Below are 72,089 nucleotides of genomic sequence, written 5' to 3'. Positions count from 1 at the left end.
TCATTACATAGTAGGTGTATATATTTTTGGGGTACATGAGATATTTTGGTATAGGCATTCAAGGCATCATAATCACATTATGGAAAATTAGATACCATCCCCTCAAGCATTTATCCTTCGTGTTACAAACAATCCAATTATGTTCTTTTAGTTATTTTTAAATGCACAATTAAATTATTATTGACTATAGTCACTCTGTTGTGCTGTCAAATAGTAGGTCTTACTCACTTTTTCTAACGATTTTTTTGGTACCCATTAAACATCCCCGTCTTCCCCTACCCCCCAACTACCCTTCCCAGCCTCTGGTAACCCTCCTTCTACTCTCTGTCTCCATGAGTTCAATTGTTTTGATTTTCAGATACCACAAATAAGAACACGTGATGTTTGTCTTTCTGTGCCTGGCTTATTTCACTTACCATGATGACCTCCAGTTCCATTCATGTCGTTGCAAATGACAGAATCTGATTGTTTTTTATGGCCAAATAATACTTCATTGTGAATAAATCCCACATTTTCTTTATCTGTTCATTGGTTGGTGGACAATTAGTCTATGCATATTCAGTAGCTCTCTGTAAAGAAGCTTCTATGTATTTATGTACTGACTCTGCCTGCCTATTTGTACATAAAATGGTCTCATATGACAGTCTTGATTATATCCTTGACTTAGTCTTAGTTTGACAGTATAGAGAGTAATGAAGGTGGGAATGGAGTTATGGAGATTAGGATTAAAATTCTCACTCTGCCACTGCTTTGTGAAATTAAATGTGGAGTATTTTTTATACAGCCTGATAATCTTTCTTCTCAAGTATTTTCTGTGGAAAGTAGAGATGATCACATCTACCTCACAAGGATGATGAGAGGATTGTGACTGCAAGTACTTACCACCTCAAGAAATTTACACCAGTGTCAATGGCCATGTTTTGATTTTTATTATGGTCAGAAAATTGTTTTTCAATCCCTCCATATGCATTTTGTGTATTTATATGACTTTTAAAAAAATGTTTTGGAAGTACTTTTGGTGGATTAAAGGATTTAAAGGTTTTAAATAAATAACTTTCCCTAAAATATAATAGTGGATATGATAAACAATACTCAATATTCTAACATCTCTTTTGCATAGATGAAAAATTCTGTTGTTTTAATGTGAATTTATTGAACACTTTAGGGTTAAATATTTATTCTTCAATGATATGGAAGAAGAATATACCCATGAAAAGTGAATAAGTTCATGTAGCTCCTTTCAACACAGATTCCTTGAGAGACTTAATCCCTATAGCAATGACTTTTCTTCTGTGCATCTGCCACTACTAGTTCTAAAAAACAGATCATTAAAATCATTTTCATATTCTATGATTCAGATAAAGACCTTTCATTAAGAAAGCCCTAATGATAAAAATTAATTCAAAATCATTCACTATATTTACAGTGATTTTTCTTTAAACATATTTTTGGCACATTTGGCAAACTGGGCATATGCAAAAGCAGTAACTTGCCTTAGGAGAACTTGGCATTAGATGGACTAAATTGTGAAAAATCAGTTATTCAATAAGTAGAGTTTATGCCACATAGTACAATGTATAGTGATCTTTATGATTTTCTTACATTTTTCTTGTTTATTTTTTGCTTTCTTATGTCAGGAGCAGAGAAATAGGTTATATCTTCAGCTGTCACATTTATTTTAATTTGCCACCTATGGGTTTTTTTCAAAGATTCAGGTTTTCTCCTAACTCATTAATTCCCACTTTTATCTGTACTTAGTTCATTGTGCTTTTCACTTTTGTCCAGTTTTCTTTTCCTATTTGTAACCAAGTAAGTTGAAAGAATAGTGAATGTATTTTTGTTTCTTTGTTTAATGTGGAAAATTTTTATGGATATGAACTTGCCTCTGAGTACACATTAACCATATTCTATGCACTTCAATATTTAGTGATTACTGATCATCAGTGCCGCCAAGTGCCACTGTCTTGTTTGCCCATCACGCTCCAGTTTCAGCATGCTTCTAAATAAACATAGTTAATTTTCTTTTCCTCTTTAACCCTATTTATTTATTTAAAAATACTTGCTTGTTGATGTGCTGAACTAGATACCGTAGACAAGATTGCGGGAAATGGTCAAAATGTAAATAAATACATGCATAAGAAGATGCTTTACAATTAAAACAGTGTGATATTAGCAAAAGAACAGACAAATCAATGAAGGAAACAGTACAGAGAGCTCAGAAATTGACCCCCATAGATGTAGCCCAATGCTCTTTGACAAAGTAGCAAGGGCAATACAATAGAGAAAAGACAGTTTTTCAACAAATGGAGCTAGGACAAATAATTGCTCATCCACATGTGAAAAATAAATCTAGATACAGAGCTTATATCCTTCAAACCTTCAAAAAATCAACTCAAAACAGATCACAGATCTATGTGTAAATTGCAAAATTATCAAACTCCTAGATGATAACAGGAGAAAATCTGGATGACTTGAGTTTAACAATGATTTTTTAGACACAACACCAAAGGCATTACCCATGAAAGAAAAAATTGATGAGCTGGACTTCATTAAAATTTCTAAAAAAATCTGCTCTGCAAAAGACATTATGAATAGAAGGAGAAGATAAGCCACAGACTGGAAGAAAAGATTTGCAAAAGACATATTTCATAAACATCTGTTATCCACAATATAAAAAAAAAATTCTTAAAACCCAACAAGAAGAAAATAGACAACTTCATTAAAAAATGGAGAAAGACCTTAATAGATACCTAAACAAACAAGAGATACAGATGTCATGAAAGAAGCATATGAAAAGATGCTCAACATTGTATATCATTCAGGAATTACAAATTAAAACAAGACACCAGACACACCTAGAATGGTGAAAATGCAAAACACTGGCAACATCAAATGCCAACAAGGATGTGGAACAACAAAACTCTTATTTATTGATTGATGGTGGAAATGCAGAATAGTATGATTACTTTGGAATGAAGTTTGGCAGTTTCTTACAAAACTAAGCATACTCTTGCCATGAGATTCAGCAACCACACTCCTGGATATTTACTACACAAAATCCTGCACACAGATGTTTATAGTAGCTTTAGTCATTATTGTAAAACTTGGAAGCAACCAAGATGTCTTTCAGGAGGTGAATGAATAAATAAGCTGCAGTACATTCGGAAAGCATAATATTATTCAGTGCTTTAAACTAATGAGAAATCAAGTTATAAAAGTCATGTAGAAATCTTAAATGACTATTACTAGGTGAAAGAAGCCAATCTGAAGAAGCCAATACTTAAAAGACTACACACAATGTGATTCCAACTCTATGACATTCTGCACAGTGCAGAACCATGGAGACAGTGGTAAAAAAATCAATGCATGCCAAAGGTTAGTGAGGAGGAAGGGATAAATAAGCAGAGCACAGAGGATTTTTAGGGCAGTGAAATTCTTTGGTATGACTCTATAATGTTAGTGGATGCATGCCATTATGCATTCGTCAAGACTCATAGAAAGTACAACATGAAGAGTGAACCCTAATCTAAAGTGTAGGCTTTGGATGATAATAATGTGCCAATTTAGGGGTGGCTGTGCATGTTTCAGGGCAGCAGGTATAGGAAACTATTTTCTGTGCAACTTTCCTGTGAACCTAAAACTACTATAAAAAATTGTAAAAAGATACTTCACCTAAGTATTTTTGAAGGAAATGGTTTATGATAGGGAAGAAGGAAAGGGGGAAATTTCAATAGGCTCTGGGTTTCCTCTCTGAGTGTACTTAACATCCTCGTATTTGGGTAAGTGGGGCTATTTTTCCAGTTGTCAGAGTTTGCTGCTGCTCTTGTGGGGATGGTAATATCATTGCTACCATAATGTTATCAAATTGTGCCTGTGTGTCTATTTGCATGTGTTCAGGTGAAAGACTATTTTCAAAATTATTATTATTTTAAAGTTTAGTATAAATTATTTATTGCCTAATATGATCCTTTTGGTGAAGCAACATGTACATACTTGCTAAAACAGAAAGTGCACTTTAATTAATTTGCATCTATTAACCAACATTATTTGTCATATTGCTCAAATTCTCTACATTTTTATTTGTTTCTGCTAACTTGTTCTGTCAATTTCTGCTGACTTGTTCTGCCAAAGACAGGAAAAGTATGTCAAACAATTTAGTATCTTTGTACTTCAAAAAACATTTTGTGAGTGCATTTCTGATACATGTGGATGCTTTATCATTCACCTCATAAATATTCATGACGGGAATAGCTCCATTGACATTTTATCTTAATTGACGAGTGCTTTCAAATTTTGTCCTTGACATATTTTAGTATCAAATGTTTGAGCAAATCAAACTTTGTTCCATCTTAGAGGTTTTTGCTTGTTTTGTTTTATTTTTAACTTCCTTTAGTGATATGAATTAAGCAAAAACTTGAAACACTCATTCTTTATATGATTTCTATAAAGATGAAACTAAGTCAAATTACTTAAAATCAATTTCAGATTGTTAAAAAAAATAGAAAGACTTCTTAGTAACCTTTTTTAGGGTGAATAAAACAATTCAAATATCAACCAAAACACTAAATGCAGTTATTATTCAATGTATGTTAATTTTGACAGGAAGTTGATGGGATAATTCAGTCCAAATTTTATAAAGAAAGAAAACTGACAAAGAGAAAACAGACCGGCATGTGCATTCCTTGTTGAAATACTCATATTTACTTTATAGTTAAAGCGCTTTCAGTGTCTGATCAAATCATGGTTTCCATTTTACTATCCGATGCGCTTCAACCTTAGGGATCATTGTATCATGACATGTCTTGTTGGGTTGTTTCCATTTATGTATTTTCCTTGGCATATTGGTAAGTGTTAATATGCATATTCTTAGAATCCACACAACAACCTAGTAATGGGTGTGGTCAAGTAAAAAAAATAATTATTTCTTGGTGGAATCACCATTTGTACAATGCAGCTCTATTGGAACTTCTTAGACCCCACAGTGCAGAGCCGAGAGTCCAATTTTTAAAAAGAAACTTACTATATCAATTTTGTAAGCTCAAGATTTTAGAATAATTGGAAAAGCTTTGAGTTCTACTCATTGCTTATTGTCATTGCTGGCTTAAATTTATGCCCCATCTAGATAGAAATAAAAGGTAAAAAACTTAATTATTTTGCATCTTATTTCATTATTTTCTTTTTGTTATGGTAATGAAATGAAACACATGTCTGAAGTTCGCAGAAAGACTCCTTAGTATTGACTTTCTTTAGGCATCATTGAGTTTTCTCATTTCATCAATAATTTTATTATTTTATACAGTGCTTTGCAAAGCACTCCCTTCTGTGAGTTTACATATACATGGATACACAACCAGTGTTGTTGTTTTAAAACATTAGTTCCTGACAAAACTATTTATGTGATTTTTAAATATTATAAATCCCCATGTTTATTTCCTATTGGTATGCTGTCTTTATTATATTATGTATTATCATTACTTAGACCTGAAGATTTGACAAATGACACCAAATAAATCTATTGATTTATTCCATTACATTATAGGAAAAGTCCCTGTTGGTAGCAATGCTGCTGAGCTTCAAAACAGTGGCCTTGTCAAATAATACAAGCCATGGCATTTTCTCTGCCTCTTTTGACACATGGTATAGGATAGTATGCAAACTGCTACAATTCTACAGGACTGGAGGACAAAAGCAAAAATGAAGATTAAGCAGGGACGTTTCCCCCATGTGTATTGCTAATACCCACCTAAAGGTAATACAAGGCATTAATGGATTATGTCAAATCTCCACTTGCAAAATTAAAAACAAAAATTTAAGGAAAAATGTGCTTTTACTTTCTCTGACTTTTGTCAGAAACTTTTCACCTAGGTAAAGTTGACCTGCTCTTTTACTTCTTGAAATGTTTCTTGTATTTATGCTGAGTAAGTTTGACTAATTTGCCAGCGGCTCCATCTACCTCCTGAAGCAACACTGGAAGATATTTTGTGCTTTTATAAGAATATACACTTATACACAAAGGTATGATTTCTCTATGTGATAATCCCTCATCCCTCATACCACTTGTAAATGCATACATATATACATGTATTTTTTTCAAACAAACAAAAACTTTAGAGTTTTGCAAGTCACAGAAACCTCTGCTGTTATGAATCATCTTATAATTCGAAAGAATTTTAAAACTGCTTTTCAGTTCAGTTCTTTTCCTATGGTTCTTATGCAAAATGACTTCAAGAGTAATATCTACAGCTAATCAATTTCTGAAATAGAGATTGACTGGTGTTTTGGTCCTCACATGTCCACATGGCATTTTCCCTTGACAAATCTACAAAGACAGTGATAGGATTATGGTTTGTGGATAAAGGAAATCAGGTCTGTTGGGGTTGGTGTATCTGCCTGGGAGAAGAGCCTGAATCCATTATTTTTGTAGGAAAGGAAACAGACATTTTCTGTGCTGCCATCATTCCCTATATAGGCAATCCTCTTAGCAACTTCAAGTAAGTTTTGTATTGATTTGGCTGATAAATACATTTAAGTTCAGGAGATTAAGTGACTTGTAAGTGTCTGAGAGAGGATCAGTATCTGGTTTGTCTGGGCTCTTGTGACTGCTTCTCTCTTATTTTCTATGGGGAAATAAATATGATTAATTGGGTAACTCATATGACCGGTCTGTTTGTAGCAACTGGCAGACAAACCGTTGAAACACATCTCTTCATACAGGAAAACTAGAAAGGATGGAGTTAAAGAATAAAAATAGCGTAGTCATTTTAGAAATCTAGATGTAAAAGAGGAATAGACACACGAGGCGAGATGATGTTTGATTACGATACAGAACAGATTCCTAAAATGCTTAAATGTAATTAAAGATATAAAAAGGATAGAACAGAACATTAAAAAGTTATGAATATACAGCACTATAATTAGTTGCTTTTTTTGAGACACAGCACTAGTTTCAGACTTGTCCATTAAAAAGTAAAAAAGAGAGAAGGCTGCTTATGAAGACAAAGAGGATCTAAATGCAGAGCTTGGCAGGTGGTTGCCATTGAGGAAGGATAAACACAGTTAGCATAGCCTTCGAGAAGATTCTCCAAATGATAAAATATTGTCTAGAGTGCTAGGGAACTTTCACAATTTTATTGGCAATTTAATATAATTCAATCGCAGTCTACATCATCAAGACTTAGTATATTCAGTTCTATTTTGCAGAGAGTAATGAATCTGGAATTTATGTCTGGCAGTACACTCCAGAGAGCAACATTTCCCTTGATGCATCTGCTCTGATAATTTGCTCATTTGACTATACAAATGACACTGCAACTGACATGGAAAGCCAGTTATGTAAGATTCCAACACAGCAGAGACCCTGCAAGCTTCTAAGACCTTCTCCCACTTTCAAATGTCCTGATCTCGATCTCTTGACCTCGTGATCCACCCGCCTCAGCCTCCCAAAGTGCTGGGATTACAGGCATGAGCCACCGCGCCCGACCAAGACAGATTCTTAAGAGTGTTTCTGAAAAAATATCATCTTGGAATTGGTCCATCTTCAGTTAGATTCTGGTGGTGATCATCCCTATGAAGTTTTGAAAGTCACATCTCTTCTTCAAGAAGGCATCTTGTGAAAGGAAACCAGGATCAAATCTTAAAGGTAGACTCTTTTTCTTTTGAGAAAAAAAATGCAATTTTAAATCTTACAAACACTACTGATCTCAACTTCATGTTGAATGTATTAAATTACAAATTTTAAAATGTGGCTTTTTTAGCCCCTTTAAATTAAACTTATAAATATTGTTTTTATTTATAAATCTAGAAAATCACATCAAATAAGAACAATTCTTTTCAAGGGATCATTTGAACAATATTTGTTAAATTCAAATTGAATGGTGTAAATTACAAAGCAGTGATACTATCTATATTGTATGTGTGAAAGGGGCTTAATACCTAGGTGATGGGTTCATAGGTCCAGAAAACCATGATGGCACCTGATTACCTGTGTGACAAACCTGCACATCATGCATATGTACCGCAGAACTTAAAATTAAAATTGGAAAAGAGAGAGAGAGATCATTTATGTAAGTCAAGTGTGAAAGCAGAGTTTCTCCCCCTCAGCACTACTGGTATTTGTCTCTGGATAATTCTTTGTGGTGGGAGCTAACCCGTGCATTGGAGGATGCTGAGAAACATCTCTGGTCTCTACTACCCACTGGAAGCCAGTGGTAGTTCCACTCCAGACGTGACAACCAAAAATGACTCCAGACATTGTCAAATATCCCTCAGGGAGTGACATTGCCCCAGTTGAGAGCCATTATGTTAAAAAAAAATTTTGCAATTCTGCCTTTAAGATTTTTTTCACTTTTCACATATTTTTTATCCTCTGAAATCTTCCTACTCTCACCTCTCAGAAAACGTTAAGCTCCATGAGAACCTTGTTCATCTTGTTTAACACATGCAGACCCTAGCAACTTTAATAGTTCTTGAATAAGTGAATACAAATATAATCAAAATAAATCTGCTCATGCTGTATTTGACTGGATAAAGGATGTGATCAGGTTAATAATATATGTAAATCTTTGTGAGTTCTTCAGCTGTGTATTCAATGGAATTTTATGGACCTTGTATAAGTGAACTTTACAAATAATATCAATTGTTCAAACTTGCCTTATCTCCCCTCTGCTTATTGGGTTACAAATTCAACTAATAGCTGTTGTAGGCAAGGTTGTGGAGAATTAAGTAAGAAACTTATTAAATACTGTGACTGCTTTGTGGTTTATAAACTGGGAAAAACTACAGAATATCAAGATCCCTTGTCAATTGAAAAGGAAAAACACAATTCATATAGTTAAACTGGTTACTTGGTTTTGATTACATTTCAGTGAGATGTTCCAAGAATGGATATAATGTATTCATACTTGTGGGGAAAAATTAATGACAGACAAGCTCATAGACTTCAAAAGAATGCAAATTAATTAGGGCAGTTTCAGGACAGGCTATACAGGAAAACTAACTAAAGAATGAAGCAAAATGAAGTATCTGCTTTTGTTAACGAAGGTGATAGAGGGGGTGAGGATGTAAGTTCTAAGCTTGATCTGAAACTAGACATAGGCCAGACCCAGCACACAAGCAAAAATCTCAGCAACACCTGAAATCTAATGTATTATTCAAGAAAGTGTGGATCCAGGGACTGGCAGAGATAAAACACCAGGCAACTAGTGAAAAAGGTCAGAAAAAGTAGGAATCACTCAAGAACAGGTATAGAGAAACTCTATCACTGGAAAACAGACATGGTGGTAGCAGGAATTCAGCCTGCTTAGATGCTGGAGCTTAAACCAGCATCCAGATGTGGGAGCAGAGAGTCCAACAGACTTAGAGGACTAGAAGGGGCTGGTGATACTGTGTTCCTAGTCTCTTTGGTCTTCAGTTTGAGGGACTTACTTCCTCTGAAGAATCCCTCAACTGAGCTTCTAGTAGAGCCATCACATGAGAAATGTTTTGGGCTACAGTTCCTAGCAGGTGTGCTCCAGCACGTGAAGGCTGGACAATGCCCTGTCCATCTCATTGTGGGGTTAGAGGAGGCATATGCCATCTGCTGCTATGGGGTGACTAACAGGAAACTTGCTCCTGTTGTACAGAAAGTAAGGTAGGGAGAGAAGGAGGTAAGCAGAGAAGGAGAGAAGGAAGGAAGGTGGGTATAAGAATATGATGGGTACTTATATAAAGATATTACATCATTGGTGAATTTTATACAATATGCTTGAGTTAAAAGTATATTGTACAAAGTTGCAAATCCAGAGTGTGTGTAGAGTCTTTCCATGTAACTGTTCTGTGGATATCATCATGTTTTGAGATCTTCCCAGAATTTTTCAGACAGACTTCCCTAGAACAGAGCATGCCCCCTCTACCTGTTGCAATCAATACTCTAGTTCCTGGAACAGACAAAATGTGATAAGCTGTAGCTCTTACAGAATGTCATTTAATAAAAATCATTACCAGTCAAAATGTTTGAACTTTTGGGGAAGCTTTCTATGCATGTAAGCTATTGTCAGTCTTCTGTGATGACAAACTGATATGGTTTGCCTGTGTCCCCACCCAAAACTTATCTTGAATTGTAGCTCTCATGATCCCCACATGTCATGAGAGGGACCTGGTGGAAGGTAATTGAATCATAGGGGCAGGTCTTTCCCATCCTGTTCTCATGATAGTGAATAAGTTTCATGAGATCTGATGGTTTTATAAAAGGGAGTTCCCCTGCACATGCTTTCTTGCCTGCCGCCATGCAAGACATGCCTTTGCTCCTCTTTTGCCTTCCACCATGATTGTGAGGCCTCCAAGTCATGTGGAACTGACTGTTTAGTCATGGTAAACAGCCCAATTGAGAGTTCTGCCTTGCTGTATCTATTTAATAACTCTTACCATTTCATTTGTCCCCTTTAAAAGTCACTTTCTTCTCCCAGTGCTTTCCTGAAGCTGCTTTCTCTGAGCTGCTTATGTTACATCATTCTCACATGTTTGGCATCTCCAAGGAATTGGCCATTCTGTTGCTTCCCCTTTGGCATCAAATGAGCCCACTCGATTTTCCTGCTACTTCCCTTATTATGTGGCTGACACCATTGGTCTCTTTGCATCCCATGAACCCTGACTGTATTTCTGTAATTCCATTGCTGCAGACTCCTCCATATCGATCCCCTCATCTGGCAGTTGCTTGTCTCATTTCCTTCCCTGCTTGCCTCTTCATGATTTTGCCTGAGAAGTCTTCCTTGACACATCCCTTGCACTTGCATCCTTGAGCTAGGGTGAATTCTGCAAGAACCTGAGACAAACACCATGTCTCTTTAGATGCCATCATTCCACCCATTATCACATCCTTAGACTTCGTCTTTGCACTCACTATCACATCTTTAGGTCTGTTTATTTCCTCCTGGACCACTTTCCTCTTCTCCGACCACCATTAGAAATCTCTTCCACTCCCATAGCTCTATCACCTCCATGACAACACATACCAAATCGCCATCCTCAATGCTAACCTTTCTCCAAAGCTCCCAATTGGATTATTTTCAATGAAATGTCTGTAATTCCCACATTTAATACACACAAAAGAAAATCTGTCTTGTCTGGGCCACACTGTCTCAAGAACTTGTTAATCATTTTCTTCCTCTTCTTTTCTGCAAATAGGGTAAAAGCAGTACTCTCCACAGTAATGAGACTGGAGCTGAGGGTAGAATTGAGAGGCTTAATTCTGGCTTACATTCATGTGATGCCTATGCTTAAAGTTTCTAGTGTCTCCCATAAGACTGTGATATTGGGGAGCTCTTGCACCCAGACATCTGTCCCCTTCACATGTCAAGAGCTTCACCCAAAGCCAAACCCAATATCGTGTTAGGCAATCCTCTCTGAGCCAAAGCAGCTTGAAAGTCCCAATATTTACGTAATTCCTCTTGCCATAGGTTTTTCTAAAAAACTATTGGTCTGGCAATTCTTCAGTTTTTCCAAACTCTTGAATCATTTAAAGATACCTTTAAAATGATATTTTATTCAGATTTTTAGAAATTCCTTTCAGTCAGAAAGGGAATTGTTTTGAATGACCCAGATAGCATTCCTGGAAATTCCATGATTTCTCTTTTCTCCACCATTACTTCAATTCAGACCCTTCTAATGTCATCACAGAATGATAAAATCATCTCTAAATATGATTTCTTAAGTCATTTCTTGTTCCCACTCAGTGAATTTACATTCATCTTCCTGAAATACAGTTACGACACCTTCCTCCAATACAATTCTAACACTTTCCTCCTTCCTCACTCAGAAATGGTCAATGTTGTTCCACCGCCAAAGGAGTCGTTACAGATTCCTTAGGCACAAAAATTCAAGTTTGTTTCCAGGACATGCCCTCAGCTAATCTTCCACTTTCACCACTGTGTATTTAAAAGATGCTCCAAATAGATGAATTCCACATTAGCAAACCTTCTGTTTCTAAATATGCTTGTGTATACACCCCCTTTCTTCAGCACAGAGTGATCTTCTCAGCTTCTTTACATGGCATCCTACTGCACAAAGTGCTTTCCTGGCCTCCCACGCAGAGAAGCTCTCCTATTTCCTTGTCTCAAGCCTCTTTTGCCTTCCGTAACACTTGCATTGCTACTTTGTATTCCAAGACTGTGTTTAATATAGCTCATCATTTTGAGTACTGTTATATCACTATTAGGGTACCCTCATCTTACCCAGTTACACCTGGTGTAGTACATATTACGTGTTGAGTAATCCATCCTTAATGTGAAGATTTCCCTTTTTTAAATGTACACATGGCTTTTTAGCAATGAGGAAAATTTCAATATAGTTGGTGTTACTCTTACCAGAGTCAGCTGGAAAAAGAAGTAACCAAACCAGATGCTGAAGAATCATAAGAGGGGTGGGTAAACAGTAAAAGTTGAACAGAAGTGAACTTTTAGAATAAAACTTGGGACAGGTATCACATGATAAGGTAACGTAAATCTAGGTTTTAAAACTATTTTTCTATGCCTGGGAGGAGGGAAAGAGCTCAGACCCAAATAATAGAGACTGAGAGTGTATGTGTTCAGTGTAAAATTGGCAGTGCTAAGCCTAGAACACAGTTTAGGATTGCAGACTGAGTAGGTTAAATAAAGTTTCCACTTGTTCATCCATTGTATGCATCCACAGAACTTTTCTAGGACAATGGTAGGAATCAGCAGACCAAAATTAACAACTACAAGTCATAAACTCAGAAAGACAAAGAACATTTGGCTCAGGGGAAAACAGAAAAACAAAGAAACAAACAAAAACCTGTTCCACAGAAGAGCACCATTCTCCATTGATATAGTTAGACCATGTCCCCACCCAAGTCTCACCTTGAATTGTAGCTCCTATGATCCCCATGTGTTGTGGGAAGGACCTGGTGGGAGGTAAATGAATCATGGAGGTGGGTTTTTCCCATGCTCTTCTCATGATAGTGAATAAGTCTCATGAAATCTGATGGCTTTCTTAAAGGGTAGTTCCCCTGCACATACTTTCTTGCCTGCTGCCATGAAAGATGTGCCTTTGCTCCTCATTTGCCTTCCACCATGATTATGAAGCCTCCCTAGCTATGTGAAACTGTGAGGCTATTAAATCTCTTTTTCCTTATAAATTTCCCAGACTCAGGTATTTCTTCATAGTAGTATGAAAATGGACTAATACACCCATAAAGGACACTAACTTCTAACCATTGACTTAAAGCTATAGGGAAAGAAAATTTGTAAATAAATCTAGTGAGCAAGAGAACGCAATGATCACTGATTATAAAATTTTCTTTATAATTCAGTATCATTAACATGCTCGGAAGGAAGAAAGTTTATTTGTTGTATTTTAATGAAAAAGGTTTATAATTGTCTAAGATTTTCTAGATTTGTGTGTGGCCTTGATCACTCTGTTTTCCTCTGAAATTTTAAAAATTTGCACCCAAAAAGTCCTCTACTTGGTTATTTATTGCAATTGTAATGCATTCCTGTGTTGGCCTTTCATCCATGAATAACAAGTGAGTGAATGAATGAATGAGTAATTAGTGGAATATTATATGAATTTCTTGTTTGCCTTTCTGCCTCTTCAGATACTACCTGCACTTAGAATAATGTTTAAATTAGAAGTGAAACTGGGTTTATTATCTTCTCAGATATAGCATTGCTTTTCAATTTTATTCATATTTTCTCCATGAGTTGTTCATTTTAAAAGAACCATAAACAAATATCAAATTATTAGGCTGATTACTTATAATGTTGACTAATATTTAAATCCATATTGATAAAGTTTATTTGTGTGTGTACATCTGGCATACAGACTTTGCCTTCATTCTGAGTTGCATGTTTTAGTATTATGCAGAGAGTGTAGCAAATTTACTGTAAGATTAGCCCATTCTGTGAGAAACATCTGTCTACATGGAAGTCTAACATTCTTATCAAATGTTTATCTTCAGATTTTACAAAAGCCTAGCAAACTTTGACAACTTTTCTGTTTCTTGTCATATAAAATGTATTCCTTATCCTCTTCATCTTAGAAATACTGTTCAAATTGGAAATGATAATACAAATATCACATTGTGCTTATAATTTTAGATTATATACATGATCTGTGAAGCAATGCTGCATACTTCTCCCCCTCCCCCACCCAGTCTGATATCCTTTGGAGGAGTAAAGAAATTCCGTAAAGTAAAATTTTCCAAGTCAAATTGATTTTACACAAACATGCCAACTTTTTTTCTCAACACAAATAATTTGAAGATTTGGGGTGCTACTTCAGCATATTGATCTTCCTCTCTTAGTTACTTATGCTCAGATGTAAGAACTCATGTAAAGATCTGTGTCAACTCTACCTACAAACCATAGGATGTGTTATGTGTTTGAGAATAAATTGGGATTAAAAGGTCTTCTACCCTTGCAACCTCCCTTCTCCTCCATTTAGATTTTAGAGTCCATCTTGGGGAAAATGGTGCCAGCAAAGCAAGTTCCAACCCCAGTTGCCAAACTGGATGCATGGGAAACCACAGCTTTCCTTTCATCTTTCATGAAAAGAAAAGAAAACTGAAGGAGGTAAGCCTTCTGTGCATAAATTTTGAAGCCTCTGTTTGAATGCAAAATGAGATTCCAAGAGAAAGAAAGAACCAAATCCAGATCCAGGGCCATCTTGCTCAATGCCATCTACCTAAAGATCACCACTGAGAAAATGTCTGCCTTCTCTCTTGCATAGATGTGAATGAAGGAAGCAGAAAGATGAGGGAGTCTTTTCCCAGTGCTCCTACCTTCTTAACCATGGAGAAGAGTTTTTCTTCTCTTAACAGGAAATAAGAAGAGGAATAATAAGACATAATTCTGCCACCACTATCAAAGAAATATATAAATAAGGACTCCAACTAATAGATACAGCTTAAGACATGAGTTTCTGAATATGTATGAAATCAATCCTTAAAATGATAAAAGCCAACCCAACTCAAGGTTAATATGTTTTCTAAATTAATCATAGTATATTTCTGTTTGTGTATTTCTGCCAACAGAATAATCAAAATTTGAAAATATTGACACTATCTACAGTTAGTGAAGGTGTGGAGGAAAATATTCTCAAAAAAAATGCTGAGAGTATATCTTGGTACAGCCGCATTTGAAGGGCAATTGCCTAAAATGTCTCAGAATTTTAATTCTGTATGCCTTTGAGCCAGCAATGCTACCTGTAGAGGGATAGCCCATGGAAATATCTTTAGTGTGCAAAGACAGATGCACAAATATCAAAGAGAATCTAAGTGACCATATGTAAGAAATGATCATATGGGTTTTAGTGTACCCAGACATGGGCAACCTATTAAAAATAATGGTTCCTGTAGTATACTACCTAGTAGTAGGAAAAAAACACAAGAGAAAGTTGCAGATGAATACATACATTATAGAAAGTATGAACCAAATCTGTATTTGTACTAGAAAGAAAAAAGGTATACTTTTGTGTCTGTGTACCTATACACAAAGAAATGAATATACACCAAACAAGAACAGTTAATACTTCTAACATGTAACTATGGCGGACTGATTTGAAGGTGCTTTTTTTGTTTTTTAAGCACATAGACACTTTCTTTTTCAATATACATCACCATTTTGCATTAAGACATACACATAATTTTAAAAACAAAATGTGCTGCCAGATGTGAAGTTTCTAAAAACACTCAGAATCCACGTAACAGAAAATAGTTGGGCATTTGCCTGCCGCCCACTGAAAATACAAATCTCAATGGGTGCCTTGACAGCTATATTTAGCTATATATAGACTCCTGTCTTGCTTAGAGGAAGCAAACCCACCTAAAACCAATCTGCCCCATGTTGTAAGGCTCAAAAGCTTATTCATTCTAAAATAATCCTGAAACGAAAATACTTCAGCTCAAATCACAGTTTGGAAATGCTTGGCATGTAGAAAGCAATTGTAAAAATAAGTGACTTTTTCTCTATAAAATTTCAGGAATATAGTATCTGTATGAATGCTGCTGCAGATTATCTGGTGTCATAAATGGTGCAATAATAAGGCTGCCTATCCAACAAATCTGCCAAATGCAAACAGAGCTTTTAATAAGAGTATTAATCAAGAGTGGGGAGATACGTCCATTATAAAAATGTTGCCATAATAAAAAAAAATTGGCAAGTACAAAAACTAAGTATAATATAAAAATTTGATACATATGTAGAATAATTCAAGACTTTGCATTGACCCTGCTTTGTATCATTCTATATCCACTGATTTTCACTATTTTGATATCCACTATTTTGTTATACACCATAAATAAAAGTTTGTTTCTTTCACTTCTGCATGCCTGTTTTCCCATAAATTACCTTCTACTGATAGTCATAGATTATTCAGGAAGAACAAGATAATGGAATCTTGTTTTTGAATAGTTTTCTTTATTCTAAACATTCCATCTGTCTAACTATATTTATAGTATGTAAAACACCTGCTTTTATTTCCAAGGGACCAATCTAGTTCTAAAGTCACAGCTGGTGATAGTCTGAGAGGGTGTTCAGATACTATTTCTCAAGCAAGGCAGATGGCTATCAAAAGAAACTTTGTAATTTTATTTTTTATCACCATCGAGAAATTTGGACAAACTCACAGGACTAGTACTGGGAATACCTCAACATAAACAGTACAGGACTACACGTGAGGAATAGTCATAGGTGTGTGACAGTGGGAGACATCAAACACTGGGATTCCTAATCTCATAAGAATAATGGCAGTAGAGTCAATACTTAGGACTAAATGGTGTATGAGCAACAATTTCCAAGAGCCATACTGAACTAAACAGTTAGATGTAACTAGCTTTGGCCAAGTCTCCTTCAGAACAAGCAATGGCAGAGAACACTCCCCCCAGTCTGTAAAATGAAGGTAGAAGTGACACAGGTAAGTTTAAATTGATTTGTACTAAGATGAGATGTCCAGACCAATAGATATTTTGGGATCAAAGGTAGGGCTACCAAAAAAAACGATATTGACAAACTGCTGGAGACAGTGATATGGACAATTCCTTATGTAAAGGGCAAAATTAATTCTAAAAGTTCACCTGTTGTGTAACCAACTTGGGTAAAATCACCTTGGAAGGTGCAAAAAATTCTGATGACCCACAGCATAGATTTGTTGGTAAACCAGATCTTTCAACCATGGGAAATCTAAAATGCTTCTTCTTTGTCTCTAGGCTGTGTGAGTTTACTGAAACACTCCACACGTGTAAAACTAGTAAAACTGATAAAATGTACAAGAAAGACAGCTCTAAAAATGAATGAGAGAGAATACAAATATAGATAATGAAGAGAAATCATGAAATTACAGGTATTAGCACTTTTGACCTCATTAGCCTGAGTGAACCGATCTAATTATAACAATTGTAATATCACCCGTGCTTGTTTTGTCTGTTTTGTATATCGCTTTAAGCATTAAGAAAACCAAATCTGTCAGACTGTGATTTTAATGAAATGATTAGAATAATTTGATTACATGTATAATTAATGTTTAAATGTCTATGGGAATCTAATTTGTTAAATTGATTAGCTTTTGCTTTATTGGTTACATAAATAAACATGGATATTTAGGAGAATGCTATAGAAATAAAAATAAACTAGATCAAAAAGTAAAAATAGTGGTGATCTTAATGCACATAAACTTTTGAGATATTAAGTAATTTCTCAACACTAAAAAGGGCTCACATTGTTTATAGCTAGTACAAGTTAAACTCTGGAAATACTGGTAAAGGAGGGATAAAACTAAAGATGCAATGCTCTCTGGAATATGGTAAATACATTATATAAATCTGAAGGATATAATCACTAGTTGAAAATATTGTGGTTTCAAAGTATTTACATCTAGTGATAGGAAGCAAAGAAGATCACTCCATGGAAGAATTTATTGGCTATTAGTAGAATTCATTCTTAGGAGAGATATTGACACTGAAAGAAAAACTTGCAATATAATTCAGCAATTAAAGGAATAAGTTGAAAGAATTAAAAATCAAATGATAAAATGTAATATTGGCAAATATATTACATATATTTTATCATACATCTGGATGGGGTATGGGGTCAGTTGAAAACAAAAGAACATTTTGAGGGTTTAATAGATGGTGAAGATGAAATCAGTGTTTGGTTACAGATATGTCAAGTTTGAAGATGCTTCTGAAACAATCAACTTGAGGTATTTTGTAAGCAGTTGTATAAACTGGTCTGGGACCATATGGTGGTAAGTCTGGACCAGAGCTAGAAGTTGGGAGTCCTCGACTGATGGATTGCATTTGATGCCTGCATGACTCAGCTTAGAAGAGTGAGCAGAAATAGCAGAGGGTTCACAAGATCATCTGAAGAGCTCTGTCCTTAAGAGGTTGTGCAGAAGCAAAGAAGGTGACATTAGACACCTGAAAGAGCACCCAAAGACTTAGGAAAATGGTGGAAGGGTGCAGGTGTTCGGAGACAGCATACCAAATACTGCAAGGACATGAAGTAAGATCAAGAATGAAAAATGTCCCCTGCATTTGTCAACTCACACCTATTTGGTATCTCAGCAAGAACAATCCTGATGGCATGTTTGGGGGCATACACTACACCAGGATGGAAGAAGTGTTCCTAGGAAATGAGTAAACGGTGGTGGCAGTGGTACAACCCCCGAGAAGTTTGTCTTTGAAGGTGAGGAGAGAGATACAGTGGTGCCTTAAGAGGAAAGTGGAGCCCAGGGAGGCTTTTATTTTTCACATGGGTGATATTGAAGCCTGTTAGTGGTGGAGAGTATGAAGGAGAAAGGGAGAGGTTGATGATGCCAGAGAGGGTCTATAGATGGTGGAAAGAGCTCCCTGAAAAGCTAAGGGGTGATAGGCTACAAAGTCAACACACATTTCAGGCTTTGAGAGAGGGAGAGACATTCTCTCCATTTTTTAAAAGGGGAAAAAGGGAAGTTGGAGGCATTGATCATGAGAAGGTGATGGACTCCCCATTAGATGCATTTTATTTCCTCCATGGTGTGGAAGATGAAGTAATAGGCTGATTCTGAAAAGAATTGAGGTAGCATGATAGGTAAGTAGAAGAGAGAAGGAACAAAACTGTTATCCCAGTTTTGCAGAAAGTGAAAGGTGAATGTACTAGCAAGCCCTGGCTACTGGCTCTTTTTAAGAGTTAAAATTAATTTAATAGAATTTGAAAACTAAGGTTTTTGCAAAATATGGGTATAATAAACATATAACCTATAAACTATTTTATAAAGTCTTAACCTTTAGAGGTTAAGTGATTCTACCATATGAGGTAGAAAGACAAATATTATCATTACTAATCTTTTAAAAAGGTTACTACCAAATGCTCTATTAGTTATTAATAGTATTTTTCTGGGAATGGTAATGGAATTTGGATATTCATTTTCTATTAATGATAATGGTAAAGCAATGTTCTCTAATGACTTTAAAAACTTGCTCACCAACACTATCGTTCTATGTACAGAATGTTTCATAGAATTTCATATCAGAAATAAAACTTTTGATTAGGATATTTCCTGGTTTCTCTCCCAAACTCCCACCCCTCACTTCTTCCATTTTCATCAACCTACCTAACCACTATCTAACCCAGGCAGCCATGGCAACAGCAGGCATTGCTGCCATCCTAGGCTTCTTCACTCCATAACCTTCCAGCCTCCCACCTGTTCAGCTCCCACTACCGTTGTTCTTGTTCTCTGCTTGCAGTTGCAGGCTATTTAATTGTGGTAGGATGCCATAAAATCACAGTACTGTTTTCGCTAATTGTCAAAATACATAATCTCGGCTAGTTTGTTGCATTTTCTCTGGTAGACCCCCACTTTTTTACACCTGTTCCAAATTTAGATGATTTGTCTTTCATTCTGAAAGACAACAGACCTGCTCATGTTTCTCTCCTTTGTTCCCAAATCCCTTTGTCACAGCCAGCTTCTCTCTCTTCCTAAGATCGTGCTTCTCTTGAAGAGTTCTGTCTCATTCCTCCATCAATGCTTTTGATCTGCCCTATGCCAACTTTCACCAGAAACTCACTCAACAAATGGACTCCCTATGTGTTCACTTCCTGTTCTCCATTCTCTGGTCCTTCTTTATTTGCTGACAAATATGCCTCACTCTTTTATTCCCATCGTCCTACTGTCCCCAACCCAAACTAATTTCTATTCACACACCTAACTTTCTTTTCAATATCAAAGATCTTGAAAAAAGTTGGTCTATAAAATACAGCAATGTTGTCTATATAATCTGTCACTTATTACACACCTAGAAACAAATTTGTATTCCCTTCACCATAGAAATCACCATCTTAGCTTTGCTTCTCAAAACTTAATGTGCATACAAATCACATCGGATTGTAGTTAAAAGCCTGTTTTTTGTTTAGTAGCTGGGGGATGGAACCTGAGAGTCTTCATGTCTGATAAGATCCCAAAGGATGCCCCAGGCTTGGCCCATGGACCAAAATTTGAAATGCAAAGAGCCAGTGGATTATCACCCAAAGTCTTGTTAATTTTTTTTCCAGGCTGTCATTTGAAAATTAAACCTAAAATTGTGTCTACCTATTTTTATCTCTTTTTCCTCTTTAACTTATTGCTATTTGTCTTCCAACTGCGTCTCTCCACACGATCTGCTCTCTTCGGTCATCTCCACTGTGTCACAGCCAGTAGATTTTTCATCATCATCTCGCTGGTTGCCTCTGCTGAATTCAACACAGACTACTCATACAATGAAAGGGTACAACACTGGCTTCCATGGAGGAAGAGATTTTTCTTATAGCTTTACTGGGTAACATTTATGTTGTGCTTTCGAAAATGCCAAGTCATAAAAAGGTTTAAATGTTTACCTCTTTCCATGTTGTTTGAGCCTCAGGCCAACAAAGTGAACATATGACTTAAAACCGAAATGTCAGGATATCCAGCCCCTATGCCCACAGCAGGTAAGGGATGGTACATTACTTAATCGTGCCTAACTGACATTCTCTCTTAGACTTTCTTTTGGGCCTATTTTCAAAAACAAACAAAAGAAAACACATATTCTGCCGCTGTTAATATGATAGAATGTGAGTTTTGCTCTGAGAACAGCCATCTCACCCACCATCTATACATGATCTGTTGTGAAAACAGACATTTGAATGCCTTCATTTCAGCTGCTGTGCCCAGGTGGCCAGGACATAGCCCTAGATTGTACAGCTGTATGTACTTGTAATTCATTTTCCTTCCGTTGATCTCTCTGTTGCTTGTGGTAATTTGTGTTGGGCTTTCTTCATAAGCAACAAAAAGTTTTGGCAATAATCTCTCTTATAAATAATCTCTTATCTATAGATTCGTATAAGAAAAAATAGCTGAGAAAATGACACATCTACAATAGATAGAAAAATTTGGATACAAACAATCTTAGTAACTGTTTTTAAGTTTATAAATTACCAGTTTAACAATTGGGAAAATAATAAATTAGCTATGTTTCCATGGACTTTTTTCCTGTTTGGTTTTTTCTCTTTTCCTTTCTTTTTTTTTTTTTTTTGAGACAGGATCTCATTCTGTCATACAGGCTGGAGTGCAGGGGTGCAATCATAGCTCACTGCAGCCTGGAAGTCCTTGGCTCAAGCAGTCCACCCACATTAGACTCCTGAGTAGCTAGGACTACAGGTGCACATCACCACACTAAGCTAATTTTAAAAAACATATTTTTTTTGTAAAAATAGGATCTCCCTATGTTGCTCAGGCTGGTCTCAAACTCCTGGCCCCAAGCAATTTTCCTGCCTTGGCTGAGTCCCTAGGATTTTAAGCCTGAGTCACCATACCTGGTCAGCTATGTTTTCAATGTCTAAAATGTTGCTTAGTACCCTACATATATTTAAGAATTAACACATTGGAAACATTCAGCATTGTATTGCTCTTCCTGGAAAATTTTCAAAAGGTTAAAATAAATGAAAGTAAAAATGAAAATAAAAAGAAAAAGAAATTTCTCTTTACTCTGTTTTCCTAAAATAAAAAATCTCCAGCTAGGTGCAGTGGTTCATGCCTGTAATCCCAGCAATTTGGGAAGCTGAAGCAGGTAGATCACTTGAGTCCAGGAGTTCAAGAACAGTCTGAGAAACATGGCAAAGCCCCATCTCTACAAAAAAAAAAAAAAATTAGCAGGGTGTAGTGGCACATACCTTTGGTCCCAGCTACTTTTGAGGCTGAGATGGGAAGATCACTTGAGCCTGGGAAGTGGAGGCTGCAGTGAGCTGTAATCAAGCCACTCAACTCCAGCCTGGGTGACAGAGTGGAACCATGACTCAAAAGAAAAAATTTAAAAAACAAAAACTCTAATGCCACTTTAGAAAAATAGGCAAAAGACAGTGAGATAAAATTCACTGAAGATTTTAAAAAATTAAGAAATTATGTATACAGCATGGAATACTATGTAGCTATTAAAAAGAAGAAAATCACGTTCATTGCAGCAATATGGATACAGCTGGAGGCCATTATTCTAAGTGAATTAACACAGGAATAGAAGACCAAATATTGCATTTTCTCACTTATAAGTGGGAGCTAAATATTGGGTATTCATTGACATAAAGATGGCCACAGCAGACACTGGTGACCACTAGAAGTGGGAGGGAGGAGAGGGAAAAGGTTGAGAAACTGTTGGGTACTATGCTCATCACCTGGGTTCTGGGATCATTTGTGCTCCAAACCTCAGTAACACCCAATATACCCAGGTAAAAATCTGTACATTACCCCCAGAATCTAAAATAAAAGTTGAAAAAAATTTAAATAGATTTAAAAATTAATCTTTTTTGGCCATTACTGAGCATTTATTCTGCCAAATGAACTTTATTTTTTTTTGAGACAGGGTCTCACTCTGTTTCCCAGGCTAGAGTGCAGTGGCATGATCAGGGGTCACTGCAGCCTTTACCTCCCGAGCTCAGGTGATCCTCCCACCTCAGCCTCCCAGGTAGCTGAGGATACAGGCCCACACCACAACACCCACCTAATTTTTTGTATTTTTAGAAGAGCCGAGCTTTCACCATATTGCCCAGGCTGGTCTTGAACTCCTGGGCTTAGGCAATCCTCCTGTCTCAGCCTCCCAAAGTGCTGGGATTACAAGCATGAGCCTGCACGCCTGGTCTGCTAGATGAACTTTAACATCTGTTTGTCACATTTTGAAAACCAAGGTTTTGAGTGTGATTGACATTTGTAAAATTTGTGGTTTTACAAATTTTACAAATTTGTACACCACATATTCGACACCACATACAATGTAATTTTCCCATTTAGCAACGTGATATGTCTAGTATCACATAAGCAGATTAATGTGTAGAGTTTTTGCATGTATCTTGCACATTTTCTGTGTATTGGCGTTTTTTTTTTTTTGCTATTGTGATTGCATTTTTCTACTTTTTAAATTTCTGCTGATATGAGGTATTATTAATTTCAATATATTCTTATAGACATTTGAGTGAACTCTTTAACTTCTCATATTACTTTTTCAGTTGATTATATTGAAATATTCAGGCATTCAGTTATTTATTTATTCCTCAATTACTGAGGACCAGTGGTGTGTTAGGTAATGTGCATGGTGCTAGAAAGAATTTACAAATATAATTATTAGGTTTTGAAGGGAAGGCGAGGGTTAAAGAAAGACACACACACAGAAAGAGGGCAGCTCAACAGCAAATGCAGGCTTTACGTCCAGCATAAAACCTACAGAAGTGGGGGACCAGCTCAATGCCAGAGCCCACTGCTGCTTACAGGCTGGGGGGACTTACAGGTATGGGTGGGAGGGGTTTGGGCATTATGACTTGCTGCCCGGCAGGATATTGATAAGATGTTCCTATGATGAGGTGGTTCTGGTCCTTGTTCCCGTGGGATGTCTTCGTGGTGTTCCTTGGACCTTTGCCAAGCAAGATATGATAGGGATGTTTCTTTACTTGGGGCTTTGTCTGCTTTGTGGTCAGGTGGTTAGGCAGGATGTTTCTCATGGCCCGAGCCCCCACGAAATGTTTTACGTTGACCAAGATCTGCACAATAGCGGGGAGCTTACATGAAGGTGCAGTTTGTACTAAAATTCTTGCAAGGTTTGCAAAATAGCGGGGAGCTTACAAAATGGTGCAGATTCAACTAACAGTAACGATTCCAGTATTTTTTCCATTTTATTAGTTTTTTTTTCTTTGTTGCTACATTTTCTAAGTCTTGCAGAAAAGTGTGTGGAATAGCAGAGATTTCAGGCACATGAGCCTTACCCCTGATTTAATGGGAATGCTCCCATGCCTCATGACCCAGAATGAAGCTTGCCATTTCATTGTGAGTGAGCTTTTGAATGGTATTTTATTGAAACTTCTTTTTTATTCTTGAGTGTAGCTATTTTATTAATCTATCATGCACATTGAAAGAAGAGCATTTTCAAAAGGATGGTCTGCTTTGACTGAATAAAACCCAAAAAGGGTAGTGTTGTGTCTACAAAAGAACTGTATGGGGATGATGTCAATCTCTCCGATACAGCACCCGGAGCATTACAAACAGTCCCCACAACAACATCAAAAAGACTTTTCAAATTTATCATTATTTTTATTATTATCAATGTTTCTACATTATTTGTGTCAAAAACATATTAAACTAATCCAAAAGGAAAATCTTCTAAACATCAGTCCCAATAGCACCACTACCACCAGACAAAACAAAACTACTGTGAGCTAATGTCTCTAACAACATTTTCAAAACAGCAGCCGGGCCATCATGGCACAATCCTGTAATCCCAGCACTTTGGGAGGTCAAGGTGAGAGAATCCCTTGAATCTTTCCAGGAGTTCAAGACCAACCTGGGAAACATAGCAACACCCCATCTCTACAAAAAAAAAAAAAAAAATTAAATTAGCTGGGTGTAGTGGCATGTGCTTGTAATCCCAGCTACTCAGAAGGCTGAGGCAGGAGAATCACTTGAGCCCAGGAGTTCAAGGTTACAGTGAGCGATGCATTCACTGCATAATGCCACTGCACTCCAGTCTCAGTGACAGAGCAAGACTCTGTTTCTAAAAGTTAAAAAAAATAATAATAAGAAAAAAGGCAGCTGATTATGATTGAGCAGGCGTCATTCATATCAAAGTCATTGAAGATGTGCATTACAATAGCAAAAATGCAATAACTTCCCAAAAAATGGCAATAAACCTCTTGAGGAAATGGAGTCATTTTTTTGAATTAATGCAAGGATATCATTGGGAGTGAGGATGGCACTGATCGTGGTACACTTTTTGTGAGGTCATCTTCCCTATGAGTCTATAGAACAATAGACTATTCTATTTATTTTTGTAATTTAATAAAATCCCCATTTTTAACCTTGGTTATTGACTCATTTACTTGTTACTGCTTTCTTATCCAGTATAACAAATATTCCATTAAGTCAGGAACCTGCTTTATTTTTTCACATCTACATATCAAGTATCTAGCACAAATTCTGACTCATAGTAAATTCTCAATAAATATTTATGGAATAGACCAGAAAGCAATGATTAAATACTTTCTTTCTGATCCTTCTAATCCATAGGAATATTTCGCAAGTCACTGATATTTTTAAATGTACATTAAAACTACATTGGTACCCTCTCAATCTTCCCAGTTATAGTCAATAATTTAATGACGTCAGTTAAGATGATATGGAGGCTAACCAGTGAATTGTAGCCACTAAGCAAATGTGATAGATCAATACAGAACATGAATTGTAGAAAGATCTTTAAGCAAAGTATTTTACAATGTTGATTGCATATTCTAACTCCATATGCATTCTTTTTTAACAGTTAGTTAATTATATTTCACTAACAGAAATAGTGAAGGCATTGTAAAACACAATTAAAAATACAATGTATTGTATAGTTGTTATATAAAATAATAACAACAAATGTAAATGAAATCAATTGCACTTTTTCATGCTAGTAGCCTGGCATACTAAATCGTTCAAGGACAAATCTAGCCAACTGATTTTATGTTTATTGTTGCAAGGTGACAATGACCTGTGTTAGATATAAAGTATTTGCATACTTACATGTATATTTACTTCATCTGAACGTCCACAATATGGCTAAAAAATAAGAATACTTTTTGGTTTATATAACTAATTGATTAAAGAATTTCATCATGGAATTACTATCACCATTGTGGTAGCTTTAAATAGATGAAATACATAAACTAAGGAATTTTTATCTGTAGCACTCTTATGCCAGGTAGTCAAACACAGTGTAAATAGAAAACAACCATGCTTTTGAGTAGAAATTATTTCTGTGAGACATTCTGTAGCCATAAAGTTAAATAAGATGTATGTAAGACTTAATGTTAAGAGAAGAAAGAAAAAGAAATTATTTCAAATACAGTACTAATTATTTTTGTATGCCATTTTTTTTAAAGTCTTTTAAACACAAATTGAGAATTTCAGTGTCTGTGTTGTTCTAAGTTTGCATTAGAATGCTTTCAAACTGCAGATTGTGATCCATTAGTGATTGTGAAATTATTTAAGTGTACCATGACAATTTTTACAAATAAAAATGGAACAAAAACCTCAAAAAACATACACATAATAAAAGTGTTTCATAAACATTATTTTTATTTCTATAAGTACATATTTACATATTTATATTTGCATATGTATACCTATATGCATATGGAAATATATGTGTAAAATATATGTACATATGTATTGGATTACCTTATAAAACAGATTATATTGAAGAAAGATTGGAATTCATTGGAGAAAATGTTGTACCAAACATTAGAATACATAGGTGGCCATAACATGCAACCAAAAACATAGTATAAAACCAAAACCAATTCAAATCCATTCATGTATTCAGTTCTTAGTGTGTGAGGAGGATTTTACAAAGACTCTCAGCCAGAAATAACTTTGTGGTGAAATGTAGGGAATGATAATATGATATCAATTTTCACATGTGGAATGATCAAATGTGCCATTTGATCTTCAGCTCCTTTTCTCAGTTTCTAAGTATGAAGGATGTTGTATTTGAAAGCGGACACTCCTACTCTTTTACCGCACACATAAGTTCTAGTTAAGCACCAGGTTCCTAGTTGGGAGACAAATGACAACCTCTCCTGTTTTATAGATAACATGTCAAAGCTGCATATCTGTAAATGCCAACCTAATCAAGGCCCCTTTATGTTTCCTATCTTTTTAATGCTTACTTTAGGAGGAAAGACTTTGGTACACTAAAACAAGCACAACTGTACTGCCCTACACAGTGATTTTTTTACATAAGAAATTAATAATTGTTAAGTACTCATCTGCTTTTTCACCAGCTGTTGGACAGATATTTATATACAGTTCATCTTTGTACAATAGAAGGGTTAGGGGTGTTGACTTCCCAATCCACTACTCCTGTGGTCAAAAATTCACATATAACTTTTGACTCTCCCAAAACGTAACTACTGAGAGCCTACTATTGACTAGAAGCCTTACCAATAACATAAACAGTCAATTAAGACATATTTTGTATGTTATATGAATTATACACCGTATTCTCACAATCAAGTAAACTAGAGAAAAGAAAATATTATTTAAAAAAATCATAAGAAAGACAAAATATATTCACTGTTTGCTTAGTAAAAGTGGATCATCATAAAGGTTTTTGTCCTTGTCTTCACATTGACTGGGCTGAGGAGGTGGAGGGAGAGGAGGGGTTGGTCTTGCTGTCTCAGGGGTGGCAGAGGCAGAAGAGGTAGAGGAAGTGGAAGGGGAGGCAGGAGAGGCAGGCACACTTGGTCTAATTTTTACTGAAAAAATCCACACGGACCCTCATAGTTCCAACCCGTTTTGTTCAAGGGTCAAGTGTACATTGACTCTATCTAAGTGGGGTACTTCAGCAGCAGATAATAGACTCTGGCTATCCTAAGTCATACAGAGAAGGTACTGGAAGGATACAATATGAATGGTCCCCACTATTGGCAGCTGGTAGGGGACCATGCTTCTGAAACTCAGCTATTTCGCATCAGGTTGGCCATCCTAGGTCACTGTGGCTGCTACTGTTTCTGAGGTGACATTGACTTTCCTCAATTATTCTCTGTTCCATGGTGGCTTCCCTTTCAGGCACAGGTCAGGTGATCAGAGTCCATTTTCCAGTGGCATGACCCAAACCTTAGGTCCTCAGGGATGTGTGCCCTTTCTTCCGTCATATAAGGTTGCAGTGGTTTCCCACTAACTATTCCACTAGTGCTGGTCATAGACTGGATAACCAGAGGGTTTACCTGAATTTTATGCACCTTCCTATTCTCATTATATGGCAGCAAATCCATCTCCCTTTGACAAGTACAATAAGGTCATCCATTACCATGATTCTGTTCAGCCAGTAGAAGAAGCAAATGGAAATGGCAAAGTAGACCATATCTTTTCCCTCAATGGGAGTGATAGACACTAGTAACCCCTTTGGATTTGAAATTGTCAAGAGATAATTCTGACTGAGGTTGATCAGTAGAGCTAAGTTGCCTAGTTCCATGACCTTGCCAGGAACCAAGTTTTGGGGACACTGTGAAGTATCCCCAGTGTTGATGTGTCTGCAGTGTCAGTAAGTCTAGTGATCACTCCTTGGACCATTTTACCTTCTTCCTGGAGTAACTTCAGGATTTGGACATGTGTTATCCTGAGCCTCTCCTCCAGGGGGTCCTCTTGTGAGTGCTGGGTGTCCAGGTGAGTGGTGGGTAACGGGGTAATAGTGAAGTTCCTGTCTTGCCTAGCAACAGACACCAGCACATCTTACTTTCAGACAAAAGGAGAAGCAGCCACCATGCACCTTCCTCAAGCTTCCTGGCCCTTTCACATTGCTTGTGTGGCCTAAATTATCTCACGTTTGTTTTCTTGGTTGCTCAGGTGAGCTCTGTGAAGGCAGGGATCCACAAAAGTGCCCAGTAGACTCTACATGGCCCAAGTCCAAGCTTGCAAGGGAGAGTTTATGAATCAGAGATCCACCTGCAGCGTGGGTCCTTCTGAAAAAAAATTAAAAGCATGAGCTTGGCCATAGCTAGAAGGTCATGTTGCAAAGCCATTGAGCCCATCAAGGGAGGGCTGATATTTTTGGATTGGCTGGAGCTGTGGGGCTTTCCAAAAGAGTACTCATATGCACTGTACTAGGTCTGCCCACAAAAGTGATCTGACTGTATAAAGGTTAAAGAGCATTTGTAAACTCAGTGAAATCAGGCATTGCATAAATGCTGCTTCATCTTGGCATAGTTAAAATGCAGCTGCTGTGACATGTTTTAGGCATGTGCATATGTACATACATATTTATATGCAAGTATGTTCATATTCATGTTTTTTACAAATTACCTTAATTCAAGATTAAGTTGGATGTGATATTATTATGATTTGCCCATGACTGTGCACTCAGAAATGCTTTGTAAAGCATGAAAAAAATTAAATCACATTTTTCCCCTCTGAGTCAGTCAAATGGGGAAATTATACTGAGTTAGGGGACATGTGTGAGGAAAAATAAACACACGTGTAGGCATTAAGTAAGCAGAGCTTTGAGAGAAAAAAGGAAGTGCAGAGCTGAGCAAATACATAGTGAATTCTACCCAAGGAAACTGTTAATTTGCAAATCAGAATCATGATAACTGTTTAAAAATCTGTCCACTTTTCATGAACTACAACAATTGTCTTCCTTCTTACTCTGAGTTATTTAGATAATTACTTCAACTTTTGATTTTATTTTGCTATCATGTAGACAAAATTTAGGCAAGAAAAATCCTGAAACACTGATCTTCCATAGTTATTGGCTCCCTAATTGTAAAAGTAATAGACTGGATCCAAAAACTTTTTACGACAAATATTTATAAATATAAACATGTTTTTATGTAATTATATTTATGTTTTTTAGGCTTCTGGAAAAAATTAAAAGCCTAATCACTAATATCTGTGTATTTTGAGTGTTCAAGCTTGTTTAGAATCAAAATTCAATGCCCAGAGTGGTGTGACTGTATCTTTGCAAGCTTCTAGTATATATACCTTGCACCTGATATTGAGAAGCCAGAATTAACAGTTTCTTTCTTTCTTTTTTTAATAGATGACTTGCTCCTTTAGAGCACTATTTAACTTCAAAACCAAATCTATTTTCTCTAATTGTCAATGGAAGCAGTGGGTTACCATAGTTACAAAGTAAAGCATGTTATTGAAAAGAAGAAAAGGAAGACTAATGACATTTTTAATGACAGATTCAAAGATATAAGGAAATTGCCCCCACAGGGAATTGGGAATTTATCAAGCCATCAATCACATTAATTACCCTGCAAACATATCAGTATCTGGGTCAGAAAGTCCTTTCAAATTTTCTATATGCCAGTTCTATAATGCCTCAAAATTTTGATCCCACAAGTGAGGCAGATCCTGTTGTGAATGCCTATTTTCAATTAGTATGGCTGCATGAGCACACATTCCAGCAAAGATAAGCAGAGCGTGCTTGGTGGCATGCTCACAGGAGAGTTTGGCGTACCAGCCCCAGAGAATGCCTAGTGTATACCAAGTATGTGTTTCATTACATCACTGTATTTCCCTGTTAGAAAGTTGCTGCCAACTGATATGTCAATGATCTTACAATATTTTTAAAGAAAAGTACCATCAGCTGGATGATGAATTAATATGTACAACAAACCCCCAAGACACAAGTTTACCTATAACAAACCTGCACACATATCCCTGAACTTAAATAAAACTTCAAAAGAAAAGTATCATCCACCCACAGGGTAGTAGATACAAGATACTTCAAAAAAGTCTTATACTATGAGATTTGGTTTTGCACCTTAAATTTCTGTAATTTAAGGGTACATCAATAAGGAATTTATTGATATACAGTGTAACATACAAATAGAATATTCATATAAAATGATCAAAGGAAGGGGTAAGAAGAAAAGTATTAAAACTGAAAGTTTACCTGGTGAATAAGCGGACATAATAATGAATTGAGACTCCATCCACTTCATATCACTTACGGAAACAGATAAAGATTAAACTACATGTTTTCTAGAGTAGGAAAAAGTACACACCACAGGGACCATCATTACTCTAGAGTGGGTCTGTGCAGAACTCCTCAAAAAGAGGCCATTGTTGGTGTTTATGTGCTAAAAATTGTGTATTTTGGGCTTCTGAGAACCATAAAACTGATTCAAATAATAGTTTCAAAGGGTAAAAGGAGAAATCCATGACAATTAAAGACATGCAATTAAATTGGTTTGTCTTTAACTGCCTCTTAGTAATCAAGAGTTCATGCTTGGTAAAATCTCATAAAAATACATTTAGGATTTAAGACAGTGTGAGTGAATTAGTACAAGCCCATACACAAGTCCTCAAAGTGATGGACAACTACTCAGAAAGTAAAAGACCTGCGTCAGTACAACATGATTTAAAAATGAGAAGTGAATGATTATTCTGGATTTAATTATTATTTGCTAGGCTACTTAGTTCTTTGTGTTTAGTAGTATTTTATCTATTTAAGTTCCCACAATAGGTATATCCAGTATATAGACCAATAGCTAAATAATCAGAGAGGTATGCTTTTGGGGGGGGGGGGAGAGAGAGAGAGAGAGAGAGAGAGAGAGAGAGAGAGAGAGAGAGAATGACAACCAGCCTGATAATCTCCTAAACTGGAGGGTGGGGTTTGAGGGGGAAGATGAGAGGGGATAAGCCTCTTCAAAATCTCCTAGGCTTCTGGATATCCACCCCTAACTTAACTGGGAGCACTGCACATACTTGTGGAAAGCAAACTGATATAGTTTGGCTGTATCCCCACCCAAATCTCATCTTTAACTGTAGCTTCCACAATTCCCACATGTTATGGGAGGGACCCAGTGAGAGGTAATTGAATCATGGGGGTGGGTCTTTTCTGTGCTATTCTCATGATAGTGAATAAGTCTCACGAGATCTGATGGTTTTATAAAGGGGAGTTTTCCTATACAAGTTCTCTTCTCTTGTCGGCGCCACGTGAGACATGCCTTTTACCTTCTGCCTCCCCGGTTGCGTGAAAGTGTGAGTCCATTAAACCTCCTTCTTTTGTAAATTGCCCAGTCTTGAGTATGTCTTTCTCAGTAGTGTGAAAATGGACTAATGCACAAATCTTTGTTCCTCCAGTCCTGATCAAAGGTCTTTAACCATGAGTTGCCTATTTTTCAAATCCTTCCTCTCCTACACTGTGGCCTAAGTCAGCCTGAGAACCTAGTTCCTTCAGTTCCAGAGCTACGGGGACACACCCATGCTTCATATCAAGATCATGCCACACATTCTCCATGGCACCTAAGTGGTGGCCTTCCATTTTCCACATTCCTCAGTTTACCCAAAGAGCCTATGCTCCTCCATTTTTTAAAGGATACGACTATTCACCAAAAATGATTCCTTATCACCTAAGTGTATCCTTCTTAATAACACTGTCAAATTCTAATAAAGTGCCTCTTATTTCCTTGCATTAAGTAATAATTCAAATATTTAAAATAAACACAAATATTATGAAGATTAATCATAAAATTGAGAGTCTTGATATATTTTCTAAAAAGGATTTGATTAGAAACTTCCATCAAAAACTGAAACATGTTTTGCATTACAAACTTTTAAGCTTTTTATTCAAACCAATTTTCTTTAAGTAAAAATGTAACAGTGTCATCAAAACCACATTGATACAAAGATTCCATTTTCCTCTTGCTTGGGGGAAAAAGGGCTTGGTTGAGTCTCTCCAGATTTGTGAGGGACAACTAGAATAGAAAGACCGAAATTTATCCTATAGAACATTGCCATACAGGTAAATATACACTATATTTACAATCCAGGTTTTCTTATCACAGATTCAATTAGTAATAACACAAAAATCAGCAGGAAAATTTAAACTTCAGAAGTTACCTCCACTATTACACTAGAGGAGGGTTTCTCAGCCTTGGTACTGCTGACATTTGGGGCTGCGACGTTTTAGTTCTGGGGCAGTCCTGTGCACTGGAGGGTGTTTAACACCATTCCTGGCTTCTACCCACCGACACCAGTAGCAACAATGGGACATGATAACCAAAAATGTCTGGGTACATTTTTGGGTGGAAAACTATTAGACTGGATTAAGGGAATCAGTATTTTTATGTCAATTATTCATTTGGGTCCCTAAATTTTTCTCCACTATTTTTATGTATTCCATTACCTCCATTTTTCTAAGCAAATAAATTATTTTATTTGAAATTGCTCTGGGCCAGGCGTAGTGGCTGAGGCCTGTAATCCCAGCACTTTGAGAGGCCAAGGCAGGGGATCACTTGAGCTCAGGAGTTCTAGAGCCGCCTAGGCAACAGTGAGACTTCATCTCTGCAAATAATTTTTTAAAAAAGAAATCGAGTATGGTGGCACATGCCTGCAGTCCCAGCTACTTGGAAGGCTGAGGTCTAGGATTACCTGAGCCTGGGCTGTCAAGGCTGCAGTGAGTCATGATCTTGCCACTGCACTCTAGCCTGGGGAACAGAGGAAAATCCTGTCTCAAAGAAAAAAAATTTCTCTGATAGCCTACCAAGTTTATTGAAGTGAAAAACAAGTAGAGAAAAAGAAGTGACAGTTAATAAGCAGCAAACATGGCAGGCATGGTGCATGTATGTAATCCCAGTGCTTTGGGAAGCCAAAGTGGAAGAATCACTTGAACCAGGGAGTTTGAGACCAGCCTGGGCAACCTAGTGAAACCCTATCTCTACAAAAGATAAAAAAAAATCAGCATGGTGATGCACATCTATAGCCCCAGCTACTTGGGAGGCTAAGGTAGGAGGGATGATAAAAATAAAAAATAAAATAAAATAAAAGCAGCAAAAAGACTTAATGCTGATAGTCCATAGGAACCCAAGTCTCAATGCCTGACACATGTTGTAAAGTATTAAACGACACAGTATGGAGAAGATGAAACTCCTACTTACAATTATCAATGAGCTTCCCGTGCTTAGGAAACACGTTGAATTCCGTGGGAATTTTTAGTAGATCAGGACTCTTCAAATACCACTGAACATAATTACTCACCATGATATCCTGCTTGGTGATATTAACATACAGATCCAGACGCCCTTTGTCCTGTGGGGAGATGTCCAGTCGTCCACTGAAGGGGGAGATGGTCACTGTCCGGCCCACGGGCAGGATGGGAAGACTGTTGGTGAGGCCTCCATCCACCCACTTCTGTGGAAAGAAACATCCCACATCAGCACATGTCAACAACACATACTGCACAAAGAAAAGCAGCTTTTATAATATGTGTAACTTTGATATGCTTTTAAATTGCCATTTAAAGGACTATTCCCACTGGGAATCTGTTTTGGAGGTAAAACAAATCTTGGTACACATATCACTTACCAATATAAGAATAACTCTGGACAGAATCGGGATATCTCTCCAAATGTTTAACAGCTTTAACTAGATTATTGTCTGTAAGACTTGAATTCTTAGTGATTAGAGTGCAGGCCTAAGAAGCCACGTATAATTAGATTGGGGCTCATTATTTAATCAAACTAAAATGTCAGATTTACTGTGGATGCTGAACAAAATATCCACCACCAGAGGAAGTTCCATTTTTATCATAAGAATTGGAAACTGGCATTTTCTGTGGCAAACTTAAAAAGTAAACACAGCAACTAGAAATGCTTCTAATTCCAAAGTGCTTCCTGTGCTCTTGAAGCAAGGGGTATGTCCTAAAGTCATAAAGAATGGGAATGCTACATAAAAAACAAATATTCCTTAGTAGGTATTCAGCACTCTCAAGTCTACCCCATAGGGGAGTGAGTGATGGAGAAGGTGGAGGAGAGAAGCCTCCCAAGGAAGAAAATGAAAGAGTCATGGGGCAAAGAGGATGGACAATGAGGTGCTCAAGGTGTGTGCAGCCTCGGCCCTGAGCTCTACAGAAGTGCACACTGAGAAATGGTAACAGCAGATCCATACAGGCAATATCCCTTTTGCTGTCTATTCCAAGGCCAGTTTCAATGCAGCCATGATCTGATGTATTCACATGATCAGCTACAGCAATCAATAAACACACACAGGGAAATAACGTCCAAATTGTCTAACTTATATCTGTTACTAAAAATGGCTTTCAGATAATATACCAAAAAAAAAAAAAAAATCTGGTAATGGTTAAGAGTCCTGTATGCAGGTATCTTTAGTGAAGTTTGTAAACTGAGTTTTGCTTGAATGTGTAAAATGTAATGCAGATAAAACGTCTGTTAGTCAACATAAAGGTGGCATGAAGGGGAGAAACAGGTCAAAATAAAATGTTCTCAACTCCCTTACAACCATGCATTCATTTCTTCCCATGTGTCTTTTTCATGTACTTCTCATTTGTGTTTATTTCTAAAGCTGGTGACAAAGTGAGTGGTATTACATTATTTACAAAGGCTCTGGCCAGCCATAAGCCCCTCTAAAGGAAATAAAAGTAAACAAAAGACAAAAATGGGTTGAAAATTCCTTTTGAGAGAATTGCATTTTGGTGGAAGAAAGAGTATAAGTAGACTGGATTAAAATAAAACTGACCTGGATAATTTGCATATTGTCATTATTTTTAAAAGAATATAAAAATTATGATATATTGTTTTGTGTATTATATTACATATATTCATATATGTATGTGTATATGCATGTATATTATGTGTTTGTGTATTTACTTCTGTTTATATATGTACCCATATGTATACATAAAATATAGCTGGTTATATAAATGTATAATCTAAAAGGGAGGCTTGCAAAAAAAGGCTCCAAAATATCTGGTTCTGTCCCAGAACTTGCTTTTTTTCCCTGATTGCTTTAGGTGTAAATATCAAATTCTGGAATAGGATAACACCCAGAAGGGAAAAGAAAGACAGCTTCCAAAATTATTTCATGTTGTCAACAGAAGCTGTCATCAATGATGTAAAAATTCATATAGGTTTCATCAAGAAAAATTAAAGATATACAACTTTAAGTAACAGCTCTTCTGATTTATTCAACTTAATGAAAAGAAGGGCAATCTGGCTCATTAAATTGAAAAGCATTCTAATTTACTGTGGGGTTAATGACTGCTGTTTCAGGGAATCGAAAATTCTTTTTCCAAATTCTGTTCACTCTTGTTAGCTTATTCTGATTAGATAAATGACAAGGGAGATGTATAGCAGCTTATCAAATCTCTTGATTAAACCTGCAATCATACCAACTCCTTCACAACCCTTGATGCTATAGCCCCACTGCTCAGATATGCTAAATGTGGTACCTCTTACTCCTGATTTATGCTCTCATGAACTGTATCACTCAGGACAACCACATATTCATTCGGGCATGCAGATTTCAGCAAAGTTTCTGGAAACAAACCATCACAACAACAAATATTCTTCAACCTCCCAATTAAAAGTGGAAACATTTTATATCTTATGCTCTACTGATAATTTTAAATCTTGCATAGTAAATACTTCTGTCCACGAATTCTCTGGCTGTTCACAACATATGGCTATGAGTCATTCCCACCTTCTTGCTTCATGGGCAGCATTCTACATGCTGGTAGCTACTTCCATGAGCTTCTGTGACTCCAAAATTGTCCTTAAGAAAAACAACTGCTGGTCTACCCCATTAGAGTTTTCTCGTACGTTTGTCAGTTTTCATCACACAGCACCATCATCCTCAAAGGAAAAGGGAGGGCAAGTACATAAAAATTCCAGAGCAAAATAGTTTCAAAATTATGCTTGCTACAGGCCGTTCAGTGACCACCTCTCAGTCCCACTGCTAGACCAACTGTTCTTTAATCTTTGACCATATTCGAAGTGTGTTCCACATTCAAGTCAATGCCTAAGTCCTAGAGATAGAAATGAGCAACTGCTCAACAGAAAAACAAAACAGAAACAAAACAAAAACCTCATGCCCAATTGTGGGGCAGACATCTACTGTGATTGTTCTCTGAAAGTTACAGCACTGAAAACTAGAATTCATGGAATCACTTCTAAAGAGATAAGGCCACCCGTTACACCTAAACAGGCTAGAATATTCATCTGGCAGTACTTGTTAAGCTTTGCTTTATACATTGATGTGTTATGGGTACCTATCGAGAACATATCTTATGAATTCAAGTAACTGCTATTATATAATATAAGTGGAAAAGTTAAAGGACCTGACAAGTTAACCTCTACTGAAAGGGCCAGTTTGTTCATTCAGAAAGTGATCCCTAAGTATCCAGTATGTGTCTGGATGTGTGGTAGATGCTGGGAATATGTTTGTGATAGAACTTCAATGTAGGGCTCCATTTTCTTAAGGTATATTTTGCTCAAAAAACAAGTGAATAAAAAATACTTTGCAGGAAGAATAAATGAGATGTTGCTATCTGTAATTATTATAAATACCATGGCACAGGGCCTAATAGTTTAAAAGTGATTTCAAACGTATAATTTAACATGCGCTTTGCAAGAACTCTATAAGGTAGAAAGGTCATGCTCGTATATTCAGTTCCCTCATGTTTCAGAAGAGGAAATTGAGGTTTGCAGGTTTCCTTGCTATAGTTCATGAGGTAGTAAACTATGGTCGGCCAACCATCTTCTGTAAATAAAGTTTTACTTGCACATGACCAGGATCTTTTGTTGACATATTGCCTGCGGCTGCTTCCCTCTACAATAGCACAGTTGAGTAGGTGTGTCGACAGAGAAAATGCTGAAAGTATTTACTACCTGATACTTTACAGAGAATAAAATATCTACTGCTATGGAATATACAGGCAAAAAGGGATAGAGTTGTCTTTTTACTTCAGGTTTTTTTCTCACACACTGTAAAATTCAGGGATGCTCTATAGGCAAGGCAAATGAGAACTGATTTCTGAGGAATGAGAGAGAAGTAAATGTGGTTTGAACGATAATTTCATATTTGCAATCATATCTCCATTGCTTTCATGAGATAGCCTACAGATAGCCACGCCCAACAATGCTCTTGATTAGCAATTCCTAAAATAGGAGGGAAAGAGACCAAGAGATACCCATCTCCTTGGACACAGGTGAGAATCTCCCAATTATGGTAGGGAGAAGAGATAGATGAGGTTTTCTAATCAAAGAAAGACAAGAAAAATACAATTCCAAAAGAGAGGTTGAGAAACCTGCCATGCTAACCTCTACTAAGTATTGATTCTTGGTGCATTGCTTTCTTGGTTTTTGCATGCGTGAAGGATGATTAAAAATGATGACTCCAGATATCTAATTTTGAGAAGGCTCGAAAGGGTTATTTAGCAGTTGACCATCTATAAACACCATATAGAAAATATTTCCTGGAGGACTACCATGTTGTTTCAAAAATTAAACAGACAATGCAAGAAGTCTAAAAAGTCACTGAAAAATAAGAGCATCGATTTCAGAATAACTAGAAATTTATATCCAGGTTTCCATCCAGCCAAATCTAGCTGGTGGCAAGGCCAGCTACCACTGTTTGCTATGACAGTGACAGAGCTGCATTTCCATGGAAAATGTATAAGGAGCACAGGATCAACCTTATACAAAAGCACAGTTATGTGGAGTATTCCACAATTCTCTTTCCAACAGAAGTTGCAATAATGAAAGGATAAATGACCCATAATGCCAAAGCCACATGGACTAGGGTAATACAATGGGGCATTTTCATGTTCCTGTAATAGTATTCACTTAAACTTAGCTAAAAGGCCAAGAAGCGATCTTGTAATACTACAGAGTCAAAATATTACTTGAATTCCAACTCAAACGAAAGCAAACAATGCAAAATCCTATAGCTTTTCTTTTCTTTTTTCTTTCTTCTTTTTTTTTTTTTTAGACAGAGTTTTGCTCTTGTTGCCCAAGCTGGAGTACAATGGCACAATCACAGCTCACTGCAACCTCCACCTCCTGGGTTCAAGCGATTCTCCTGCCTCAGCCTCCCAAGTAGCTGAGATTACAGATGTGAGCCACCACACCTGGCTAATTTTTTGTATTTTTGGCAGAAATGGAGTTTCACCACGTTAGCCAGGCTGGTCTTGAACTGCTGACCTCAGGTGATCCGCCCGCCTCGGTCTCCTAAAGTGCTGGGATTACAGGCATGAGCCACTGCGCCCAGCCAATCCTACAGCTTTTCTTCTGATCTGCATCTGCCAGTTCTGGAGATGATTCTATTCTGATATTTTAGTCACCCGCCAATGCTAATTCTATCTCTTAAAACAAGTGAGTTAAGAATTCCTCTTGAAAATTCTCATTCTTATTCCAAATTGACAAAAATCTGTGAAAACATGGCTTAAATGTATGAACATTCCTGTGGCTTATTCTACCATTGGAAAAAGTCCATATGTAGTAAAGAAAAATCATTACTGAAAAATATAGGACTAAACTTCAATTTATTTCCATTCATTCACTGATTCATCTATTAATGAGTATGTACTTTAAGTAAGGTACCCAAATAGTCATAAGATGAAGCCAGAGAAAGCTATAGAAAGTTTTTAAATGACATTTTTTAAAAAGCAGTTTTCTTTTCTTTTTTTTTTTTTTGAAACAGGGTTTCACTCTGTTGCCTAGGCTGGAGTGTGATGGTGTGATCATAGCTCACTGCAGCCTCAACCTTCCCAGGCTCAGGTGATCCTCCTACCTCAGCCTCCAAAGTAGTTGGGACTACAAGCACATGCTACTATGCCCAGCTAATTTTTGTATTTTTTTGTGGAGATGGGGTTTTTCCATGTTGCCCAGGTTAAAAAAAAAAAAAAGAGCAATTTTCAAAGATATCATTCCTCTTTAAACCACTGGTAAAGGATTTTGAAAGGACTCATACTAGTATTTGCTGTGGTTGAAGTTAAGCTTAAGTGTTATTAAAGTACAATGCTTCTAAGTGATTAATAAAAAAAAATTTAATGCACATATTGGATCCACAAATATATCTTAATGAAATCTAGTAATACCTGCAATGTAGAAATCAGGAGGTCTATGTATTTAACAAAAGTCACAAGTGAAGAGAATAGACTCTGCCCCTGTTGGCTGAGTCCCACTTTCTCTGCCTTTCCTGACTCAGTGCCACAAATATAAGTAACACTAAGTCACTTTTTCCCCTTCTGCCACCTCTACCTTCCTCACTTCAGAAAAACAATGAAAGACAACAAATATATCAAAACCTGAGCTCTATGAAAACATTAAAATCTAGAAAATGAGACACATATTCAGCACAACTGAAATTTTAATGTAATTTAAATCACATAAAAAGCTTATACCTATAGTAAAACACTGCATTTAAAGCAACATTCGTACTTCCCTGAAAATGGAAAGGAAAGATTCTAGAAAACAACTCGGCATGGAAACCCTATTAGACTGTGGGAGGTGATCGGGCTTAAGGAGAGTTAGTGTTAAGCAGAGAATGGCACTTGTAAATTGTTGCTTTCTGGTGTTATAAACAATGCAAGGCTGCTGTGGCTCTCTGTCAATCATGTGCGTGGGGCCCCCTTTTTGCAGACTCCATTAAACAACAGAGGAAAACTGAATGCTTTCAGGAGACATAAGGTTCAACTAGACAAGTAATTATGATGTGCCTCCTATGCATAGATACCACATGATCAGCAAGACACAGTCCTGGGACATTGTCCAGGGTCAAGGGGCTTGGGTGGGTTGCTTTCCATCTTCCTCACAGCTCTGGGCCTGTGCATTCCCTGCTGTCTAATTGTGGCTGTCACTCTATGTTCATGTCCAAAGAACTCAATCACATCATGGAAAGTTCACTAGAAACTCGGATACCTCACTCGTGCCCTTTTAAACATTGCTAGTCTTCCTGTCACACACCCACAATGTGGCACTGGGGCTGGACAGGAAGAAAATGAGGAAAGCATTGTTTGAAAAGAACTGAAGGGCAAAGTGGAGCAAGAGGCACAGCAAAGACAGAAACGTTAAGGACCATCCTGGGGAAGTTGCCCGCTTCCAAGCTCAGTGACTTCAGTGTAGATTGATGTCTCTACATCTCAATTTCCTCACATGTAAAATTGGAAGTAAGAATCCCTACAGCAGATAGGATTGGATTCCGGTGAATATGATACTAACAGAAGTTTTTATTATTTTTTCTGGTAACAGGAATATCGAAGGCAGGCTGGAAAGGTAGACTCCTCAACTCATTTAGGACCTGGGTATTTCCAGATGACTATTTGGCCATCTTCAGGGATTGATCCTGGACCTCATGATGCACAACAGCTGCTATAGCTCTAGTAATCATATTTAAGTTCTGGGCAACAGGAAAAATGGAAAGGTATATAACCTTCCTTGTACTTTTAAGTCCCACAGTTACTCGGCTCACATGTCATTGCCCAACAATTAAATAAATGGCCATACTTAACTTCAAGGGAAGCTGGGATACATAACCTAGCTACACAACCATAGATCCACATAAAAACTGGGATTCTGTTACAAACGAAGAAGAAAGTGTATATTATAAGAGAACCTGGAGCCTCTACCCGTTGCCTCTCCTTCTAAGATAGAAACACTCTTAATTTTTAAGTGAGAGACTGGTGTAATAGGAACACGGAGGAAAAATATTCTAATCTACTACGTGACAAAGTAATTTTACTTGTCAATTTGACATTTCATTAAGTATTTCAAATGACAGTATTTGAATAGATGGAATTCTACCACTCATTCTCAACCCATTACCTTCTGCTGTATCAAAACATACATTCTCCATATTACCTGAAGCCTGTTATGATTTGTACTAGAGAAAAAAGAAAAACTCCAAAGTTCAGGAGTGCTCAAGGAAAGACAATCATGAGTACTGATGAGATGAAAACAGAGACACTGCCTCAATTCTATTAGCCAAAGGGTTTGTAAAACTCAGTTCTTTTGTTGTGAGACCGTCAATTCCGTAAGCACAGGCCTAGTGCTGGGCCCTCAAACTGAGTGGGTGAATGAATGAATGAACGAATGATGGTTAAAACACTTTGTATGTACTCTTTTATTAATAAATATATATTACACCATGGAATACTATGCAGCCATCAAAAACGATGAGTTCGTGTCCTTTGTAGGGACATGGATGAACCTGGAAACCATCATTCTCAGCAAACTGACACAAGAACAGAAAATCAAACACTGCATGTTCTCACTCATAGGTGGGTGTTGAACAATGAGAACACATGGACACAGGAAGGGGAGCATCACACACTGGGGTCTATAGAGGGGAACTAGGGGAGGGACAGTAGGGGGTGGGGAGTTGGGGAGAGATAGCATGGGGAGAAATGCCAGATATAGGTGATGGGGAGGAAGGCAGCAAATCACACTGCCATGTGTGTACCTATGCAACAATCTTACATGTTCTTCACATGTACCCCAAAACCTAAAATGCAATAAAAAAAACAAGAAAAAAGATATATATTATATATATATAAAACAAATGTAATTTATTCATCCTGAATATATGCCTGATCTCTGATATATGCTAAATAGATATTTTATTGGATATATGCTGAATAAATACTTTCTTTTATTATAAAATATGTATCTCTGGTATGTGTTAAATATCTACTCTACTTGATTATAAAACATATATCTCTGGCATGTGTTAAATAGGTACTATATTTGATTAAAAAATATATATGTCTGGTATGTGTTAGACAGATACTGTGATTATAAAATACATATCTCCGGTATATGCTAAACAGATACCCTATTTGATCATAAAATATATCTCTCTGGTATGTGCTAGATATCTACTCTATTTAATTATAAAATATATATCTCTGGAGTGTGTTAAAAAGGTACTATATTTGATTAAAAAATACATATCTCTAGTACATGTTAGATAACTGATTATAAAATACATTCTCTATTTGATTACAAAATACATAACTCTTGTATGTGTTAAATAGCTATTCCATTTGATCATAAGATGCATATTCTAGTATGTGTTAAATAGATACTGCATTTGATTATAAAATACACATCTCTGGTGCCTGTTAAATAGCTACTGTATCTAATTATAAAATGCATGTATCTGGTATATGTTAAATAGATACTATATTTGGTTATAAATACATGTCTGTGGCATGTGTGAAATAGACACCATATTTGAGAATAAAATGCTCAGGCTGAATGCAGTGGACGAGCTTCCTCGGGTAGAATGGTGAATACGCGAACAAACTGCGTAGATCACAGAAGGAAGCTGGGTCACACTCAGCGCAGACTTTAGATGGATGCCCATGTCTAAATTTCCCTGAAAGAACTGGCATCCTGTCTTAAGTGCCAGCCCTAAGTGAGGAGTACTCTCCTCAAACAAAATGAGTTGGGCCTTGCAGTGATCAAAGTGGCTGGGTAAGTAGAGCGCCTTGGAGAGGAGTGGGTCGTCCCCCAGCAGAGGGGCTGAGGGCAGGCTGGAAGGAAACTATGCTGCCTTGTCTGGGGGAAGACAAGGTGTGGAGCCCTGAAGCCCTTTCCCACCCTGACGGTGGTACAACTCTGCTTAGAAGGGGCTGTGAGTAGGACTTTACTAGGTGAAAAAAGAAATCGTTCACTGTAACAACAACAAAAAGATATACATATACATATACATATACATATACATATACATATACACACACACACACACTTTATAAAGATGAAAACAAGAGCATCACAGTCAATCATTCCCATACATGAGATTTTGATGATAAGTTACCACTAGCCCTGTATTTTTTCCCTCTTAAAGAGAAACAAAGCTATTTATAAGGAAAAAACACATAAACCGATTTGGAGCCATTAGAATACTTATGAAATCGGATGTTTCAAAAGAAACATATTAATATAGGGAGGACAGTAATTCCTCAGTGATTACAACCTTACCTGCCCTTTGTATTCCACTGGCTTCAGTCCTGCATAAATGGGCACAAAACTGCTGGCTAGGAGGACCTAGATGGATAAAATAAAGAAGCAGCTCATGACTACAGGCATTAACATTCAGACAATACATTTGATGTAGTATTGACTAGCAAAATCTAAATAAATAACCCCCAGACTTCAAGTGCAGCACTGTACATAATTACATAAAAGATAACGCTTTTAATATCTGAAAAGACTCCAAAGAGATAGGTACAAGTTGACACACTGAATCAATCAACTTCACCTGGATAAAAATCAGCATTTTAATAGTAGACAAGCAAGTTATTACAAAATGAAATTTAAGGCAAGTTTAAATTTCTGAGTATGTAAAAGTTACAAGTAAATTATTTGTAATGTTCTATCATACACTATAAAAACAAGAAAAAAGATATATATTACATATATATAAAACAAATGTAATTTATTCATCCTGAATATATGCCTGATCTCTGATCAGTGCATTCCTACTTTCTGGAGGAACAAACCCCTCTGATTATGACAGGGGAGGTTAGTCCACAGCTCAGAGATGTTCTCATTTATGTCACCAGGATTTGCAAAGGGAATGACACATTTTATGTTCCAGGGATGTGGTCAGGATATGTAATGGAGCCCTGGCAAGCAGTGACACCAATTATAATTTATCTCCCATTTAAAAAGTTGAAAAAGATTGTCATTTAGTAAACTACAGTTCCTTACCTCATAAGAAGTTGGACTCTGATAGCTTTTCTGAAATGTAAATGTTTTATTTTGCCATGTAGATTCCAAATCACTAGTGTTCTATTTGAAAACATATAGCATTAGATACTGAATGTTTTTTAAGCTATAATCTTTCAAATGGTAAGTGAAAGACTCTATGGCTGTTTGATGTCAAAGATTTCATGAGACTTTTTTTTTTTTGAGACGGAGTTTCACTCTTGTTGCCCAGGCTGGAGTGCAATGGTGTGATCTCCGCTCACCACAACCTCTACCTCCCAGGTTCAAGCTCTTCTCCTGCCTCAGCCTCCTGAGTAGCTGGGATTACAGGCATGCACCACCACATCTAGCTAATTTTTGGATTTTTTTTTTTTTTTTAGTAGAGACAGGGTTTCACTATGTTGGTCAGGCTGGTCTCGAACTCCTGACCTCGTGATCTGCCCGCCTCAGCCTCGCAAAGTGCTGGGATTACAGGCGTGAGCCACTGTGCCCAGCTGAGATTTTTTTTCATCATACATTATTCAGAAATGGATTATGGCTCAAATGCTGACTTATAGATTATCCATTTACAATTATTTACAACTCAGAAGGCATTTCCTCCAAAAATCAATGTTATAGGTATGGTTTTTGGGTCAGCTCTCAAAAGCCTATTTATTCTGAACTCTGCAACTAAATTACAGACTCAGTCACCAGTCTAACAATTTCCACAGGAAAATCCTCTTTTGAGCTGCGACCTGACACAGGTGGAACCCACTCTTGCCATGTTTATTTCTGCACCATGTACAGGGAATTTCCATAGCTTTCTTATGCAGTGGTTCTTCCTTGCACATGTCTCCTGTTTCCTCATTACCAAAAAACCCACTGAAAGGACAGGGACTTGTGTCCCTCCTTGTATGTCCAGCCCTTGGCAAAGCTAATACTCAACAAACATTTGTTGGGTATCTCTCTCCCTTCTCTGTGATGTGAATGGACACACCCAACACTCTTCCACCTATCTCAATAGTGGGACTAAAGGAGGTTGCCCAATGCTGTTGTTGGCATGTTGGTTGCAAAGGCACAGAGCCTGGTTGTAACAGCTCCTACGGCAACAGGCTCCTAACAAGTGCCCAAAGAAGTTTCTGCGGCCTCAGGTTTCAGTAGTGGCAAATTCAAGGGTAATAGCACAACACAGGGACTTCAGCAGGAAAGAAGGTAAGAAATAGCCACGTGTGAAAGGATTCTGTTGCACTATGCTGGCGCTAGGTGCCAGAACCAGCTAAATAATTTCTCAGTCCAGTGCAAAATAAAAATGCACGGCCCCTTGTTCAGAAAGTATGGAGAATATTAAGATGTTGTGAGCACAGCATTAAACCAATGGTGAGGCCCTTTGGATGGTGGATCCACATGCAAATGCACAGGTCATATACTCATGAAGTAGACTTTGCCTCAAATACAGTTTCTCATTTAATTCTTTCACAACCCTGTCTCAAAAAGATAAAGTTGCTCAAAGGTCTCTCTGCTAGTAAGTGGTTGAGACTGCCCCTGGAACCAATTTATTTTAATATAAAATGTATATTTTTACCAGAGCCAATGTATACATGTCAGATTTATCACAATGGGTCTTTTTTCATCTTTTGGTCAATTTTACGCACATCTATTTCCATCGCTTGTTTATTGAAATATTGAAAGCATGCTAATTTGCAGCACTGTTTCCCAAAGGAAAGCAGGCACTTTTATTTATTTTTTATGTGCTTGTTTATTTATTACAAGGCATAATAACAACCTTACATAAGATCTGTCAATCTTCTACAAAAAGTCAATGCACACATGCCTGCACCAAGACATTCTTCTCAAAATCTCAGCTTTAAATGGCCCACATAATGCAATACTGTGACATTATAGCAACCATGTCTCTTTCAGAAAGAGGCAAAGCAGGAGTGAGCAGCACCTTAGGTGATTTGATGAAGCTCACTTAATAAATCAATGGGAAAGAGAGGACAGAAAGCAAGTATCTTCAACTCCAACCTTCTCAGCTCACCGGTAGCAATGGCATCATTGGCTTCAGAGAAAGGTTGTTTACAGTTAAGGTAACTGCGTTCACCCTAACTAAATCTGGCCTTATCATCAATTGGCTATGCTTTTAAAACAATAATCACAGACTCTGGGTATGTTTTGCAAGCACAACGTAGCTATTTAATGAAGTTATTCAGCAAATGCAACACTGCAAAGCAATAACTAGTACAATTTGTAGATAGCGCACATATTGTGAAATTACAGTACTTAGAGGTCTTTAAAGAACAAAAGACACTCCATAAATATAATGATTTATTTCATTATTCTGCAGAGAAACAAGGCCTGCAAAAAAATCACTAACCTTAGAAGTATTTTTTTTTTCTTTTCCCCTGTGTCAAAGTATAATGCAGAGTTCACAAGTTAATGCTTGGAACTATTTTGAGATATTTGGATGAAAAATGCTATCCAATTACTTTCCTACAGATAATAACAGTAAGAATCCTTCTGAATGATATGAAAAGTGCAGTGAACTGGAAATAACTTGTCACTCCTCCAAATCAATGTATTTGTTTTTGTCATAGCTGACTCTCCCTTTATATGGACTGATGATTTGTATATCAAACGAAGTTTAGTGGGGAAATTAGCTTTAGATAGTTAAGAGCTAAGCAGCTTTTCTTATTTGTAGTCAGCTTACTGCCATTTTATTACAGGCAAATAGGATTTCCTAAGAAAGGAGATAAAGACTGACATTCTAAGGTCATGTCATAAAATATTATGCCTAAACATGTGCTTTTAGTGTATCTCACCTCACAATATTCCCAGTGAAATTCACCTCGCCAATGAACCTCAACATGTCTATAGCACTGGTTCTCAGTGGGGGGGTGATTTTACCCCCTAGGGACATTTAGCAATGTGTCTGTCACAACCTGGAGTGGAGGGTGGGGGGTGTCCTGCTGGCATCTACTGAACAGAGACCGGGAATGCTGCTAAAATTCCTACCAAGCACAGACAGCTATCAAAAGAAATAACTATCTGGGGAATAATCTGGGCCCCCACTGCCAGGAGTGCAGTGTTTGTGGTTGAGAACGCTCATGTAGAAAGCAGGGATATACTTTTCACACCCCATCACTTGGTACAGAGCTTTAAATGTTGGACATATGTGAAACTACTGATTTGTGTTCTTACTATATACACAATGATAAAAATGAGAGCTAGTGACTTCCTCTAGCAACAGTATAAAACATTGCCAGGTGCGCATTCCCAACACGTTCTGATTGACTCTATTCATTTTGCATTTTATAGAAAAGAGGTGTTTAGAAAATTATGTGGCCTAGCTTCCTCAGGGATTAAATTCTCAACAAGTTTCATTTATGCCTAAAGTTTACTGTGGACTTTAATGAGAATCTAACTGCTTATACAGAACCTGCTGGTGTAGTTGAAATTCAAAGACAGATTCAAATTTATCTTCCCCAGTTTTTCCAAGATAATGACCAATCTTAAATTCAGTTCTTATTTCACCTTCAAAAGGCTAAATGTGAGAGGATCTTGTTAACAGCATTCTCACACATGCAAAGAAGTTCAGGACATCATAGCAATAGAGACAGGGCAATTTTTTTCCCAAGAGGGTCAGGACACTACTGTGCAGGAAAGGCTTCCTGGGTACCTCTATCCTACAGCATTCACAAGTGTCAAAAGACTCTTTCAGAAAACACTTGTGCATCAGTCTTAAACATGAAGAATTCAATGATTTGTACCAATTCAGGGAAGTAGTGGAACTCCACCACACCATGGCAGTGTTAAATTACACATCACTTCTGTTCAGTCTTGGAGGTGGCATATGACTTTCTTTTAACCAAGGGGCTCATCTCTCTAGTTATGTTTGCTGAAGGCTAATATTAAAATGTGTTTGGATTTCCTAGTTGCATGCATGCTTCTAAAGAAAAACAACTCACAATAAAATCTGGAACTTGAAATGAATGAGTTGGTATGTAAAATGTACACACTTGACACTCAGGGCATAATGTGTATTGTGGCACACCAGGAGAGGAATCAGGAAGGAATCATGCTAAATAACGTATGGTATAAAGAGATGGATGTCTGGAGAGTGGAGGCACTTGAAGGTGACCATGCACATCTGATATGTACCTAAGAGCTGATGAAATACTTTCATACATACTTCACTTGACCTTGTTCTGAAGGTCTCCATCTTACAGATGAAGAAAGCAAGGCTCCAGGAAGTTGAGACTCGCCGAGAGCCCCAGAGTCCACCAACGACAGGGTTAGGTGGGTATACACCACCCCTCCATGACTCTTTTCCATCCCATAAATTATCTGCATTTGAAGGAACTGATCTCAGCTTGGTCTTGATCTGTTGGTGCCCACAGACATAAAGGGTCATGAATTTGATCCTTAGAAGGAATATTTTTCTGAGTGTGGCACCTGAAAATAAATCTCTCAGATAGATGGAAAATAAAGACAAGATTTTGGAGGGGGGCCTTCTGAAGCTCTGGTTAACTCTATAAAGGGATCTCCCCTCTGCAGGCTGCCTTCAAGTAGTTGAGTAGCAGACATCATCTGTGTTTCCCTTTGTCAGTGTAGTCACTATTAGGAAGGAGGGGAATGGTTGGCACTAATAAATTCTGAACAAAGGAATGCCTTAAGGCCTGAATCTGTCTTATAACAGTTTATAAAATAGAAAAGACTGAGTTAAATATCCACGGACATAAGATTCAAAATTCTGTGGAAATTCAACCCTAAATAAAATGAATGGTTGGACTACACAGTCAGCAAGGGTTCCAAGAAAACAGTCAACTAGCATTGGCGCTATCAAATGAGTGATTTTCCATGCCACTAACGGTGAAGCTCATTAAGATAAATTAAGTATGAATCATCACACAAAATTATTTCTCTTAAAAAAGAAGGCCTATGATGATGAGCTGTGAAATCAAATGCCTAACGGTGGCAAAAACTCAGGAGCAACCATTTCCTGAAGTATTATAGATACCAGTTGGCATGTTGTTCACAAAGACAGGTGATAAGTAAGTGGGTAAAGAATAACAATGATAAGAAAATGTAAGTCCTATTCAGCCTAAAGAAAAAAAAGCTGTGATTTAACATAGCTTTAAAATTTCATGACAGATTCATACAAGGGCACTGAGCAGGGGTGTGTGTGACTTATGTTATTTGTTCATTATTTATGAAATACTGGCTCCGTTCAGCACGTATAAATGGGTTTACCATTTAAAACACACTTTCACATGCTTTATCATCTTATTTATTCCACACAGCAACACTAGTTAGTATTACTGTGCAAATTACTCTATTTCAGAGATGAGAAAACTGAGGCTCAAAAATAATCAGTCCAAGAGGACAACATTAGGAAACAACAGGCCTAGACATGATCACCAGGACGCTCATAAAACAAGTAATCATCCTTGAGGGCATTCAAAAAGACTTCAAAATACACACACACACACACACACACACACACTCACACATTCTAAGCTACAAGTTTCTAGTTGGATTTTCAGGTACATAGGGACTCTGTAACGAACAGCATCAGTCGGCTAGTGGGTGATGAAAAACTAGGCATTTAAAAAAAATCAACTATTAAGTAGCAGAATAAATGAGTTAATGATAAAAACACAGAAAATACATGGAGAAAAGTTTAAAGGAGGTAAAAATAATCAGTGTTTAGTATCTCATGCTGTCCTATACTCTTTTACTCTATCTTGAGTTTTAATCAACTGTCTCTTTCTCTGTATCCCACATCCCCTCCATCTACAGAATATCCAGATACTAAGAAGTAGACCTGTATTACTTCATTTCACACTGCTGATAAAGACATACCCGAGGCTGGGTAAATTAAAAGAAAAAAGAAAAAGAGGTCTAATGGTCTCACAATTCCATGTGGCTGGGGAGTCCTCACAATCATGGTGGAAGGCAAAAGTCACGTCTTACATGGCAGCAGGCAAGAGAGAGAATGAGAGAGAAGTAAAAGCGGAAACCCCTTATAAAACCATCAGATGTTCTGAGACTTACTTACTACCATGAGGACAGTATGGGATGGGGGAAACCGTCCCCATGATCCAATTATCTCCCATTGGGTCCCTCCGACAATACATGGGAATTATGGGAACTACAATTCAAGGTGAGATTTGGGTGGGGGCACAGAGAAACCATATCAAGACCCCAGGCTGTGTGTTCAGAGCCAGGTATGCCAAGCCCTGGAATACCCACAGCTACCCATCATTGAGCTGCTTCAGTACATGGCTTCAGGAACTTGGAGCCTCCTATCTCCATCTAAGGGGAGTGGAGTGACCTTCAGGCAGCCTCCCTGAACCCCAACCAAAAAGATTAGAATTACCATCCTCCCATGGCACCACCTCATACAACATTCTCCCACTGGCCTCTTCTTTCACTGGAACAAATACACTTGATTATGTCCCTACCTGGCAGGGGTTTATTTTACTTCCCCTTCATGCTTCTTCCTTTGCTCCATCATCCCTAGTCTTTCTGCCCTCTCACTCTTTTCTGCTAAATGCTTCATGAGTATTCTAGACATAGGTTTCACACAGTTTGATAGTCACCATCTGCTATCAAGGAACTAACTATTCATCCTTCCTTCTTTTTAGTTCTGAAAAATGTTAAAACATCCTCCTAAACATGTAGAATGTTTCTTGTGGAACCTAGAATAAATGTCAATTATTCAATATTCTCCTTACAAAGTATTACACATTTATATCAACAATTTCTCTTCTGTTCAATGAACTCAAGTAATTACAGCAATTCTCTGAATAGTTATTATCCAAAACAAAGGAACTAGAAAAACGTCATGTTTACTTAACAGCAATAGTTTTCTATTTCCATTATAACAATTACTACAAATTTACCTGCTTCAAAAAAGACAAAAGTATTGTCATACAGTCTGAGGATCCAAAGTCTGGTATGGGTCTCACTGGGGAAAATCCAGGTGTCGGCAGGGCTGTGTCTCTTTCTGGAGGCTGTAGAGGAGAATGTGTCTCTCCTTCAGGGTGTTAGGAGAATTCAGTTCCACAGGTTACAGGGCAGAGGGCCCCTTTTCTTGGCTGGCTGTCAGTGGGGAACTGCTTTCCTAGAAGCCTCTGTGCTCCCCTGGTATGTGGCTCCTACATCTCAAAACAAGCAATGGTATACAGAATCCAGGAAAGGTGTCCATTTTTCAAGATTCATGTACTTAGTTTGGGTCCACTTGGATAACACGGGATCATCCTCTTATCTCAGACCTTTAACTTAATCACATCTACAGAATCCCTTTTGCCAGGTAAAGTTACATCTGGACAGGTTCTGGGAATTAGGGTAAGGACACCTTTGGGTGTCATTCTACTGTCTACCACATAAAAGGAACAGATTGGGAGGATGAGGATTTTATCCAGCATGGGGTATAGTTAGGGAAGAATGCTAGACACATGGGTCACAGTCCCAGCTGGGCCCCGACCAACTGTGATTTTGCCCAGGTCATAGAGTATGGAGGCCCAGCTTCTTTCTTTTCTTTTGTTTTAAATCGGGCCAGTGTAACAGATGGCACCTTGGTTCATATCCGTTTGTTTCACACATATTACCAAATGCCTATACAACGACTGGCAGTGAGGCAGGTACTGGACCGCGGCAGTGAGCAAACCAGAGAAATCCCTGCCCCTTGGAGCTTACATTCTGGTGAAGGAAGATGGACAACACAAGCTAACCAAGACAGCAGTAAAAGAGGTAGCATGCTAAACAGTGATATGTAAATCAGGATGGGATATAGGAAGATCAGGGGCTAAGAGTTCTGTCATTGTAGACAGAGAAGCCAGGGATGGACTCTGTGAGAAAGGGAGCGCTGGGGGCAGAATCCCCCTCATTTCATGTCACAAGAGCACACAGTCTGTTCTGAGGTAAACAAGAAGATACATGTCTGCCCACCGCAAGCCTTCTATGTCTGTGTTGGACATGGATGACTTAGGACCACTTCGCATGGGTTGCGCAGCTCTTCCCTTTACACTGTCAAGTCTATATAATATTGTAATAAAATCATAGAAAAATGCCTTTTTCTAAGATAGAAAGACTCTTAATTTATAAGTGAGAGACTGATATAATAGGGACATCAAGGAAAAATATTCTAAACTATTAAGTGGCAAAGTAATTTTACTTGTCAATTCAACATTTCATTAAGTATTTCAAATGGCAGTGTCCAAATAGATGGGATTTTACCACTCATTCTCAACCCATTACTTTCTGCTGTATCAAAATCTACATTTTCTATATTACCTGAAGCTTGTTATGATTTGCACTAGAGAGAAAAACAAGAAAAAATTTCAAGAGAAGTACACCATTTCTACCTTACAAATATTCAGTGCATTACCACAGTAAGCACACTGTTATTTGGAAATCAATCAGTTGAAGGATTTCCCAGAGATAATGAATTCTCAACCAACCAACTTTCAAATGTGTTTGGACTGAAAGACAATAGAACAAAATGGAAGAAACAAAACGGAAGATTAGATTGAAAAGTTAAGAGACCCAGGTACCAGAATTGGCTCCCATTGCCACACAGGATAATCTTGGATACATAGGTATGTACATCACATAAAATCTTTCCATTCACTTCTCTGTTAAAAACATAAAAGGCACCAGGCACGGTGGCTCATGCCTATAATTCCAGCACTTTGGGAGGCTGAGGCGGGCAGCTCATTTGAGGTCAGGAGTTCAAGACCGGCCTGGCCAACATGGTGAAACCCTGTCTCTACTAAAAATACAAAAATTAGGTGGCCATGGTGGCACATGCCTGTAATCCCAGCTACTCAGGAGGCTGAGGCAGGAGAATTACCTGAACCTGGGAGACGGAGGTTGCAGTGAGCCAAGATTGCACCACTGCACTCCACCCTGGGAAACAGAGTGAGACTCCATCTCAAAACAAAAACATAAAAGGGTCACAATAACACCTGTCCTACCTGATTTACAGAAGAACTTGAAGGATTGAATAAGAGAGTACATGTTAAAAACCCTACATCACTGCTACATAAATTTCAGGAATTATTATTGTTACTAAACTTCACCAGCTACTTGCTTCACATAATCAATGTGAGATTTGAATATTGAACGAAAACACCGACAAGTACAAGGAGCTTCTGGATCACAGTGCATCATGAGGCAGCAGCCTCAGGAGGGATCCTGGTGAATACTTTCATCAAACACGTAATTTACTGAGCACTTAACCATCTATCGGGCCTGATAAGAGACACAGGATCTAAAGAACGTGGTAATGTTCATTACTTTATTTGAAGTATTGAAATCAGCACTTGCTGATTTCTTCAAATGGGAAATGTAGCTCTGTTACCTTAATAAGGTCCTCCCTGGAGGAAAAACTGGAGACTAAGTAATTTTCTCTGGTTTTGGTGTTGGAGATGGATACGTGCAGTCGGTTCTGAGCCAGCTCGTGAGCATCGGAAGGAAGAATCAACTCCATTCCACTTCTAAAGAAGAAAAAGCAATCTGCATTATTCACCTTTAATTATTGAATGCCTTGTAAATATTTTACAAGAGAGAATGCTGAGCTTGCCACAGTTTGTACAGAGAGTCGTCAACACTCTGTCTTCATGTACTTTTGGGCAAAATGTACTCTGTATACCTTAGTCGGGCCATGAAGTCATAACCAGGTGTTACTGCCCCAAAAGACTGCCTTCTGGTTTCTTCAGCAAACTTGTAGGTAAATTGGCTACATTCCTAGAAAAAGAAAATTAAGAAGTGACCCTATGTGTTATAGAGAAAGAAATCATTCCACTTCTAAAACTTGAGATTCTATAGACCCAACAGCAAATGTAGAGTGTCACATCATTAAAGGTGTGCAAATTCCCCACCTGGCCAGGGCCTCACCCACCATTCTCAGGCCCTTTGCAAGTTATACATTCTTAAAATCCTAATCTTTTTTTTTGTTTGTTTGTTTGTTTTTTTCCTTTGTAAAGCACCTTAAATGGCCTTTACCCTCATCTGAAAAATCCTTGAAGGCGCAATCTGAATTTTAATTAAGCACATTCTTCAAAAGGTTTCCTCAGTGCAATTAACCTTCTCTCCTACCCCAGTTTTGTGGTCTCAGCAGCAGTTTGATTACAACCCTACAACAGAGTTGATTACAAATGACAGCACCAGTGACAGAAATAGGAGTGGTGACGTCTATGGTTTGCACAGACTGAATCAGAGTCTTCAGAGATTCATCTTGGACACTGGTATTTTATAAAGTTTCTCAGGGATGCTCGTGTCTTCCCTGAACTGGGATCCACGGAGGTGACACTGTCAGTTCATCTTCACATCATCCTGCAACGTGGGTATAACCACCCCACTTAACAGATAAGAAAACGGAGGCTTGGAGAGTTCAAGTGCCTGTCCCAATATTTCATTAAAAATGAGTCTCAGAGTCAGGATTTGCACCCAAGTCTGTTCTGTATTAAATAATGAATTAATTTAGCAACTAACTGGGCACCAGGGATTTGGCTAAGCACTGGGATTTGGAGAGGACAAGATACAAAGAATCTGTGCTCATGAGAATCCTAAGTGCCTCCAAAAGCAGGTCACAGAGGGCTATGAGAGCCCTCATGAGGTGTGTTTGGCTCTCATTTAGTGCAAAAAATAAATAACAACAGGTAAACTGATTTGAGAATATGAGGACATCAAGTCTCAAATTCAGGTAAATTATTCAATGTCTTAACATGGCAGAATTTCAGTTAAGTGGCTATATTATTGCAGAGGTCTCTCTTCTCCCCACAAAGATGTCCACATTCTAGTCCCCAGAACCCGTGACTAGGAGACCTGCCATGTTAAAAGGGACTTTTAGATGCAATTAAGGACCTTGAGATGAGGAGATACTTTTGGATAACCTGGGTAGGCCCAATGTCATCACAGGGGTTTTTGTAAGGGAAGGAGGGAGGTGGGAGAGCCAGAGTTAGAGAGATTCAAGATGCTGTGCTTATGGCTTTAGAAATCAAGGAAGGGGTTAGGAGCTAAGGTGTCTGGGCACCCTCCAGAAACTGGAAAATGTAAGGAAATGAATTCTCACCTGGAGACTCTGGAGAGAATGAGCATGGACATTTTGATTTTGGCCCAGTGAGGCCTTTTAGACTTATGACCTCCAGAGCTGGAAGATGATAAACACATGCTGTTTTAAGCCACGAACTTGAAAGTCCTTTGTCAAAGTAGCAACACAAAATGAATAGAGTGGGTGTCAACCTCCAACCTCATAGGTTGCCAAAGGTTTCCCTCCAATTTGATACCCGGGCTGGGACTTAAATATAAACAGGAATGGGACAGGGGACAAAGGTGAAAGCAGAGGATAGTAAAAACAACAGCAAGAACAACTCTGAGAGGGGCACAGAGCTGAAATGTGTCCCTGTGGTGTGCCACAAGTAGGGCTAAGTCACATGGGGCCTTGTGATGCATGCTGAGAAACCTGGGCCACATTATCCTAAGTCAACAGAGAGCCCCTGCCCCAGGCAGGGGGCAATGAAGTGATCAGATGTGCCTTTGGGTGACACCACTCTAAGTGCCATGAGCTGGGTGGAGTGTAGGAGCTTGAATGGATATAGGCTGCAGGAAGCTTCTAGGTGAGAAATGGCGGTAGCCCCACCAAATGTATGTTCATTTTACTGAGCTAGACTGCCCATCTAGCCTATTTCTTTGTACTAATTTTAGTTATATTCAATATTCTACATATCCTAGACCAATTCATCTTTGACATCCCCACTGAGTCTAGCACCATGGCTTCCTTGCAAATTGTGAGGGCTGAGGAAAGGCTTGCAGCACTGAGCTCTTCCATATCAATGTCTAAATTTGCCTACCACCTAAAATATGCCCAGCATCAGGTGCTCCTCTTAATTATTCAGGCATAAGCTCAAAACAAGATTAATTACACATGTATTTGTCACAACAGTAAAAAGCTTGAGGAACTTACACCATCAGTGAGAACTGAGCGAACACAAATCTGAGTAGGTAGAAACATTTGCTAAAAAAACTCAAGGCTATCCTACAGGTAGATTATTTCAAATGCTAAAAATAAAGGAAATAAAATAACCTTAAGTCGAAAGGTTACTACGGCTGAAAAATTATTTTGAAGAACAAATGAGGATGCCCCAAGGAAACAAAGAAAATTATTTTCCACCTTCCCATGGGAGCACCAGATAAAGACACCTTTTCATCATACCAATACCATCAGACAACACAACCCAGCCTCTCATTTGGTGCAAAAAATAAATAACAACAGGTAAATTGATCTGAGAATACGATAATATCAAGTCTCCAATTCAGGTAAATTATTCAGTGTCTCAACATGGCAGAATTTCAGTTAAGTGGCTGTATTATTGCGGTATTTCCAAATCAGGTTAATTCTAAATCATACAATACATTTTTTAATTTGCTCAGAATTAGAAACCAAGTCTACGTAACTCCAGAGCTCAGGATTTGCCACAGCTGAAGGAAAGACTGCAGTAAAAAGGAAGAAGGGACGCCCTGAGAGTCCTCTGCTTCAAAAATGAAACACAGTTATGGGAAGGAGGTAGCTTGTAATTCAAAGCATATGATTCTGCTAGTTTAGGGGAAATTTTCCAACCTCATGTATACCTTGCATGACTTAAGGTTCTCATCCTGTGTAATCTGCAGTTTGAAATCACTTTTCTAGTTCCCTGTAAATCAATCATATAAAGACAGGAAGATATGTGGATTTCTGAATGATTGGCCTCAAACCTAGCTTCCCTTTGATAAGCAGCTCACAACAGATCTGCAATGAGATTTTGATGTTTAAAATTGCATAGTTTTGGAATTTTAAATGTGACTGAAATTCATTCTGGGGCATGAGGGTGTTAAATTGTTATTTCGTTATTGTTCAAAGCTGCTAGAGTATGTAATGATTAACAAATATAATATTCTCCAACTACAGAATCCAGCTCTCACAGTCAGCAAATGATTGATCACTGTGTGGATAGCAGAAAACAGATTTTTAAAACATAGATTGCATTAAATAAAATACTTAATGAAGACTCATTTGTATTAGTTCTGGATAAATTGCTTGGAACTCAGAGCTTCCTCTTACTGTGAGAATTAAAAAGGAATTAAATTCCTATACCACTTAACAGAAACTGCATGCCCACATTTTAATTCATATATCTATTTCTAAGTAGCAGTGAGTACAGACTTGTTGCCCACATGTTCATGACCTTGAAAACAGGCCCCATGCTTTTCTCATGAGCATAGAAACAAATATTCTTTGCTTGACAGGAACAGAGCTAGAATCTTAAGGATAAATAAAAACTCAAAAGTAATATAAGGCATTTTATTTCCTTATTTCACTGTCACCCAAAATAATCTTTTCCACAACCAGAGCACAGATCCCTAATGATTACATTTTAAAAGAGAAGTCCTAATCCTTTGTTTCCAAGGCAAAGGATCATTTCTCTGCAGTGTTAACTTAGTTGAGTCAATGCTCATGTTTGCCTTTGAGTCTTAATTTCTTGATGAGGAACACAGCCTAAGTTACTACTTAATTACCTCTATTTTTTCTGGTGCTGTTAACAGAACAGAAGCAACCAAGGATCCTGCAGAAGCACCAGCGAAGGCTTTGACATCCTTCAGAAGCTTTTTGCCATGTTTGCAAAGTGCAGATGCTGCCCCCAAGTGGTAAATGCCCAGAAATCCACACGCTGCAAATGACAAGTTGATGTGCTTCATTCTAGCTGCAGCACTGGCAATACAAAAAACAAAAATGCTGTTAAGTTGGAATAGTTTACCAGGTACTGTGTAGTCTTATGCTCATCATTGTTCCAAGGCTTTCTTCTAACATCATCCCCTGTTTTAAGCACAGTCGTTTCAATTAATTCTAATTAAACACAGGAATCTTTCAAAGAAACATTTTCTTTCTCTCCTCACCTTGACCCGTCTTCAACAGTACAAAAAAAAAAAAAATTACAACATTCCACATTTATTCGGTACATAGATTATTATGCAATCTAAGATTTAATTACTTGTCAAGAAACAGATGTAGAATTACAGTTGGCAAGGGCATTTGGTCTTTTCTCTTGACCCTTTGAAACGTTTTGCAGGGTGGGGGTGGCGCTACCATTATGGAAAGAGAAAATTATTAGAGACTGTATAAAATTCCAAATGAAAAACACATTTGTTTTGGGTAAGTGTATCAGAAAATGTCAAATATAGCTCCGTACTCCCCTTCCCAATTTCTATTGTGAGCACCCATATTTTTATAAACGCCAATACAATTATTCAGTAACGCAATAAGCAATCACTCAACAATGCAATACATTTCTTTGCCAAGTATCTCAAGACAAACTGAGGTCATGACTGGTGAAGGCAAATTAAGGCTCCATGCAATATCAGCCACGCCACTTTATACTTGCAACACATCTAAATACAAAATCATATGTTTTCCTATGCCTCAGTGGGCACAATTTGCCCACTTGAATGAAATTGTGCCTCCACAAGGCTGTCCATTCTGAGGGTCTCAGGGTTTCCCTGGGGGCCCAAGGGCCCCATTCAGAGACCCCAAGATCAGGCACATTGCCAGGGCCTCGAATTTAGGGACCTAAGACAGCCTGTTCTGATGCACCCGGCCAGGCCCTGTGGGGGCAGGAGGCTCGGCCGCCGCAGGCCGCGCTGGCGTCCGCGTAGACTGAGTCCCGGTCATCGATCCGGGGCCGGGCCCCAGTTTTGATTCCATTTCTGCAAATGGGGATCAAAGGGGTAGAAGGTTGGGTGCTCAGCATCCAGGAGGCCAGGCCCGGTCAGCACAGGCTCAGGGCCCTCCGGTGGCTTGGAGGCCGGCGGTGCCGGGGTGGTGCCCGCATCAGTCTCGCAGAAGCACACCACAACCCTCCAGGCCCTTGCTAGGCCCCAGGGTTCCGTACCAATGCAGCCCCAGGACATTTCCGTGTTGAACATGTCCCTTTAACCAGAAGGCGGGGCTGGACCGTCACTCAACCCTCTTCCGCCTACGAAGGCCGGGCTACGCTCGCCGCGAGCCTGCCCAGTAAAGTCCTGCGGCAGGGGTAGGTGCCGCCTCCCGCGCAGGTATGTGACGTCATCGCGCCGACGCAGGCGTCTGTTCGGCTCCGCCTGCTCTAGGTTAAGTTCTCTACTTAACGTGGCCGCTAGATCGGAGCGTCCTCCAGCGCAGGCAAGACTTGCTCGTTTAGAGTTATGTTACCTTCGAGTACCTAGAGAGATGTTTAGAGACAGGTCCACACCTCTCTAGGATGTGGACCCTAGAGAACTGTTTTAATCCCTGCGTACCTTTTAACGCTACTTGGCCGTCACCTGCGAGCCTACTGACCTTTAATGATCCTCATTTTCTGTGCCCCGGAAGTGCACACCTCTCTTCGCGGCTGTTTCCCGGAAGTGATTCCTCCCTCTCCACCTTTGCGCCCGCCTGGGTGGTCCAGCTGCCGCTAGGGGCGGAGTCCAGGGGCTAAGCGGGGGCTGGACCTCCTGCAGCCTTTCAAGGCTTGTCTTTAGTTTTTTTCTGAAGTGCCATTGAGAAGAAAGGCTGGATTGTGACCCTGGGAAACTTTCACATCCTTAGTTGACCTTATGCTGTGTGACCTTGGGCAGGTAGCATAACCTCTCTGAGTTTCCCGTGTGCCTCATGTGCATTTGAGATGATGAAATGAGAGAGCTAAGTTGGAAACCTCGTTCCACATAGGGGGCCGTGAGCAGGTGGTCGTTTTGTCCTCTGGCACTACTGGCTCAGACTTAAGCAGCTTCAATGGCCACCAAGATGCCTGCCATGGTCACCAAGATTTAAAGGACTCTGACAATTCTCTCTCTCCCCAAACAGTGTTTTCCCTATCTAATCGTAATAACCAAGCCTGGAGGAATCTCTGACTTTGTGACTGAAGGCTCTCCAGGTCCCCTGGCTTAAGGACAGAGATTTACTTTCTCTGAGGCTACAAAGGAGCATCTGGGAGATGGCGAGAGAATCTCTACCTTAAGCAAAACAGGGAGGAGGGGTGAAGCTCTACAAATTGCCTCTGGCTTGGGCTTTTTCTTTCTCTCTCTTTTGGGGTGTCTCCTCTGGCCAACAACACCTTCTGTGAGTCCTTTATGTGATGACTAGGAAAGATATTTTGTTTTTAATTCATGTAACTAATCTTTAGAGACAATAGATCCTGAAAACACCTTATTTTCTGATCACAGAATGACTGCATTACTCAGAATTCTTTACTTCCACCGGAATTTAGTGAAGGGAAGGCACAACCTACATTAGGAAAATACAGGACACACTCCAGTCCTTAAACCTTCCACAATCCTCTAACTCTTTAAGTCCAATGTGATCCTCCCAGAGGAAGCTCGAGAAAGGAAGAATCCCAGGTCCCATCCCGGATGTCCTGAATCGGTATCTGCATTTTAACAGAATCCTGAAGCACTTGTCTAACCCCTTTGGTGATGTTATGGTCTGAATGGATACCTCCAAAATTCACATATTAAAATAACCCCAAGGTGATGATATTAGGAGGTGGGGCCTTTGGGAGGTAATTAAGTCACGAGGGTGGAGCCTTCATGAATAGGATTAGTTCTCTTAGAAAAAGGACCCCAGAGCTCCCTTTCCACCATGTAAGGATACAAGTACAAGAAGATGGCAGACTGCAAATTGGAAAAGGGCCCTCCTCCTGAGATCATCTTGGCACCTTGATCTCAGACTTCCATCTTCCAGAATTGTGAGAAATAAATTTCTTTTATAAACACCCAGTCAGTGATACTTTATTATAGCAGCTTGAATGACTAAGACTGGTGGTCTGGTTTAAAGTGATGTGGTGGCATCAGAAGTTTAAAGAGAGACTGGATTCACAGAACTGAAATCTGGGGTGCTGTTGACAGAACAAATATTTCCTGCACTTGGACATTGTCAGCAGGTCGATTCAGGAGACAGATGAAAACTTTATCAATGGGCAGCCTGGATGAACGCCACAACTTTGGACTCTTTCACATAAAGGAAAGATAAGGGTATCCACTATTTCTACACCTGGCTGGCAGAGTGAGATCTCACCAAAGGTAAGTCTCTTTGGAACAGCAAAATGCTCCATAATTTAACTCCTAAAATTTTAAACTTGTTTCCTCCTTACTCCCTTCTGCCTCATATCATATCTCCATGTAACTAGTTAAAAGTTCAGCTCCCAGCTGGGTGAGGTGGCATGCGCTTGTAGTCTCAGCCACTCAGGAGGCTGAGGTGGGAGTATCACTTGAGCCTAGGAGTTCATCTTCAGCCAGTGCAAGGTAGTGAGACCTTATCTCTAAAGAAAAAACTAAAAGAGTTCAGCTTTCTCGTGTAAGGAAGAATATCATATTCATTCACATTTGTCTTTGTCATCTCATTGCCAAGCCTAGCACTTGGCACATAGTATATGATCAATAAATATTTGTTTTGGATGTTGGATTTAAGTAAATTACCATTGTGATCTGAATATGTAGTGATTTAATTGCCCTTTAAAATGTTTTTTTCTGTGATTAATTTGTTTACTTTTGCTCTTCTGTTTTCCTTAGTAATTTAGTTTCAAATGGGTTTATTTAGCCATTTATCATATAATTATTAAGCATCTGTTGTATAGCAAAGGTTGCATTGGTACAGGGCATACACAGTTTAAATAATTTAGCCCTTATCATCAGGGATGCAAGAGTCCAGTGGGTAGGGAGACATCTGATGTGTAATTACAGAGGTGTGATGATGTGGTATTGCAAAGCCACGCACAGATACCCTGGTTGTGCACCAGGAGCTACAGAGTAGGAAACCTTTAGCTCTAGGAGGTGCATAGAGTAGCACCCAGCACATAAACAAAATGCCCCAGCTTGATGGCTCCTTTTCCTCTCCAGTATTCCCTCCTAGGAGATTTTATCTTGGGACCCATAAAGGGGGAGAAATGGACATGGATAAGGGATGCTTGTCCACACCTCTGCTCCAGGGACAGGACCATATCTCAGAATCTTTGAGTCTAATCAGTTCTTCCAATCTACTCGGCTTGTGGTGGTATTTCATTTTCCCCTCTTAGCATCTTAACACCTCAATATCTCTTGTCGGTCAACATTGCAAGTATTTTGGTTTTTTTTTTTTTTAAAAAAACAACAAATCTCTTGTCTGTGTTTGCAACTCTTGAGCCTGTGGATGCAAATGTATTACACGTTGAACTGAAAAATAGAGATGGTAAGGATTTCCTGAGTGTTTCTGTTGTTGTATTAGAATTCCTTAATTACAGTGCTTGCAACTGGTGTTCTAGATAAGTATAAGATAGAGCAGATAAACTTTCGAAGTTTTCATGCATAAACAATGTATTTTATATTCCTGACTTGCTTTCCCTGCTACACCTACCCTTTTATATTTGGTTTACTTAAGTTAGTTATAATTGAGTTTCTAAAGCTTGCAAACCAAACCGTTCTTACTAATGTAAGTGCTTTTTACATTGCACATGACTGTTTTCCCTCTATTAAAAATATGCTACAAGAACTGACTACTTAAAGGAACACTGGGTAAATTCTTTCTAAATGGAATAATATATTTTCAAAAAATGTGAATTTTATATATTTACTATATTTTATACATATATATAACATTATTACATATTTATTTCTGTTATATATATTTACATATTTATATAAAACCAAATAAGACTTTTCTTTGATAACATCTGTGTTTAAGTCTGTTCAGGCTGCTATAACAAAATACCCAAAACTGGGTGGCTTATAAACAATAGAAATGTGTTTCTCACAGTTCTGGAAGATGAGCATTCCAAGATAAGTCACTAGCAGATGGTGTCTGGTGAGGCCCTATTTCCTGGTTCGTAGATGGCACCTTTTTGCCTTGTCCTCACCTGGTGGAAGGGGCAAGGGGCACTTCATTAAGGGTACTCATCCCATTCATGAGGCTCCACCCTCAGGACCTCCTCCCCTCCCAAAGGCCCTATCTCCTAACACCATCACCGTAGGGGTATAGGATTCAACAAATACATTTTTGGATGGAACACAAGCATTCAGACCATAGCAATCTGAAAACATAATTCAAAATAGACATCCTTTAGAAATATAATTTATTTATGACTCAATACTTCTGATAATATGTGATAATCTTTAGGTCTTTTAACATGGTGTTGAAACTCAATATCAAACTATTTCTATTAAAGAGAAACATTTTTAAAATGTGACATTTATTTTATAAGCTTCCTTTTAATTTAATATGTGAAGGGTTCCAAATGTAATGTTACGCATTGAGCTAAAAAACTGAGATAGTAGACCAGGTAAGCTTTCAGAGTTTTCATACTTAAACGATATATTTTGTAGAAAATGGGTTCAGATCCTTGATAGCTAGGGGGTGAGTGTGTTGTTCCACATGTATACATAATCCTAAATATTTTTAAAAATTCCAATCAAAGAAACCTGTATTTTCTGCTCTGTGTACTTTATCGAAAAGCAACTATACAGTGGACATGGCCTCTAGGGGTCCACGAATTGTGCAGACATAAATAGTCCTTTCTGGCCTTCAAATATTTTTCTTACCATGGAGCTGATTATTGAGGAAATAATATCAATGTCAAGTAAGTAATATTGTTGGGTGATAAACAGGTAGACAGCTTCAGTGCCTTATGCTCCATAAAATTCACCAAAATACTGTATTTTAATTTGGAGTACAGGATCTCGTCATTACTGGTGCTGTTATCAAAAGAAACACCCTAACTACTAAAACATTCAATTATCTAATTACCTCATTTCAAAGAGACAAAATAAGGATTTTGGTCTATTCTTTGTTAGTAAAGTGCCTTGTTTTCCTGAGCATCTACTCCTATTATTAGACACTTATTACTAATATTTACTGCACTTACTGCCCACTCCATGCCAGTCTTTTGTATACATTGTCTCATATCACTTGTACAATGTTAAAAGATAGAAACATATAATAGATGACTCAAAAAAAGAGAAATATATAATAGATGAAAGTTTAAAGTAGCCTTTCCATATCTACACAGAGGTTATAAGGCCAGATTGCCCTGCTCTAAAGCCTTTGCACAGACCTCCCTTCCCCTCCACTCCTTCAGAAATGAATTAGTGAAATACTAAGCTCTAATTATATGCTAAGCCTTGTGTTATTTGGCTACTATGAGTCTCAGAATCTTTCTTCCTTTAATTCTTTCTCTGTTCATAATTTGTGATTGGTATTCATATTTGGATATTTACAATTTTAAAATGGTAAAAGTCTTAATAGATGTTATATATGAGTTTATTTATAGCATTTGAAGAACTTGTTTACGTCTTGAAAAGAAAAATAAAGCAAGCCTAGCAATTAATTAAAACTACCATTCTCTATTGATCAATTGCAGCAGTAACTCTTTTTTATTTCTCCTTTTCCTGGAAGCTGTGCCATAAAGTAGGTGATGGTAAAACAAACATAATTTCTATTAGGAGCAATGTTATAAAAGGGGATTATGTTATTGGCTAACGTCTAACTCCAAATAAATTATGTATCTATTCATTTGTCTTCATGCCTTTGCTCTCATTAGATAATCTTTTTTGTCTAATATATGAAAAGAGCCAGGCTAGGCATTAAAAAATATATTTTAAAAGAATCTTAAGGTATACTTCCTTTAGTTCACTATTTTCTTGCTCAAATGTCCTTTCATATTTCTCTGTCCCATTAAGCCCTACTGTTTCTTCAAGGCCTAAATCAAACTGTACTTGTGGAATACATTCAACCACTTCTGTTAACCTTAGCCACACCCTCATCTTTGTTACTACGTGTACCTTATTGCTGTAGCATCTGTGACCTTTTATTTCAGTTACAGATATGCTTACCACCACTTTCTAGGTTCAGAGTTCATTTGAAGCAGGGACTATGACTTGTACTTTTTGGCTTTCTCCAGCACATAGAAGTTAGCTAAAGCATGGTAAATGAGTAAATGTTTATAATAAGAATCTTTAAACTGGGCCAGGCGTGGTGGCTCACATCTGTAATCCCATCACTTTGGGAGGCCAAGCTGGGCAGACCATCTGAGGTCAGGAGTTCAAGATCAGCCTGGACAACATGGTGAAACCCCATCTCTACTAAAAAAAAATATATATATATATATATACAAAAACTAGCCTGGCATAGTGGTGGGCACCTATAATCCCAGCTTCTGAGGAGACTGAGGCAGGAGAGTTGCTTGAACCCAGGAAATGGAGGTTGCAGTGAGCCAAGATTGCACCATTGCACTCCAGCCTGGGTGACAGAGTGAGATGCCATCTAAAAAAAAAAAGAAGAATCTTTGAACTGCATGTTTCAGATATCTAGCTAGCTTTAACAGAGGAAAATATGCTAGTTTAAATAATCAAGGAGCTAGTGGTAGTGCTAACCGCAGATATGGCTGGGTCAGGCACTCAGTGAATACTGTTACGGCCATGTATTAGTCCGTTCTCACACTGCTATAAAGAAATATCGATACTGGCTAATTTATAAAGGAAAGAAGTTTAATTCACTCACAGTTCCACAGGGCTAGGGACGCCTCAGAAAATTTATAATCATGACAGAAGGGGAAGCAGGCACCTTCTTCACAAGGCAGCAGGAGAGGAGTGAGCGAAGGGGGAAGACCCCCTTATAAAACCATCAGATCTCGTGAGAACTCACTTATTATCATGAGGACAGCATGAGGGAAATGTCCCCATGATGCAGTCACCTCCCTTCTGTGACACATGGGAATTATGGGTCCCTCCCTCAACAGGTGGGAATTACAATTTGCGATGAGATTTGGGTGGGAACACAGAGCCCAACCATATTTTGCCACTTCCTCTCTGCGTTTCTCTTTAATAGCTTCATTCTGCAGGCAGCCCCACATCTTCTTAGCTTATCAATGGAAAAGTCCTTTTATCACTATCTCCATCCCAAATTTAGAAAAAGACTCCTGTTGGTTCTGTTTTTATTACATGCATGTCCTTGCAGTAATCAATGTGAACAGCAAATTATGATACATGATAGTTTGAGCCCATGAGGAGATGAGCATGGGCCGTGCAGGCAGTGGGTAAATATGAATGGATGTACTGCTGGTCCAGAAACAGTTGGGTGGGGAAGTCCTCCCAGGACGAAGCCTGGCAGACTCAATCTACCTGTCCACTGCAGTATTTGATAAATATTTTTTTGAATTCAATGAAAGCCAAAAGGCAGCTGTAATCTCTGTATAAAATAGGACAATTTGCTTTATTCCTTTTGATACATAAAACTATGTAGTACATATCTAATTGGCACACATTCTTCCAAGCAAATAAGAACACAAGTATGGTGTTTGGTACAATGAAAAGTTAGTCGCAATATTAGACATGTTCAACTGAACAGCACGTGTTACTTGGCATCAGTGTTGTCCAGCATTGAATTATCTATAGGGTTGCTTGGCTTCTTTGAATTTCATGGGCTATTTTGGATGTGAGAGGGGCATAAGACTTGCTCACCAACGTAAATGTATGATATTTCACTCTGATAAATTTCCCCATAGGGAGCTGTGCTACTTAGAGTAGAGGCAAGAATCTTATCTTACACATGGGATGAAAGTAGATGCTAAGTAAATGTTCGTTTTTGACATCAGTGATGATAATGATAAGGCTTTTCTGCCAAAAAAAGTAAGGAGTAGGAGGAGATCCCAAGGTTCCTTCATCATCTCTTACTTCAGAACATAGCATCATAAGGCATATTGAAAAAGAGTATAGTCACCATTTAGTGGACATCCTCTTTTTGTTTTAAAGCCATAAATATAAATATACTATTGACATAAACTTTCAAAAATGTTCTTTGCAACATCTTCACTACATTTCTGACAAAAACAATATAATATCCCAAACTATACAGATGCATTCCCTATTTGGAAAACTACAAAAAGAATAGGTAAAAGTGGGTCAGGAGTCTGAGCTGGAAGTCACAGTGAAATTCTGAAAGGGCCCTGGCTGATGTGTAGAAGGTGGCTGTAATTTCAGGCTCTTTTACTATGACTTGAATTCTCAGAAAACCAGAGGAGAAGTAGGGGGCTAATAGAATATAATAATATGTGGGGCAATATTTCTTGAATTTATGGAGTGATTCTATTATTCCTAGGGAAAAAATTCCAAGTTCTAATGAACTGTCATTGATTCCTGTAAACAGCTAAATTTAAAATAATGAAAACACAGAATTCATCCTCTGTGAACGAAAGAGATGGCAAGTTCAAAGTCATTCCAGCAGTATTAATTACATGGGAAAGCCTATCCCCAAGTATACCTGCCTAAGGTGTGTTTTGCATTTTAAAAATTTCCAGACAGAAGCTGGAGAGGCCTGTTTATATTTTCCTTTTAAGCACCAAGCTTTCTTTCCTATATTTTCTTCTCTCTCCTCGCCTTGAGGGATCATGATCTCACTCTTAAGATGCATTAGAAATATCATATTAAGAAAGTAGGCCGGGCGCGGTGGCTCAAGGGCCGGGCGCGGTGGCTCAAGCCTGTAATCCCAGCACTTTGGGAGGCCGAGGCGGGTGGATCACGAGGTCAAGAGATCGAGACCATCCTGGTCAACATGGTGAAACCCCGTCTCTACTAATACAAAAAAATTAGCTGGGCACGGTGGCGCGTGCCTGTAATCCCAGCTACTCAGGAGGCTGAGGCAGGAGAATTGCCTGAACCCAGGAGGCGGAGATTGCGGTGAGCCGAGATCGCGCCATTGCGCTCCAGCCTGGGTATCAAGAGCGAAACTCCGTCTCAAAAAAAAAAAAAAAAAAAAAAAAAAAAAAAAAAAAAAAAAGAAAGTAAACTTTTCATAATATAAACATTTGAATAGCCACATAGCACTTTCACATCTCACTTAAAAAGCAACTGTAGAGGCCGGGCGCAGTGGCTCATGCCTGTAATCCCAGCACTTTGGGAGGCTGAGGGGGGTGAATCATAAGGTCAGGAGTTCAAGACCAGCCTGGCCAACATGGTGAAATCTCGTCTCTACTAAAAATACAAAAAATTAGCTGGGCATAGTGGCAGGCGCCTGTAATCCCAGCTACTAGGGAGGCTGAGGCAGGAGAATCGCTTGAACCCAGGAGGTGGAGGTGGCAGTGAGCCGAGATCGCGCCACTGCACTCCAGCCTGGGCAACAGAGTGAGACTCTGTCTCACAAAACAAGCAAACAAACCAACAAACAAAACAAAAAGCAACTGTAGAAAGCAGAACACACCGTAAATATACCATAAGGTTAAGGTTCTTCAAAAGGCTTTTTATCATTCTGGAATTTAGTTTTCCTGTATCTTCATGTATATCTACACCAAACTTTTGAAAATTCACTGAGCACCAAAGATGAGCATATTTTTCTAGTTTTATCAGAGAAAATAATTGAGATTCTGTAGGGTATAGAAACATTTATAAGATAACATTTTAAAGAGAACAGAGCTTCATTTCACCATTCTGTGAACCTAGGCAAATGTTATATTCACTTCTGTTGGAAAAGAAACTGAAATCACATTTTTGCTTGATTGTTAAAAGAGAAGTACCTTCTGTTAATGCAGACAAACACAATGGTTCAATGACCCCAATTTTACTTATACTTAATATCCGCCCAAAGTATATTTTCACTAACTATTGATGTGATTGTTGAAATTACAGGTCATTTCCATCATTTACATGTTTTCAGATATCTTTAGTTTTTTTTTTTTCTTACTTTCTATACTCATTTTGTTTTTTACTTTGTATACTAGAATGGCAAATTATGATACTATATGCAACACGAAACCTCTCTGTGTATACTTTTAATTTGCTTTACATTTTATGTTGTTAGAGGAAAGAGTGCTAAGTTTATGTTTTTTAATTTACTTAACACACACTTGGATGGTGTTTACTGTGTACATCTTCTAACCACCTTAGAGATATCAATGCATTTAATCTTCTTAAGAACACTGTGAGGTGGGTACTGCACTGGCACTAGCATTTTAAGAGTGGCTACATGATCTACAAAGAGCCTAAGTAGCTTTCTCAAGATCACACAGTTGATCACTAGCAGAGCCAGGATTCATTTCTTTATGATTTTGCCATGGTGCCTCCCCAGGGCCAAAGTCAAAAGTAGCAAAGTAGACCCATACTCACAGGTTGTTTATGGCAGGCATTTTCAAAGAGACATTGATAAGTGAATTGAGAAATGAGGTTGTCCAGCTACACCCCAGCAGGATCTTGAGAGGCTCATCCTCCTCTACCAAGCTGTTAAATGTTGAGTTCTCAAGACTTAGACTTAGGGTCCATTTCCTTGTGCCAACTAGGGGACACCATTCCTGCCCAAAGCTTTGGTGCAGTCTCAGCCTATGGCCTCAACATCAGCTAGTGTGATAACATGAGGACTCCTAATTTGGACTGCTTATCTGTGCATAGAGGCCAACTCAGGATATAATTCAGGGAAAGTACCTGCTTAGGTGAAGGGGGAAAGCCCATCCTGCCCACTAGCACAGTCGAGGTGTGAGAGAAGGAAAAAGGGGTACTGAGGCAGAAAATTAATGTGCTACTTCCCTCACTTTCATGGTTCTATGTTGGGAGCATTCTTGTAGACACACACAGGAAGATAAAGGGCATGCCTGTTTTCCCACACATGGCCTTGAGGAGCTATAATACTCTAGTACAGTGGTTCTAAATTCTGCTGCTTTTGACGAGTTTAGGATGGAGCCCAGGCATCAATATTATTTTGGCAGTAGGGAGTCAGGGGTAGGGGGAGTTGAGGGGACCTCTCAGGTGAATCTAATGTATAGCCAGGGTTGAGAACCACTATTCTTAGAGAGGGTCTCTGGTTGGTCAACATGGCACCAGGGCTGTAATGCAGGTTTGGGAGAGGGATATGCCTAGATCCTGAGCTAACATAAGCCTCATCCTGGTGATCAAGGGATCTAGATTCTGTACACCCCGATGAGGAGTGACAGAACAGCTGAGAGAATCCAGGCTGGCCTGAGATGGGAATGCAGTGCTGGGGGTACAGAGAACAGAGGCAAAGACCAGGGCCATGGAGTCCAGCATCAGGAACATAACTGGTGCCACACATGCCAGGTGCAGCCGCAGGGAATGCCAGTCCAGGTGCCAGCCAGACCAGCAGAGCTAGCACAGAGCCTTCTGGTACTTGATCAGACCTCCCACTTCTCCCCCGTTCACTAAGTCCCAGGAACAATGCTAGATACATAATATGCAGGGTCCTGTGCAAAAGGGAAATGAAGAACCTCTGCACAATTACTAGCTTTTTCCTTATTTCTGTGGCCTATCTCCCTCAATTTGTTAAAGAGTTTTAAATTTGCTATTTAATGTCTAAGCAAAGAAAAAAATTAAAATTGTAAATAATTAGCATGAAACTTCACCATTCATGTTTATATTGTATGATGCTGGTTTTAAAGACAAACATCGGAACATTTAAGAAGGATGTGGGATTATCACAATCACACAAACCATGTTTTGTAGCCTACACATGCACATGCATTTCATTCTGGCCTGAACAGTGAGGATGCTGTGGAAAACAAGCCCAACTCTTCTGATTCTACTTCTTGATATGTACACATTTCACCAACACTCTCCACCTGCTGAGTGTGAAAGGCCTGAAAGGAAAAGAACTGTGGGCTCCTCTATCTTTTGCTTTCCTCTGTGTTGTCATTTTGAACTTAAGTGGCTGGCCAATCCAGGAGATGACATGGGTAGGAAAGATTATAACAGGCTTCCTTGGTCACGTGTGTTTCTTAGCATACATTTGCTTTCTCTCTGCTTTCTAAGAAAATTCTGGTACAAATGAGAAAATGTGGCGTATGAGGCTGGCAGTATTTCTCTTAACACAGTCATGAGTGTGACACCGTCCCTTTGTACTTGCTTTATATGTGGTCCCCCATGCATTGTGGGTCTCTTGTTCTGTGCTCATGAAGCATTATAGATCGTATATGTATGAAACAGGTGGCTGGGAACAGCAGATGTGCACATTGCCAGTATCTGCTCTGCTCATGTTATACATCAGTGTCCCATCAGATGTCCCTTAGAAAACACAAATTCAAACATAAAATTACTACAGATTTCAGGACAGCCACAGTGGAGCATTACTCCAAGTATGGGGTCCTTCTGAGCCCAGGGCCCTGTTTGACTGCACCAGCTACCTCCCCATGAAGCTGGTCCTGCTCAGGGATGCTTCCCAGTATTCCCAGTTAACACCTCACAGAAAATGGGGAGAGAAGAAAGTTTCTGCTCTGCATGAAGTGACACTGTTGTGATTATTAGATACCAGTCATAACATGAAAGAACAAAATAATTAACTCGGCAATTTTTAAAAATTTTCTATTCATGAGATTCATTGCCTTAGTTAAGACTGCTTTGGTTGCTGAGAGGAAAAGCAAAATTATATGTGGATAAAGAAAATTATTGTTAGAATATACTTGGTAAAATGCAGATTTTAAGGTAAGTTATGGAGATAGGCATGTTAATTAAGTCGATGTAGCATTCCACAATGTAAACATACTTCAAAACATACTATACTTGATAGATATGTAAAATTTTTGTGAATTTAAAAAATAATAATATAGAGCCCGGGAAAGGGGAGATGTCTAGTGGATTGACATTAGGAAGCGGAAGCCGCCAGAAGCCATGTGTCCTCTTTGGATTTCCAGGGTC

General features: G+C 38.2%; 1 protein-coding gene across 4 annotated transcripts; it reads right to left on the bottom strand.

Moving 5' to 3' along the window:
* Nucleotides 1-32,562: 32,562 nt before the first annotated feature.
* PNPLA4 (patatin like phospholipase domain containing 4) lies at nucleotides 32,563-59,867 on the bottom strand. 4 transcript variants are annotated; one of them, XM_012437571.3, is made up of 7 exons: nucleotides 59,797-59,867; nucleotides 58,002-58,194; nucleotides 54,100-54,194; nucleotides 53,809-53,944; nucleotides 43,734-43,799; nucleotides 33,991-34,143; nucleotides 32,563-32,708 (listed from the first exon to the last, which is right to left on the bottom strand). In XM_012437571.3, the coding sequence occupies exons 2-7, from the start codon at nucleotides 58,179-58,181 to the stop codon at nucleotides 32,577-32,579; spliced, it is 762 nt and encodes a 253-aa protein (XP_012292994.1). In that variant the 5' UTR covers nucleotides 58,182-58,194; nucleotides 59,797-59,867; the 3' UTR covers nucleotides 32,563-32,576. The 4 variants fall into 4 exon arrangements, with proteins under 4 accessions (XP_012292994.1, XP_012292995.1, XP_012292993.1 ...); XM_012437572.2 differs by having other exon boundaries at nucleotides 59,757-59,815; XM_012437570.2 differs by lacking the exon at nucleotides 59,797-59,867 and adding an exon at nucleotides 59,372-59,446.
* Between the last annotated feature and the right edge of the window lie 12,222 nt (nucleotides 59,868-72,089).

Source organism: Aotus nancymaae, unplaced genomic scaffold (assembly GCF_030222135.1).
Source record: "Aotus nancymaae isolate 86718 unplaced genomic scaffold, 86718_ANA_hifiasm-v0.15.2.pri h1tg000058l, whole genome shotgun sequence".
In the NCBI taxonomy this organism is placed as follows: domain Eukaryota; kingdom Metazoa; phylum Chordata; class Mammalia; order Primates; family Aotidae; genus Aotus; species Aotus nancymaae.
Note: the sequence above shows the minus strand (reverse complement) of the source record. Positions and strands in the feature narration are given on the sequence as shown.

Bases quoted from the DNA above. Each gene is read 5' to 3' on its own strand.
- PNPLA4 (XM_012437569.2), bottom strand. From the start codon at position 58,572: ATGGTAGCGCCACCCCCACCCTGCAAAACGTTTCAAAGGGTCAAGAGA. The intron at 54,195-58,001 runs GTAATTAAGTAG...TTCTTTTTCTAG, and splicing joins CAGCACCAGAAAAAATAGAG to GAATGTAGCCAATTTACCTA. The intron at 43,800-53,808 runs GTAACAGAGCTA...TTATCCATCTAG, and splicing joins CCAGGGAGGACCTTATTAAG to GTCCTCCTAGCCAGCAGTTT.